At 34.8% G+C, this 65,100-nt stretch overlaps 4 protein-coding genes and 1 pseudogene across 4 annotated transcripts; 2 read left to right on the top strand and 3 right to left on the bottom strand.

Moving 5' to 3' along the window:
- Window positions 1–10,664: 10,664 nt before the first annotated feature.
- On the bottom strand, window positions 10,665–12,029 carry LOC132171573 (uncharacterized). The gene is made up of 3 exons (XM_059582936.1): window positions 11,929–12,029; window positions 11,694–11,853; window positions 10,665–11,285 (listed from the first exon to the last, which is right to left on the bottom strand). The coding sequence occupies exons 1-3, from the start codon at window positions 12,027–12,029 to the stop codon at window positions 10,665–10,667; spliced, it is 882 nt and encodes a 293-aa protein (XP_059438919.1).
- LOC132171583 (uncharacterized) lies at window positions 10,883–20,836 on the bottom strand. The gene is made up of 7 exons (XM_059582947.2): window positions 20,776–20,836; window positions 17,586–18,050; window positions 17,312–17,458; window positions 12,552–12,611; window positions 12,274–12,312; window positions 11,694–12,147; window positions 10,883–11,279 (listed from the first exon to the last, which is right to left on the bottom strand). Exons 1-6 carry the CDS (start codon window positions 20,834–20,836, stop codon window positions 12,128–12,130), a joined length of 792 nt encoding a protein of 263 aa, XP_059438930.2. The 3' UTR covers window positions 10,883–11,279; window positions 11,694–12,127.
- Window positions 20,837–31,363: 10,527 nt separating this feature from the next.
- On the top strand, window positions 31,364–33,664 carry LOC148587382 (uncharacterized). Its single transcript, XM_088512579.1, has 4 exons — window positions 31,364–31,400; window positions 31,961–32,712; window positions 32,794–33,564; window positions 33,653–33,664. Exons 1-4 carry the CDS (start codon window positions 31,364–31,366, stop codon window positions 33,662–33,664), a joined length of 1,572 nt encoding a protein of 523 aa, XP_088368705.1.
- Window positions 33,665–33,813: 149 nt separating this feature from the next.
- Window positions 33,814–35,505, top strand: LOC148587381 (uncharacterized; annotated as a pseudogene).
- Window positions 35,506–46,655: 11,150 nt separating this feature from the next.
- LOC132167670 (uncharacterized) lies at window positions 46,656–48,511 on the bottom strand. The gene is made up of 3 exons (XM_088512578.1): window positions 48,040–48,511; window positions 46,994–47,490; window positions 46,656–46,849 (listed from the first exon to the last, which is right to left on the bottom strand). Exons 1-3 carry the CDS (start codon window positions 48,509–48,511, stop codon window positions 46,718–46,720), a joined length of 1,101 nt encoding a protein of 366 aa, XP_088368704.1. The 3' UTR covers window positions 46,656–46,717.
- Window positions 48,512–65,100: the final 16,589 nt, after the last annotated feature.

The following is a 65,100-nucleotide window of genomic DNA, read 5'->3' as shown; positions in this document are numbered from 1 at the left end:
CTTAGATAGACTCTATAGTTTTGAGAAGAATTTTCAGATCCATGATAGACTCAAGATCTAAGAATTATTTATCCTTCTTCTTGTATTGTTTTACTCGCTTCCACTTTGTCAGGCTGCTGTACTTACTAATCTAGAATTGAGCTCTACTCACTCGTGGAGAAACGCTTAGGGTATTTGTATATTTTAGTATACCAACCTTTGTTTTGTTTGCCTATAATAAATGAGACCAACTTGACCTTTTGATTGATCTTTTTATGTCACAAGAAGATTGAATGTCTGATGACCATTCACATGCATTTGTTTTACTCCACACAAAAAATTGAACCAAAAATTGTACACCTTCCAAATTAAATCTTGTTAGTCTCACACTTGACTATCTTCCAAAAAGATAAGATTAAAGGTTCCTTAAGTACACAGCTTTTTCAACACCAGCTTAAGCAGCCTCAGAAATGAGGTTGATTTGAAGATGAAGGACTTAACCAATTGTTATGGCTATCTTGCTTGGGAAAAATTTGAACTCTTAAGAAATAATTCATAAATGGGAGACGAGGTTTGAAGCTCTCCTACCAAGTTAAATTACTTCTTATTTTGAAAATTTCAATTTACAAAAAATTATGGATTTAATCATTTAATTAATAGTCTAATGTACCAACAACACAGAAAGAATGATATTAGGATTTGTCATAAGATACAATGCTCATAACATAACATAAAAATCTAATTTTTCTTAAATGCAGACTCCACAGATTCTAAAACAAGGTGAAAAACTTACAAATGAAATAATTTGATAAAACCTATTAAGAAGAGAGCATATGACAAGCTAAAAAGGATTACAAAGTTCAGATGCAAATCCAATATTAGAGCTAAAAGCAAAGCATTCCAACAAACAATAAATCACTCCAAAAATAAAAGAAAATGGAAAAAGAAAGAAAATTCAAAGAGGTCGTGTTAATTTGTTTCGTTTCTTTTTTTCTTTTTTTTTTTTAAAAAAAAAAAAATTAATTTTTTCTTTCAAATTTATAAAGATATTTTAGTCTTATTAAAAAATTTAGGATAAAGTTCACTTAATCCCCTCAAACTACCGCCCCAATAAAAATCTACCCCTAAACTATCAATTGAGACAATTTACCCCCAAAACTACCAAAGCAATGACAATGTATCCCTAATTTAAAAAAAATGACAAAATTACCCTTACTAAAATAAAAATAAAAATACTAAAATTTTTTTTTTTTTTTCAAATTTTTAAGGGTATTTTTGTCTTATTAAAAATTATATAGGGGAAATTTTTTCATTTTGCTTTGATAGTTTGGAGGGTAGATTATTATTTTTGTGTACAACTTTTGCTGGCCTTGAAGCGAAATTGACATTGCTTTGGTAGTTAGGAAGGATATTATTAACACAATTGGTAGTTTGTGGGGGTGGGGGTGGACTTTGACAATGATGTAATATTTTGAGGGATTGTTTTAGGGTGGGGAAATTTGTTACAAGTAGTATTTTATGACTTTTTTTTTTTTTTTTTTTTTTTTCTTTTTTATGTTGGCTTAATTTGATTACCCAACCGTCATCGTTGGACTCACTTTTTTATATTCTTTTTTGTTATTAATATTTATATGTTTTGCCATTATTTTTTAGGACTATTTTGTAAAAAATAAATAAATAAATAAATTATTATGTAGTCATAAAGATTAGCGTGAGAATTAGGAAAAAAAAATGGTTAAGTTATAAGCTAAAGGAACTTTCTTAAGCCCAAAAACTTTCATTACAATAATAAGCATCAACACTAATAATACACTAAAAGTAATAATATTATCTCCCCAATAACCAAAATTAATTAACATTTTAAATGATTTTAAGATTTGTTTAATATCGCTGCTATTACCATTTGAATTAGGTATTAATTCAAGATTTATGATCTTCCACATATACGAAGGGGTGAAATTTGCCTCATTAATTACGAGGATGCAAATATAAATTAAGACTCGAAATGGAGAGGAGCGGGTTAAGTCAAAATTGGAGACAAAAAGGTCTCAATTTAAAATCAAGATGATCGAACAATTTTGTCCCAATATTAATATTTTTGGGCCTAACAAAAGAAATTGATAGGATCCATTCCTTCAAATATTTGGTGTTGAAATAACACTCCATCCTCCAACAAACCAATAATTAAGTAGATGATAAACGCATGGTCCCAACTAATTCTCCAATGATTAAGTAGATCATTTGAACGAGGGACAAAAAGGTTCGATCAATAGCCCAATCGTAGTTTGGTTGATCGATGTATAACATGGCAGTTTAAATGGGCTTCTAGTTAAGGCAACCTGTACGAGGCTAAAGATACATTAAGCTCAAATTAAGTAGCAGACCATGTCAAAAGAGCCGAGCCATGCCATCCCCATCCAAGTTTCCTCGGGCATGACCAATGGGATGAGGGTAAAAGCGTAGTAAGCCTAGAGATTTTCATGGTTAATTTGGAATTGGAAAGGGCCTTATTTGTAATGGTGACAGAGTAATAGTTTATGCTACTAAATGAAAGTTATCATTTGTCAAAATACTTTGTGGGTACGTTAGAAATTAACGTTAAATATCACTCAATAAGGCAACATAAAGACAGCCATATGTCATGAAATCAGACAAAATGAGAGGAATCTGTACGCCAATAAGAACTAGGCAATAATTGCAAAACCAACAAGTGATCAATTGAAACGTGCATCAGAGACTATCTCAAACCTAAAAGAAGTTGCAACATTAGAAGGAAAATTACAGAACCAAAGATTAATAATGTCCATCAAAAGCAAACAATCAGTTCACAGGACACATAATTGACACCTTAAATTTATTTGCTCACTGATGCAGCGGTGGGTTCACAATAACCAAAGCTTATGAAACATGACTTTGTAAATCTTTGAATTAGCTTTCCAACACTACCAAGTTTGCTCAAATCAGATATCCGAAACTCGAGATATAATCTTTTTAGTAAAACTCGTCAGATGCGAATTTAATCAAAATGGATAAAACTGGCTTGCATCACTCACTCCCTTGGCAAATTTACATTTTTATCTTGATTAGGAAATTAAAATTTTTTTATCAAAACAATTTACAATGCTGAAGTACTAAAAAGTTATAAAGTTATGTCAAATGAATCACCATCTTCACCATCTTCCTCACTGTCATTAGCACTCTTGCTGATTTCGACATCATTTGCAATATTAGCACCGCCATCATCGGTAGAAGTATTATAGTCGTCCTTAGTATCCTCCGAACTTGAAGACCCTCCCACAACACATCATTAGGAGATCGATTGATGAAATCATTAAAAGAGAGGGGGCAGCATCGGTTACAGAGTCCTTCAAGGAGAAGACTACTGAGTTTTCTTCTTCCTACATTAACAATATCTATGCAATTATCATAATTACATAAGCAGACACTACAAGGAATCTACTCATCAGGGGCGACTCATTATGGTGACTGTGAAGTCGACACTAATGATCACCTATTAGCATCGACTTTCAGAAGGCGGCGCTAATAGGTGAGTATGAAAAGTGAATGCTAATAGTCGACCCAAAAATTAAGTATTAGTGTCCACTTTAGAGTGGACGCTAATAAGTCGACGCTAATATACTCGCGGGAATTCAAACGTCGACACTGATAGTGTATTATCAGTGTCGACTACAATGGACGCTAATGCTATGTCATTCGCGTCTATTTTAGTGGACGCTAATATTCTCGTAAAAAAAAATAAAAAAACAGATAAAACTAAATGATCAACAGCGTCCACTAAGCTGATGCTACCTCAATAGCGTCCACTTTGGAAGTTAAGGCTGATAATATCTCATTAGCATCCATTTCAGTTGACGCTAATGCTCTTGTAGAAAAATAAAAATAAAAAATAAAAAATAGATAAAACTAAACGATTATCAATGTCGACTATAGTGGACACTAATGCTACCTCAGTAGCCAAAGTGGACACTGATGATATCTTATTAGCATCCATTTCAGTGGATGTTAATGCTCTTGTAGAAAAATAAAAAAATAAAAAATAGATAAAACTAAATGATTATCAGAGTCGACTACAGTGGACGCTGATGCTACCTCAGTCCAAAGTGGACGCTGATGATATGTCATTAGCATCCATTTCAGTGGATGCTAAAGCTCTTGTAAAAAAATAAATAAAAAACAGATAAAACTAAACGACCAACAGGGTCCACTTTAGTGGACTCTGATGCTACCTCAGTAGCAGCCACTTTCAAAGTGGACGCTGATGATATGTCATTAGCATCCATTTTAGTGGACGCTAATGCTTTTGTAAAAAAATAAAAAATAAATAAATAAATAAATAAATAAAACTAATGATCATATTGCATTGGTTCAATCGATCGATCGTGATATGATCAAACTTTATATAATTGAGGGTTTGATTGAACATCTAATCAATTGTAATGCAATAGTCTAATCGATCATAATACGATCAAATGATCAATCGAACTTGATATGAATGTAGGTTCGATCGATCATAGTGCATTAGTCCGATCAATTGTGATAAGATTGAATTATTGATCGAACTTGAAATGATTGAAGGTTCGATCAATCATTTTTTTTTTTTTTTTATATTAGTTATTGATGAATTTTTAATTTTTTTTTTTAATTTTTTAATTTTTATTTTCTATTTTCTATTCTTACTTTATATAAAAAAAAAAATATATTTCTTTCTTTCTTTCTTTTAAATAAAACAAATTTTTCTATTAAATTAAAATGCTTAGAAAAATTAATTTTTTTATATTATTATTGAAGTTTTCTATTTCTTATTCTTATTTAAATGTTTGATTGATCATGATATGATAAAATGTTCGATCGAACATCCGATCGATCCTAGTGAATTAGTTAAATTGATCACGATAGGATTAAATGTTTGATCAAACACCGGATCGATTCTAATGAAATAGTTCGATTGACTGTGATATGATCAAATGATCGATCGAACATTCAATCGATCCTAATGAATTAGTTCGATTGATCGTGATAGAATCAAATGTTTGATCGAACATCCGATCGATCCTAGTGAATTAGTTTGATTGATCGTTATATGATCAATCGATCGATCATTAGTCCGATTGATCGTGATAATCTCAATCATTTGATCCAAGTGCATTAGTTTGATCGATCGTGATACAATCAAATGATCGATCTAATTTGACACAATTGAATGTTCGATTGAACATCCAATTACTCTTAGTGTATTAGTCAGATCGATCATGATAAGATCAATCGATCGATTATTAGTCCGATTGATCGTGATAATCTCAATCGATCAATCAAAGTAAATTAGTTTGATCGATCGCAAGACAATCAAATGATCGATCCAATTGGACACAATTAAATATTTGATTGAACATCTGATTACTCATAGAGTATTAGTCTGATCGATCATGATAAGATCAATCGATCGATTATTAGTCCAATTGATCGTGATAATCTCAATCGATTGATCCAAGTGAATTAGTTTGATCGGTCGTAAGACAATCAAATGATCGATCAAATTTGACACAATTGAATGTTTGATCGAACATCCGATTACTCTTAGTGTATTAGTCTGATTGATCATGATAAGATCAATCGATCGATCATTAGTTCGATTAATCGTGAAAATCTCAATCAATCGATTCAAGTGCATTATCGTGATAATCGATCGATCGATCGAACATCTAATTTGATGCAATATCCCCATCCATTAGGGTTGGCGTTAAAATGTTAAATATATATTATATTAAAAATTCAAGCTATTAATTAATTATAAAATAATATCACCTGAATTATATTTTACCAAAAAATGTCTTTTATGCCCTTATAATTGTTATAGAATTTTAAATTTATCCTACATTTCAAATTAAAATTACTTTGAAAAAATTAATGTAATTTTTTTTTTAAAAAAAAAAGATTACCCTAGTCGGCGGTGACAAGATCAATATTTTCTTTGCCTTGTATTATAGTGATAGCAAATTCATAAATGTTCTTAATCATTTTTTACCTTGGCACTCACTTGTGGTTTTTCTATTTGCAGCAAAATCCGATGTTGCTATATCAACGGCATGTGCTGGACTTGATTATATTTTAGTGGAAACAACCAGTGCAGCCCAAAGATGTGTTGAGCTACTCCGGCGGGAGAATCTTGGTGTTGCAACTTTCATGATATTGGTAACTTTCAATTTCATATTATATAATATTCAGGAAATTATACTGTCCAAAAAGTTATCTTAATGTTTTTTAGAACTTGAAAGACCTTGTTTACTTAGAAGTTGGGTGCTACATTGGTCTAGTTGGATCCTAGGACGTACACATGACTGAAAAATATCAGAACTTGATGACAGGATTCTTTGGAGCTCTTGGATTGAAGCTTGGACAAAGTTGTGTGCATGATTTTGATTTCTCCAGTTTATATCACTTAAGTTTAGAATTACCAAAATATAGATTGTTCATATACAATCGAATCTACCAGCTTGTTTGAGATAGTAAAAAGCGACATTCGGCAAACTAAAGAAAATCTTTACATATTGTGAGATCTATTCGATTTACTCACTCTAGGTTCATGTTACAAAATTTTGTTCTTAACATTCTGGAGATGTGCACCTATCAAAAAAAATAATAATAATAAATAAATAAATAAATTTTGTCTAAACTAAATGGGATTAGCATTTAATTCCTCATTTTTTGTGTGGTCTAAGTATCATCACAATGTTCCATCATTATCACTTTACATACTAATTTTTATCTTCTCCTTGATATTATTATTGAATTTAGAGTAATAGAGTATAGTGTTCACCTTTATATATGGGATGCCAATATGTATATATTTGTATATTTGTAAGAGTAATTGAGTATAGTGTTCACTTTTTATTAGGATCATTTATATATCTTTTGAACAAGGGATCATATTTTAAAATTGCTCTTCTTTTTTTTTAAAAAATAAAAAAATAAATAATAATAATAATAATAATAATAATAATAATAATAAAAACATTATTAGGGTCGAATTGACTCTAATAATGTTTTATATTTTTTAGAATGTCAGACGCATTAACGTCCACTTTTGTTTGGACGCTGATGGTTGTTTTATTTTTTATTTTTTTGGGACGAATAGCGTCCACTCTCGTTTGGACGCTGATGATTGTTTTATTTTTTATTTTTTGGAACAATTAGCGTCCACTCAAAGTGGACGCTAATAGTGGAGTACTAGCGTCGACTTTATCTTTCTTTCACTCTAGCATCAGCATCGAAAATACAAGACTTTTAGCGTCGACTTAGTCAACGCTGAAGGGTCATCATTAGCGTCGACTTAGGGGACACTGAAGGGTCACCATTAGCGTCCACTATTGAGTCAACACTAATGATCAAACAATTGATCATTAGCATTGGACTATTAGTGTCCAACAATCGACGATGTTGATCAATAGCGTCGACTTTGGGACTTAGCGTCTAAACAGAGTCGCCCCTAAAGACCTGATTTCTTGTAGTGAGATATAAGATATTTATGTTTACAAAAATCAGTTACTTTTAAATTTTAATAATAAGTAGTCTTTGATATTGCAATTTAAAAAACACTTAATCTAAAATAGGAAAAAAAAAAAAAAATCTTCAATTTTTATAAGTAGGTTAGGGTGTGCTTATTTAAAAATGCGCAAATTTAAACCAAAATCACAATTTCACATAACAAGTATTTGATAAAAAAATTGTTATGTAAAATGTTTTACCGAACACCTTTGTGATTTCAAAAACATAATTTTTAAAAATGTAATTTTTTTTTTTTTAAACCGCACTTATTGAGGCAGCAATCCCAAATGAACCCTTAGTATTTTTACAATTAAGTTAAATTTTGTAAGAGCAAGTTGGCCAGTTTGATTGGGTGGTTTTGGGGTCCAATAAGGTGAAGTTTCATCCTCTTCTTGGGCCTTGTTTTAAGGCATTTTAAACAGATTTTTAAACCAAAACAAATATTCTTGCGTCTCAAACCTATTTATGGTGGGCTTAAAATAGGCTCTTAGGATGTATTTATTCTAAATTGCATTGGGCCTGAAACTAGCTTACTAGGCCCATAAATTAAGGAAATTTTGTTTTTAAATGTTATCGTCTATTCCAAGAACCTAAACGTTTTCCTTAAGTCCAAAATATTTTCCAAAACTTCAAAAATAAGTTTCTTAATTTTATGAACCCATTTGGTAATTTTCTCTAATTTATTCATTGAATCAATTGGGCCTTATGTGAAAATCCCTTTTTATTAGCCAAAAATTTGAATATATATATATATATATATATATATATATATATATATATATATATATATATATATATATATATATATATATATTCAAATTTTACAACTATGAACTTTCTGGAATCAAAATATAATTTTTTTAGTGTTAATTACTAAGCATTTTCTGATAAATTCCATAAATGGCCAAAAATTCAACAAAAATAATTTATCAACTGTTTTAGTTTTTTTTCTTTTTAATAAAATAAAATCATTGCATGAATAAATAGTCCAAGCTTCAAGATGACATTAAACCTTAAAAATATTAAATTGATGTTTTATGGTCGATTAATGTAAAGTATTTCTAATAATTCTACAATTATTCAAAATTTACTAAAAATTATTTAAACCCCTATGAGATCCTAAAAAATAAATTAAAATTTATCCGAGTTTAAAAAAACTATTTCTAACCTCAAGGCATCACATATGCTATGGTTTACACTCGTCCAGATATTCCATAGGTAGGTAGTATTCTTAGTCTATACATGGCCAATTCTGGCAAGACACATTGGTAGACTATGAAATACATGTTATTTATGGGATCTTATAAATATTGGTTAAGTCTATGACAGAGGCAGTGGTATTGATTGTAGTGTTATTGGGTATGTTGATTCAGATTATATTGGTAATTAGGATAAGATGAAATTTTTGACATATTATGTTTTCACTTTCTCAGGGTGTTCCATTTGTTCGAATGTGACATTATAACGGACAATTAATTTGTCTACCAAAGGCTCTCGACAACCGACTTAGTGTCCTATAAGACGATCATATGTTCAACCTTAAAAAAAAATTAAAAAAAAAAAGGAAAGAAAAGAAAGAAGAAGGTAGCCACCACTTTAAAGTCTCTGAGTCGTGAGCCATGCGATTAGAGAGAAAGCCCCACTTTTTATCTTGTGATAACTTCGTTTTAGATCCCTAAATTACAACGCGATTTGACAAACATTCAAATTTTAAAACCTCTTAATTTGAACCTTTGAAATTTTAATTGCAGTCAATTTGAACCCCTCTGTCATATTTATTCGTTAACTTCTAATAATAATACCTAAAAATACCAAAATATCCTTGATTTTTTTTTTATTAAAAAAAAAAAAAAAAAAAAGACCTGTGGGTCAGGCTAGACCCACACGGGTCTGGCGGTGACCCACACTGGGTCTCGGCCAAAGGTCCATCATGGGTCAGCAGACCCACGACGGGGTTTGGCCGGAACCTAGCCGTAGGTCAGCATACCGACGCTGGTTGTAGCTAGATTCCACTGTTGGTCAGACAAGAAACACTTTTTTTTTTTTTTTTTACTTTATGTTATTTTATTTTATTTTAATTTGGAATTAAAGGTAAATTTTAAATTTTATAAAAAAGTCAGAAGTATAAACGTCATTGTCTCACTTTTAACGTTTAAAATCTAAAGGATGGGTTCAAATCGACTGCAATTGAAAGTTTAAGGACTCAAATTAAGATATTTTAAAGTTTAGAGGTTTGTCAAATCGCGTGGTAATTCAGAAATTTAAAGTAAAGTTATCGGTTTTATCTTTTATTTATTTGTTTGGGAAAGTTTCTTTTTAGTGTAAGAGTAAAATTTGGGTGTAAATATTAAGGCTTTAGGTTTCAAGAGTTTTTATTTTTTATTTTTTCTTAACTAGTGTACGATGTCTTAGATGTCTCAATAAATATGGAATACACTCTCTTCATGGATTAATTAACTAAAAAAAAAAGTAGGAATAAGAGTTCTCTTTTCCGAAAGAGAAAAAACAAAAAAACAAAACAAAAAACAAAAAAAAAAAAACAAAAAACAAAAAACAAAAACAAAAACAAAACAAAACAAAAAACAAAAAACAAAAAAACAAAAAAACAAAAGTACCACTTTGAAACTGTCACAACTGTATCTTCCACGCTAAACAGATTAAATATACACTAATATAAAAACAGATTAAATATGCACAAATTGGATTTATCAATTTCCTTTTTTTTTTTTTTCTTTTAAATTTGGATAATGTAAATTGGCATCTATGTTAATTGTTGCACATCCGTCATTTGAATGAGAAAGATGTTTGCTCTTGGAAATTGTCCTTTGCAAGGTACAGAAATATATGTTGTTATTGATGAAATTTATAGCTAGAAGTTTTTCAATAGATTGCCAACACAAAGAAAAAGGAAAAGAAATCTTCGAAGGATATATGATTAGTCAGTTCATTTTAGTTGATCATAAAGGATCTAAACCAGTGGAGAGTCAGACCAATATGCTTAATACATCACAAACAAAATGATAACTAATTGTTCATTTACGAAAAGGGATAAATAGTAACTCATATTGTCTTTAGGTAACCCAATTATATTGAACAATACATCACATATCAAAACAAATTGCTTAAGACAAATGTTTCCTTTTCCTACCATAGAGAGCCGACCATACCTTGACAGTTGACTTCAACATGTCGACAAGAAGGGGAATCTGCATGAAACCAAACCCGATGACAGTAACACCAGCAAGAACAGTGACAGGGATGACAATACATAATTTTCCAGGCAGCATAATGAAAAGACCAACACAAAAGGAGACCATTATAGTTGCAATAGAGAAAAAAAGAGTGAAAAGGCCTAGTATCATCTTTATAGGCAAGGATAGATGAAAATCTTCTTGTGCATATCGCGATGTAAGGATTAACAGAAAGACCAATACTGAAGTTGAGGAAGAAACGAGTGATAATGCATCAGATATGATAAATGCCATCAATAACTTCTTTTGTGGGAACATTGGAAACCCTATGTCTTTATTGTTACTGCCTGGAAGAGTGAATGCTGCATTGAACATAATGGTAATAATGAGAGCTCCTACCACTGTACAGGAAGTTACAGTGGCTTTCATCCATTTCTCTTCTTTCTCTCTCATGTCCTTGTGGTTATGGGTAAAAAGTTCTTTGGGTGTCATATTTCGATTATTTCGAATTTCGTTAATCCAAGGAAAGCAATGTGTCTCCACCTCCTGCATCTATCAACTCAAATATTAGAAATTAGAAATTGAAGCAATGAATAGGCAAATGAACTCATTCTTCCTTTTGTGGCATCTTTTGTGATCCATTAATTCTCTTATTTCTAAATACTAAATGACATTAGAAAAGTGGATTTTGAAAAAACATCTTGTTGAAATCATATACGATTGAAAATCATTGTTTTAAAAGATGCAAAAAGAAAATAAAATTTAGTTTATGATAGCAATACTCAACTTCATTCTATTTTTTCGCTTATCGAATGTGGAATAATGGAAAGAGAGATTTGAAAGGGGAAAGTTGCCTTATATTACATGCTACTAATTTCCTTTGATGTAAAATAACTTGAAACATCCAACTGAAAAATGTAAGCCCATTAGAAAAAATGTAGACTAGGCCGGAGATATAACCTTAAACCAACGAAGTTCGCTCTGCATCTTCAAAGCTTCCCCAGCAATGCGATCACGTGTAGTTGAAGGTTCTAACATCGCTGCCATGTGCAAGATAGTGCTACCAGATTGATCCCGAGCATTTGTAATTGACTTTTTTGCATCAAGCTTGTGTATAAGGCTAAAAATTTTATCTTGTCAATGTAGGACAGCGCAAAAAAATGTGTCTCTTCCCGTTGCATCATCAATTGCAGACACAAGAAGCTGGGCATCTACTTCAAATATCTCCTTGATAAACTCAAGAAGCCCTCCTTTGGTGGCTTTGATGATGGCTTCATTAACATGATCATCATTCATTTCCTTTACTTTATGGCACATTTTTTGACTTAGAAGTTCACGTGCTTGTTGATGGAGCAATTTCATTTTACATATTTGCTTGATTCATAAGTCAATAGTCAATACACCATTAACTCAACTAGATGAAAAGAAAAATAATAGATTGATTAGCACAAGGGAAAATAAATTGAAGAAGAATGTAAGAAAGTTCATCAATATTTGTCACAAGGATATGAAATTAATGGAGTGGATGTATATTTAATACCCAAGAGATTCCAAGGTAGCCAACACAATAGTCCTAGCACTGCAATGTAAAAATGAAATCCAGTCACGTAACCAAGTTAGAAAATTGCTACCACAAATTCCAAATCGAAGTATTTATTAATAATCAGGTATGCTATTGAAAATATTGAGATTGAATGTAATACATATTCAACTATTATAAGGTGTGCTCATGTGCCACGTACAAGTAGACAAAGGCACCCAAATATTTTTAGTGTTGCATATAAATCCTTAAATGAGGGATTTTAGGTGAATACATACCTAATCCGTTATTCCTTATCTGAAATTCACCGGTGTTTGCTGAATATTGAATGGATATACCTTTCAAAAAAGAAAAAAGAAAAAAATTCCAATGAATAATATATGTATTTATCCTACTTTAAACCATACAGAAAATGTAGAAATTAATGTGTAATGTATACAACGAAGTATAAATTTCTTTAAATATGTTTATATCTGTCATGAATTTTGTTTGGTCCTAGTGGCGGAGGTAGAAATTTGATCAAAAGGAGGCAAAATTAAAAATAGAGTTGAAAAAAGGGAAAGATATTAAAACATAAATAAACAATTCGAAAAAAATATAATTATCGTTCAAAACACATATTATTAATTTATTCAATTATCCTCAATGACTTTTCATGTTTTGAAATTGTTGCATGATTTCTTTATTGTTGATAGTTAGATGTGCTTGTTGTTGGGAGATTAATACCTTTGGAGACCAACAATACTATATTAACCATTCACACTTCTTATATATTTTTAAAGGGGAACTTCAGAAAGTCTCCCTGAACTTCCAGCTGTTTTGACAAGCACTTCCTGAATTTTCAAAACTCTCACTTAAGCCTCTCTGAACTTTGGTTTACTCTCACTTTGGACCCTTTTAACGTTAAAGTCAAACAATTTAACTTTTTATAACCATTTTACCTTCAACCAAAACTACATTGTTTTGGACTTCAAAACTACACCGTTTTGGGCTTCAAAACTACATCACCACCCAACCCAAAACGACGTCGTTTTGAGCAAAAAAAAAAAAAATTAAAAAAAAAAAAAACAAAATCTGAAGCCACACCCTTGGCCAAAATGGTGGCCGGACCACCCCATTTTTGGCCAAGGGGGTGGTCTGGCCACCCCCAAAAGGCAAAACAAAAGGGGGGGATCGGGTGCATTTGGGGGTGGCTAAACCACCCCCAAGGGCTGGGGGTAGTTTCGGCCACCCCATTCGGCCGGTATGGGCTAGTTGAAACCACCCCAGCCCCTTGGAGGTGGTCCGGCCACCCCCAAAAGCACCCGATCCCCTTCTTTTTTTTTTGCCAAGGGGGTGGCCGGACCACCCCCTTGGCCATGGCGGTGGTTCGACCACCCCCAGATTGGCCAGGGGGTGGCCCCAGCCACCCCCGTGGCCAAAAATGGGGTGGTTCGGCCACCCCATTTTGGCCAAGGGGTGGCTGGAGCCACCCTGATTTAATTTTTTTAATTTTTTTTAATATTTTGCTTTTCTTTAAAAAAAAAAAAAAAAAAATTAATGCCTAAAACGACATCATTTTGAGCTGGGTAAGTGTTGTAGTTTTAGGACACAAAACGATGTAGTTTTGGGGGAGGGTAAAATGGGTATAAAAAGTCAAATTGTTTGACTTTAATGTTAAAAGAGTCCAAAGTGAGAGCAAACCAAAGTTTAGGGGCCTAAGTGAGAGTTTTGAAAATTCAGGGGATGCTTGTCAAAACGGCTAAAAGTTTAGGGGGGCTTTCTGAATTTTCCCCTGTTTTTAATTTGGAATTTTATTCTTTTTACACTCATACGTATACTCAACAATCTCCCCCTTATGTATAAGTCACCACATTGAACTAACCCCATCGCTTATGAGTCCTTTTACATTTCCAAGAGCGTCACAAGTAAAGAAGTTACGGGACCCATCAGAACTTTAAACCAGACGCGTTCCAGACACCCATCCCAAGAAACTAAACTTGGCTCTAATACCAATTGTTGAAAGATTAATACCTTTGAAGAGTCCTTTTGTAAGCTTATAATATAGCATGTTGAGGACACCTCACAACCCAAAAGTTTAAGCTCATGGGTTTGGGTCCAACAATGCTCTATGTCAATCCTTTTATGAGCGCAGAGTGTGGAGGAAATTTCCTATGACACAAGCTCATGCTATGTCACGGGATGCAGGCATCGAGCTCAACACCCTGGGCTTCGAAGGTTACTTACAACCCAACGAACCCCGGTTAAAGAAAAACGAGAAAAATCTGACAAAAATAAGGTGCCTAGGGAGGCGGCAGAGATCAGTGGCGGAGCCACATGTCGACCAGAGGTGGCCGTGGCCACCCCAACAAATGTTTTTTGAAAAAATAAAATAAAATAGGATCAGCATTAATTTATTGAGAATTTTTTTTTTTTTTCTAAATTGGGCCCCTCCATTCTCCTGAAAGCTCATTTGTTTTTTTTTTTTTTTTTTCTAAATAGGGCCCAATGCACTGCAGCTAGCCCCTCCATATTAAAAAAAAAAAAAAAAAAAAAAAAATTAGTTTATGTTTGTTTTGGGCCTTTGACGGTTACAAGGTCTGATATTATTTATTAAAAAAATTTTGTTTTTCCCCTTTCTCAAATCTCAATTTCACGCATCTTCCTCTTCTCCCTCTCTTCGGCTCTCCTCCTCATTGCCCTCAGTGACTCAGTCCCTCTAATATATCAATTTGAGCACATATTTATAAACTTTTATAGATATTTTTTTGTGATGTATTATTGTGTGAATTATCAAATTTTCTGTGTGAAAAAAATTTTTAGGACGCAAAAAAAAAAAAAAAAATTTAGGACGCGAAATTTTTTTTTTACGACCCCTACATTCAAAAATGTCTGGTTCTGCCACTGGTGGAGATGAAAAATCAATCGGCGATTCGTTGGCAACGCATGGAGGATGATGTGGAGATCTAGCGGAAACAAATAGAGGCCATCACAACCCAATTTGGCAACATGGGTGGTCCTAAAGTTCGTCACCATCAAACGACTCCATGCTTTGTGGATGAAGATAATGTGGTTGTCATTTGTAGGGCGCAATCTCAACGACGGAGGGCATGTATTGAGACAAAGATGTCGTGACAGGCCAACTTGACCATTATTTGCGAGCCTTAAACCCATCAACCAAATCCATATTCTGTGGAGGAGGATAGGGAATCTGGGATGAAGAGTTTCATAAATTCGAGTTCATTAATGAGGAGTTCAGAGATGAAGATGTTGAAGATCCGTCGCAAGAATTTGTGGATTGGGATTCCTCACCAACCTATGATGAGGGTAACGAAGAAGATCCGAATGAAAGACCCCTGCCATCCGACCTAGAGGAAGAGCACGAAGACGATGAGTTTCTTCCCATGTTTGGCGGCCTGTACCTTGAAGAAGATGGCCAATGGGAAGTGGAAGTACCCATGGAAGGTATTGTAGAACATAACGAGGTTGACGAAGACCTTACTGGTGAGGCACCTAATTTTAGTGATGAAGAATTAGGTTATGTTGACTTCCTTGGTGTAGACAAAATCTTTTCGGGTTCTCATAACCATGACTCTAATGAGTTTTCTGCGGACGAGAAAAATTACACGTTCACAAGGAAAATAACGGCTAACCCATTCTTGAGTATCTTCATGGCATGTGAAAGGGAAAAGGAATGAGAGAAGTACGGCAAGCCTGAGATATTGCCAAATGGCGTGTGTGGCCTTCAAGACAATCATCAAGGTATGTCGATGATGAAGAGCATCACATTTATTGTGTGGTGTTGTCTTGTCTTGATCTTGAGGAAGGAAGAATGTAATGAGTTGATGGGGGCATCCGAAGGACCGTGGAAAGAACCAGCCGAATTCGAGGTTGAATTCTCTCCAATCTGCAGAGAATGATGCAGATCTGCAAGCTCGTCTGTAGCCCATCCGGATGGTTGCAAACCCGAGAGCCTCATCTGGAGTCCACATCTGGAGACCGTCCAGACGCCTATGTTATTTTTGTCTAACAAATTTTACTAAAAAGACCATATCTAAAGTTTCAGACCTCCGATTAGAGCAAGCTTTGTGGCGTTGGAAAGATAACTCAAAGATTTACAAAGTCATGTTTTAGAAGATTCATCTAATTCTAATATTTACTAGGTCAAAACAGGCCATAAATAGAAGACTACAAAGCAGGGCAAAATGGTTCGTGTGCAAGCTCGTCCGCAACCTCGTCCGGCCGATATTGCAAACGAGAGATTACTGGGAGTCATAGAGAGGTTCGTCCGCAAGCCTGTTCGAACGAGATTGTAGACGCGCCGCATAGTTTTGCTAATTCCAATTTTATTTCGTATTATTAATTAGGTTTAGGGTTTGGGGGCCTATATATACATGTTTTATAGACCCCAGAACGTAACTTTTAATTATTATATGGTTTTCTTCAATAAGAATACTTAGAGTTGAGTTTCTTTTGTTTTTTTTTTTTTTTTTTTTCCTTACACCTTAGATAGCATCTATTGTTTTAAGAAAATTTCATTGATTTGTTGATAATCTCACAATAATAAGAATATTTATCTCTTCTACTTGCTGTTATTTCTTATTCATTACAATCCTACGCTGGATCAGGTGGTGAGCGCAGTAGCTCATGGGGGCATATTGACAGAGTGTGGTAATTGATGGAGGTAAAAAATAATTACCCCCTTATAAATAGGAGTAGTGATTTTTAGCCCACTAGCGTGCTTGATGTTCAAGCACGTTGGTGTTAAAATATTATTTTATTTTATTTTTTTTACTGTTCAAATATTATTTTAATAATATTTTATAATATTTTAACTCCTGTGTGCTTACTGTTCAAACATGCCGGTAGGCCAAAAATCACTACTCTATAAATAGTATATATATTTATATTATGCATCTTACTCATTAGTCTAAAAGAGAAATTTAGAGTAAAACTCATGGATTCGATTGTACAAACATGCAAGCGCTTAATTTATAGGTGAGACTTGAATAAATAAATAAATAAAAAGTGATAAGTAAATACGAAAAAGAAATCATACTTACAGTTGTAGATCCAATTTTTCCAAAACACGTGTGGCTTCCCACTCTGGAATGCAGAAGACTTCTCAGTGAGTGTGGGAAGGTATGATACTTGTTTTTAACAATAGCAGAATCTGGGAAACGCTTGAGCAACTTTAGAGCAAGACCTATTGCATGTGTTGTATGGTAGAGACAAAATTAATTAACAAATGGTCGGGAAGTTGTTCAATATTTCAAAGCATCAGACAAAAGAAGATTGAATAATTAGATGTAGCGAAGAGGGTCCTTAATTACCAAAATTATCGAGAAGTATGAACCGGGTAAGAGCCGTGGAAGCATCGACGTTGCTTAATGTTTGACAGACAGAATAGAGATAGTCCGCCATTTTTATATTCCCATACTCTAGAGCCGTTACAAGTGGAATACAACCCCAGTAGTCTGGGATGTTAAGTGACTCAGCGTTCTTCCTACGCATGCACTCTACCATCCCTTTATTTTTTAGAATAGCAGCTTGGGCTAGTGCTGTCAAACCATTATCATCTGTTATTTCTAATTCCTCTTTCGACATTAACTCCGCCACCAGCTTCTCCACAAAATCCGTACGTTTTGCTGAGACAGCCACGTGAAGAACAGTACCTCCATTGTCTGAAATTCTTGCACTCTTTGCATCTGGGTTGCGGTTAAGGAAATGTTTTACAGCAACCCATTCACCGATATCCCTACGTAACTGCGCGTGCTCGCAGTTTATACTGCCTTCTCCTGCATTAAAAGGGTTTTCTTTGTAAGTAATGAGGCCACTATAACTTATATATTTTGTGTTACTTGATAGTTAGGTAAGAGTTATTGAAATAACACACTATTTTAGATAATCGGTACACTACAAAAAACTGGATAGTTTCTTACATGGCAAACAGTAACCAATGTCAGTAATTATTAACGTGCCAAAAATGGCACATCAACAATTTTTTTTTTACGTGTTGAATATGCCACGTCAATATTTATTGACATGTTACATTCAACACGTCAAGATTTCCTGACGTGTCAATATTTGACACGTCAAAAAATTTAAATTAAATTAAATTTTTAAAAATTTTATTTAAATAACTTAATATTTAAATATTTATTGACATGCTAAAATTAGACACGTCAAGAAATATTGAGGTGCCATTTTGGCATGTCAATATTTCTTGACGTGTCATTTTGACACGTGAATATATATATATTTTTTTAATCAGGTTTATTTATATTATATATATTTCATCTAATTTTTGTTTTTTATTAGGAATGATTTTAAATGAAAATGAGACTCAAATTTTTTTCAGATCTTTATTAAACAACTGCTCTTAGCCTTTCGATCCAAATTTTTTTGATTTATTATTCTCCATGTAGTAATATAGAAATTAAAAAAAAGTATATATGTTTTCTACTCTATTTCCTTTTTTTTTTTCACGCAAAAACACTATTTATTTGTATGTATTAAAACACTATTTTTTTTTTTCTGACGTGCTAGCTTAGCACGTCAGGGGAAAAAAAAAAAAAAAAGGGGTTATTCAACTTTAATTTTCCCTCTTCTTTCCCTTTTTTATTATTTATTCTTTTCGCCATATCTTCTTTTCTTATTTAATTCCAAATCTTCTTTCCCTCTCTCAATCTCCCTCTTCCCTTTGCACACAGCAAAAGCTCCCTCTTGTCTCTCAATCTCTCTAAATCTCCCTCTTGTCTCTCAATCTCTCTGCACGGTAGCAGAGCTAGAAGAAAAGCAGATCAAGAAGAAGAAAAAGAAAAGGAGAAGAGAAGCAAAAAAAAAAAAAAAAAAAAAAAAGGAGAAGAGAAGTAGATTGAAGAAGAGAAGAAGAAGAAGAAAAGATAAGAAGATTTTTTGGGTTTTTTAAGATTTGTTGGGTTTGACGTTTAGGTTTTTGATTTTTCAGGTTGATTTTTTGATTTGGGTTTTTGATTTTTTGAAGATTTTTTGGGTTTGGATTTTTGAAAATGGAGGAAAGAAGAGAGAGAGAGAGAGAGAGAGAGAGAGAAAATGGAGAAAATGGAAAAAAGAAGAGATCAAGGAGAGAGCTGGGGGAGAAACGACGTACGGTGGTGAAAAGAATTAAAAAATATATATATAGAGAGAAGGTGTACATCAAGGTATATATATATATATATATATATATATATATATACCTTGATGTACACCTTCTCTCTTCCCCCCCCCCCCTGAGTATAGTCTTGCTCTTCTCCTCTTTGCTTACCCCCTGTTAACCTTTCTCTGTGTCGAGAGTCTAGTTGCTTTAGGATCCTCCACCCCGTCGGTACAGTTTCAAGTGACCACCCCGTCACCTCAGTTTGCGAACCTGTAAGTCCCGTTGAAAGCCTGGGTTTGGCGTGTTAGGGCATTAAGTAGGTGCTGAGGGCTAGGCCAAGGGTATGCGTCACCTGTACGGCAGGCCAAGGGTATGCGTGGATAGTAGAGCGTCTAGGAAGGACATGCTTAGGAAGTTTAACCAGTGAGTGAGTACCTAGGATGAGATCCTTTAAGACTTCACCCAGTGTGTGATTTTGAGTTTAGTCTGTGTGTCATAATGTGGAGATCTAATTCTTCTGTTAGCTCTAATTCCAGTTTACCACCGGACGTGGTTAACTATGAAAATATTTCTGTTGATGATGATAATGATTTCAGTAAGTGGAACATTCCCAAGCTGGACGCTAGGGATGTCTACAACACTACTTGGTTTCAGTCTTCTTTTAAAATTCAATATTCTGTCAAAACTGTTGAACAAACCTTTGCGGTTTCAGGTAATAATCAGATTATTACCTTGTTCAACAAGAGATTTGTTAATAATTCTCTTGCTAAAAAATACAGATTTTTGCATATTGGTTCTGTCCAAGTTGCAGTCAAGCCTTTGACTCGACTCGGTATTAATGCTTCTGTTTTGCTTTGTTTGCGTGATGCTAGGTTTCTTGATTTTAAAACCAGCATTATTGGCATGATTCAGTCATCATTATTTGGTGGTCCTGTCCACTTTGATGTTTTTCCAAACATGTCTCTTTCTTTAACTGATGTTCATATTCTGAAAGCTCTAACGCTGAATATACTCACATCAGGTTATAATATGGAAGAAGGTAGCTAGTCCATTGCTATCATCTACCGTATTTATTATAAATTGATGAAAACAAATCTTGATCCAAGAGCTGTGATTAAGAATACAGGCGAATCGACTCTGTTGATTCAAAGTTCTACTCAGAATGCTCATATTAAAACTCCAAAAATGATTCGATCGGCTGAGATTGAGTTACCCAACGAATGGCTTTTGGAAGGAGTTTCAAAACCTTCTCGAGTAGTTAACGATGCCTCTAATCTTGATTACATCCAACAATACATGGATGGATCTGTTAAAATCAATTTTGCTGATTTGGGATATCCAAACAGAATTGAACGTCCCCTGTTGATTAACGAACGAAGGAATTCTTTTGCTGGTTCAACAACCTCTGAAGGACTCCGTCGTCGTGACAAAGATGTCGATGAATCCCTTAACGATTCTCCTCATCTTCGTCCCACAGTTAATCCTGGTTTGAAACTCAAAGGAATTTCTACCGATTCCCAAGTTTCGTCTGCTTTTTATTCCACTAAAAATCATCCCCTAACGGATGACGATCGTGGATCTCTTTCTCCTTCTGCTTCTGATTTTGTTGCTCCTCTTCCCTCAAGTTTTCCTCATCAGTGTAATGTTATCACTGCTCATATCAGAGATTTCTTCTCTGTTATTGATTGGTCTGCTTTAAACAAGGATTTTTCTTCGAAAGAAAATCGTGATTTGCGGCATGCTTACCGTGCCAAATATTCTCAAAAGGAACGAGATCTAATCAAGGTCAAATGGACCGAGACTATGATCGAGTCCCAAACTCACATTTTGTTTTTTGATTTTCTCCAAAAACATTTTCCTGACGATAATGTTTTAAATGTTGTCAAAAAGAAGTTTGTCAAAGAGGATAAATCTGTCATCAGAGCTTCCCATCCTCCTACTGAAAATACTCTTCTTGATGTCAACAATATGGTTGTCAAGTGTTCCCCTTTCAAAACTCATGATAAGGACCCTATCACTAACGATAGGAGAATCATTGAGCAAAATAATTTTGTTTCCCAATCCCTTCATATCATAGGACAACAGTTAGATCGGATTGAAGAAAAACTTCCCTCTTCTTCCTCTGATTTAAAGTTTTCCTCTGTTCCCCCAAAGATTGAAAAACCACTGATTTCTCTCCCTGATTTGAAGAAATCTCCTGGTTTGAAAACCACTTCTCAAAAGAACGTTGAGAAAGTGAACAAATTGCTTTCTGAACTGACTGAGTTAAAGACGACTTAGGCCAGTACCTCTGGTCAGAATTTCGCCATGGAAAAAGCTTTTTCATCTGATTCTGATTCCTCTGCTGATTCCACTGGATCTGACATCAGAGTTCTTGAGCAAAACTTTGGCAAGATTGAAATGGAGCCAAAACTCCAAAGGATCTTTGACGGATCTAGAACTTTCAATCAGACAAAGAATTTTTATCCAAAACCAACCCCTCCTGATTTGCAATTTGAGGAAAGGTTCCTCCAAACTCAATTTTCTGTTTCTGCTGATAAATTGTATGAATGGAATATTGATGGTCTGTCTGAGCAAGAACTGCTCAACAAGATGAATCATATGGCCATGGTTGCTAATGCCTACATCTCAAACCACAGTAAAAGCCAGACTGATATTGTGGATTTTCTTGCTACTGGTTTTTCTGGAACTCTTCGAAATTAGTGGGATAATTATCTCACTGAAGAAAGAAGAAACCAGATCAGGAAAGCAGTAAAATGTGATGAAGAAGGTATACCCATTTTCAATGAGGACGTTGGCATGGGAGAACCTGATGGTGTTAACACCTTAATTTATACAATCATCAAGAATTTTGTTGGAACTCCTTCCAACATTACTTCTCGTATTTCTGATTATTTGAACAATCTTCGATGTCCTACTATGTCTGACTATAGATGGTATCAAGATGTTTTTCTTTCCCGAGTTATGATGAGGTCTGATAGCCAAAAACCTTATTGGAAAGAAAAGTTTATTGATGGATTGCCTTCGTTATTTGCTCACAAAGTGAAAGATGAATTGATCAGTACTGACACTGGTCTTATTAATTTTGAAAAATTAACCTATGGAGATTTATTCTCCACAGTGAAAAACCTTGGCATTAAGATGTGCATCGATCAAAAAATGATCCGACAGCAGCTTAAGAACGCCAAGAAAGCTAAATATGAAATGGGAAACTTCTGTGAACAATTCGGGTTGCCTCCTATTGCTCCTTCAAAGAAGCATAAGAAGAAAACCAGAAAAGATTTCATGAAATCTTCCCCTCCATATTACAACAGATCCAAGACAAGAAAATTTAATAAACCTAAATTTTCTAAGTCTCCCAAACGGAGTAAAAGTTCTAAATTTGAAAAATATTTTTCAAAAGATAAATGTTTCAATTGCGGAGAAACAGGACACTATGCTGACAAGTGCCCCAAACCTCCCAAAAGATTAAACAAGAGATCAATGCTTTAAACATCAAGGACGATGAAAAGCAAAAAATATTCAGAATTTTTCAAAACAATGATTTCTCTAATTTTTCTTCTAATGATGATCTTCCATCCTCATCGGATTCTGATTATCATTCTGATTCCTCTGTTTATGAAAATTGTGTTAAATTTGAGAACTGTGCCGGTTCTTGCTGCAACACAAAAACTTGTTCAATGATGTCTAAGTCAGAAGAACAATAAGATTTGCTTTTAACTTTGATTTCAAAAATTGATAATCCTGAGTTAAAAGAATAGTATCTTAAAAAACTTAAGAAACTCATGTTGAAAGATTTTGAAAAACCAGCTACTTCCAAAATCTCTCTTGAAGACACTTTAAAACGTTTTTCAAAACCAAAAAACAAAGTGCTTACTGTCTCAGATTTGCAGCATGAGATTACTAACATCAAGAAAGATATTGTGAAATTGCAAACTGACTTGCAAGCTGTTAAAACTGAGAACAAAGATTTACAACAACAGCTTCTGCTGTTAAATCTTAACAAATGTTTTTCAGAAAGTTCTTCCAGTAACGAAGACACAAAAAAATCTGAGCATAATGATGAAACTGAGTCCACCCATAAACCTCTCTCTGATGAGGTTAAGGTTGTCAGTATGATTAGTAAAGTTGTTCCTCCCAAATGGTATTCAAAAGTTCATATCCGAATTTCTGATGAATATGCTTTTGATGTTATTGCTCTTATTGATTCTGGTTCTGACTTGAATTGTATTCAAGAAGATTTTATCCCCAGAAAATATTTTGAAACTTCCATTTAGAAATTGAATTATGCTAGTGGAAACAAGTTGGATATCAAATATGAACTCAATAACGTTCATGTTTGCCATAATAATGTTCATTTTAGTACCTCTGTCGTTCTTGTCAAAAACATGAGTGAAAGAGTGATTCTTGGAATGCCTTTTCTTGCTTTGCTTTATCCATTCTCTGTTGAAGAGACTGGTGTTTCAACTGTTAAATTTGATACTAATATTCAATTCCAATTTGCTTCTAAATTTGAAATTGATATTAATAGGTTAAATACAAGATTCAACAGTCCTCCAGGTTTAGAAACTAGTACTCCCATTAGGACTCTATCCTGTTTAAGCACTCCCATTGACGGTCGTGTTTGGTTAATCCTTTTTGTTCATACCTACCCCCAGCACATGGCGCATATTATTATTATTGTTTTACTTTGCATCAAAATAATTTTAATATTATTTTGTACTATTTTAAAGATTTTTACATCTTTATTCCTAATTTCTTTCCTTTTGAAACTTTGCAGTGCCACCATGGCAAGCAAAAAAGATAAAGAAAAAATTGCTTCCAAGGCTTTGACCATAAAGTCAGAGTCTTCCATTGCTCCCATTGCTTCTCCCTTACCATTTTCATCTGTTGCCTTAACCAACAGATTTGCCCCCTTCAATCCTGGTTCCCAGGTCTCTTATTCCAGCACTCTTGCTGCCCCTTATGATCCCTTTGCGGGTCCTCCCCAGAAACCATCCAATAAATATGACAAGACGTCGGAATACATGACCCTCCCTTATTCCCAAAATTTATTTTTTGTTGAGTTAAATCGGGTCTCCTCTTCCCTTTCCCCCGGAGATATTGCCGTCTCCTATTTTCCTCCAAACTTTCATTGGATCCCTGAACATCCTTTGAAAAATTTGGCTTATTATTCTGGTATCCTGAAACAAACAGGTTCTGTTTTCTTTAAAGCTATTCCAGATAAGATTAATCCCCAGAAAACAATTTACCACAGTGTTTATTTCAAGAAAGTTATTTTGGAAAAAGAATGGGGTGATCACCCCTCTGCTTCCAGGTCCCTGAACGGGTTCAACATTCCTTGTAATTATTATGATTACATTGATGCTCATTTTAAATTTCTGCTTCATCAAACCTCGAAATTTGAACATTCTTGGTTTGTCAGTTTTGATAAAGACTTCTGCGGTATCCTTCCCCTCTGGTTCTCCAGATGGTGGAACCAATTTGGTCTTCTCCCTGATATTCTCCCCCTCCAACTTGTTGATGCCTTTCAATTGTTTAAAGGTCATTACAAAGTTGATTCCTATGGAGCTAAGTTTTCTACTATGCTTCATTTTGTTAAAAAATTCAAAATTCCTTGGATTTTGAGATGGCAATACCACCTCTCAGAAGACAAAATTCAAAGACACTGGTATATCAAATGGTGGGATAAATGCTCACTAAACGATTCCATTGTCCTTGCTGTCAAAACTATGGCTCAAGCCCCAAAGGCCCTTCCTGCCCCAAAGGCGTCTGCTTTATCCAATTTATTAATTCCTCCCAGTGCTTTCTCCTCTCCAAAACGAGAAAAAGAAAGTTCCCCTGTTTCCTCTTATTCGGCCTCTTCAAGTTCTTCAAAGAAGAATTCTTCCAAGAAGAAAGAAATGATTGAAGCCCTACTTGCTGCCCTGGATAACTTGGACGATGAAGAAGACGAGACGTCTAAACCATCTGCCGAGAAGCCTATCCAGGTTCCTCCTTATTTTGAAGACTCACAGGACTACTATCCCTACCCAGGGGCTGAAGACATGTGAATAATTGGGCCCATAACGGCCCTCAGATTTCAGTTTTATCTAGCCTCTCAAGTGGCTAGTTTCTTAGGTTTTCTCAAACTGGCTCCATAAACAGCCAGTGTTGTTCAGATTAACAGAGCTAGCTCATAACGGCTGGTTTTCGGATTTTTGAGTTTTTGATCTTAGACGGATCACTGTTCATTACAATTTAGAGTTACTGTGCAAAATCACTGTTCACTTTTACTGTTCATGTCCGGACGACACGCGCAGGTTTACTGTTCAGATGCACTGTTCACTCACTGTTCAAGATTTGTCTGCCGACACTACAGTGCCGACAGCTACTGTTTTAGATTGGTACTTTCAGACTGGCGCCAGACGTGCCCCTACTGTTTACTTTTTACTGTTTTTGTTTGACCGCATTAACGCGGCTCATGATTGTAATTTACTGTTTATGCTTTTGCTCAGCCTATATAACAGGCTCCCCTCCCCCATTGTAAGGCAGAGGTTTTTTGAGCGACTCTATCCTCCTCAGAAACTATCTAGCTAGTTCCCTAGTTTCTCTTCTTACCCCCTCTCTTCCCTATCCCTTACTTCAGTAAGTTCTAACGCTTACTTCTGTAAAGGTTTTATCATATAATCTATAACGATTATCTGTTTTTTGATTACAACTTATCAACTGCTTTTAATTTCAGTTGTTTATTTTGATTATACAATTGTCATACCGCCATCTTGGACGGTTCTACTGCTTTGATTTACAACTGCTTATTTTCTGCATTCTATTATCACATCCCCTCATCCCTGCATCTATATGCATATTGCGCTTCCACCCCCCTATATATATATATATATATATATATATATATATATATATATATATATATATATATATATATATATATATATTCATGGAAAAATAATTTAAATTACTAAATTTTTTAATTGAAAAAAAAAATCCAGAAAAAAATTTAAAAAAAGAATTTTTTTTTTTTAATAATTTTTAAATTACTGACATGTCAAATTTTGACACATTAGGAAATTTACTAACGTGTCAAAATTTGACACGTCAGAAAAAATTTTGACACGTCAGAAAATTTTTCTGACGTGCCAATTTTGACATGTTAGAAAATTCTGACGTGTTACATTTGACACATCATAAATTTTCCGTTTCTAACACCCAAAATTTTAACGCCTGAAACACGTCAAAAATACCCTGTCAAGAAAATTTTCTGATATGTCGGACCACCTAACACATCAGAAAACGCATGTCAGCAAAAAATTCTTTTTTTTGTAGTGGTACTTCGATTGTGCTTGAAAGTTGATGCTCCCTTTGTTTGGTGGTTAGATCTATGGGTTGATGTTTGAAATTTGGAAAAAGTCTACTTACCTTCCATAAATTACCACTGAATTGACAATGTTCCTACCAAACATTCAATTGGGACAAATCCCCTCCAAACTACTACAAAATTGTCAATGTCACCCTAATAAAAGAGCCAAATATTACTTTAATCTGAAATAACTCTTCAAATGTGTAGAAAACCCCTACATTGGATTAGCCAAAAAAAAATGTAAAATAGATATTTGATTGGAAGAGTTAAAAAAAAAAAAAAAAAAAAAAAAAAAAAAAGCTAAATGTAGCAGCATTTTTCAAATGACCTATTTTATTTTTCATTATTTCTATTTTTCATTGTTTCTCTTACATGTTTTCTCTTTTTCCCAAATCTTTTCCTACTTTTTCTCTGCATGTTCTCTTTTTCTCAAAACTTTTCCCATTTTTCCTCTCACATGTTCTCTTTTTCCCAGAACTTTTCTCACTTTTAATAATATTTAAATAATATAGATAAAAATATAGCTAATCGGATGTGAATGCATTTAAAAATTCATTAACTAAACTAGATAAAAGTGAGTTTTGAGAAACTATTTCGCATAAAAATTTGGCTCCTCTATTGGAAATGCTCTAGGATATGTTAGAAGTTACACATGAAGGAATCAAGATTGTAAAACATTCTAAATTTCAATTGTTAACTTCTAAGTTTGAAGAAATTTGTATTAAAGATGAGATAATTGACGAGTTTTATGTCAACTTAAATGACAATATTGTTGTAACACCCCACCAACACACGTGGTAATTATTACTAAACAATAAATAATAATAGTTTGTAAGACCGAAACCTATTAAGTATTTTAAATTTCTCAACATGTTTAAAATGAGCATGAACAAAGTTTTTCAAATATTCAATTTTAAAATATTTAAAAATAAAATATTGTCTTCGAACGTTCAACCCAACTTCAAATGATCAAGGCACAACCTTCCTCGAAAGTTCGATCCAACCTCGAACGTTCAATACTCGATGTCGAATGATTGATGATAGCCAGCATGGAAATTTTTTAGGATTTTCTTATTTGTGGGTGAATGTAGTCCTATTTAAAGACTTAGAATGAACATCTTGCCCCTTTGTTGAGACCCACCCTAGAGAGAGGAGGATGAGAAAGAGAGAGGGTCAACTTGGAGGTTTTGGTTCTCAAAGCATGTAGAAGCTTCTACCAAAGAGGTAATGAGCTAAACCCAATCTCTACCTTCTAGTTTTATGCATGCTTTTACTATAACTCATGACTAAACCAGCTTAGCTACTGTTTTTTAATCACCATAAGCTAAAGTAGACATTTTTATAAAATCACCGTCAGTAAAAGTTGACATTTTTATAAAAAGTAGGCGAAACTTCACTTTTAACTCTCCTAAATTTTTTGGGATTTTGTAATCATCCCTATAAACTTTGAAAACACCCAATTTCGTGTATTCAAATTTTAAAAATTTGTAATGTCAACCATTTGTTAGGATTTTCTGTTAAGTCCTAAAAGTGGACCCCAAAATACAAAATACTCTTGTTTAAAAATTTAGGGGAAACTTCACTTATCCCTCTTGATTATTACCCATTTTGCAATGTTCTCCCTAAAGTTCAAAACCTCTCAAATTAGTGTATCGAATTTTTAATTTTTTTCAATGTCTCCCATCCATTAAGATTTTCCGTTAAATTCTAACAAAATTTCCAAAACACCCCCAATTCACTACAAAAAAAACGGCATTTTCTAACGTGTGCTACAGGATATTTTTTTTGCCACCTCAGCAATTTCCTCACGTTTAAAATATAAAACATCAGGAAAAATTTTCCTGACGTGTTATGACACACACGTCAGAAAAATCTGACGTGTAAAATGCATGAACGTCGGGAAAATATTTCAGTTTTTTTTTTAAATAAACATTGATATAATTGCTGACGTGGTGGGACTTACCACATCAGAATTTTGCTGACGTGGGTATGTGCCATGTCAGAAAATTTCTGGCGTGGCACATCCCCACGTCAGAACATTCTGACGTGGCAGATCGCCACGTCAGAATATATATGTATAAATATATATATATTTATATATAATTATATATAAAATTATAATTATAAGTATATATAACATTAGAATTATCAGATATTTAAAATTATAATTTAATATAATTATAGGTATTTTTTTTTTATGTATATATATTTATATATGATATTTAAATATAATTATCAGATATTTCTTTTTTTTTTATCAGATAATTATAGGTATAATTATACCTATATATATATATATATATATTATTCCTGACGGGCCATGTTTGGCACATCAGGATTTACTGACGTGCCAAACATGGCACGTCAGGTATCTGTGCGCCCCGATCCCCGCGCGCGTCCCATCTACTCCGGCTAGCACGCCATGCCTCTTAATTAAGAGGCCTGGCGCGCACGTTTTGAAATTTTTTTTTTCTTTTCCCCCAGCTGGCTAGCTGGAGGCACTTCCACACACGATCGTGTCTCTCTGTTCTCCCAAGCATCATTTTCCTCTCTGTTTTTCTTTCTTTCTTCCGAGTGCCATTGCTAAACCTGAGGAATTTTTTTTTTCTTCTGTCCAAAGTCTTTCTTCTGAGCATTTTTTTCTCTTCTCCACCGAGTACCGTATATATAGTACTCTCTCTCAAGGGATCAGTTTATCTGTCACAATTGTACTGTTCCTCCGCGCATCCGCAGCTAAACCCGCCGCCCGTCATCCTCTCTCCCTCCATTTTTAGCTCCTACAAGAGCTCCTCACAGGTATATATATATGTACATGCATCCTTGTACTTATTTATTTGTTTGGATTTGGTATTTGCATGCTAGGTTGGGTGATGTTTGTGCTAATTTCGTCTAATATTTTGAATTTGATTGTCTAATATTTTGAATTTGATATATATATTTACATGAGGAATATAATGCTAGCTTCACTCCATATATATGAATTTGGTTTTTGAATATATATATAGCTTACTCTGTCGTTAATTAGTACTCCCTGCTATATATATATATGGCCGTGTACCTGGCCAGGCTAGCTATATATCTATATATATGGCAGAATGCATTCTATATATATATAATGATCATCACCCCAAAAGTTTGCAAGTTCCAAATATTGGATGAATTTGCTCACAGAACGAAAAATCAAGGGCCCCAAGCAAATAAAGACTGATAATAATTACTAAAGAACAAATTTCATTTTCATTAGAGGTTCCATTGCAGAATTCAGACCTAACCTCTAATTGAGAAGTGATGGGAACAATGAGCATTGGACGTATAATGATTTTATAGAAAAACAAAACCTAATAATTCATTGGAAAAGATGGCAAATGGACTTGGGACCAGTGCATTTATTTTCATAGGCCATATCATGGTATAAACCCACAACTGAAACAGATCGATGTTGATTTTGGATAAGTATCCGTTATGTATTTTTTTTAATTGATTTTAAAATTTTGGTTGATCTAAAATGACAATAGAAACAAAAAAAAAAAAAAAAAAAAAAAAAAAAAAAAAAAAAGGCACAGAGATTCTTCGTAGCAAACTAAATTATACCAAAAAAGGTGAAGCGATAAGAGATTGATTTGAGTAATTACTCATGAGTCTATCCAGGATTTAGATATAAGACATTTTTTTTTTTTTCTTTTTTGGACATCCTAAAAGACAATACATGGAGGTAGTATTAATTTGTGAAATCAACTTCTAGAAATGGCACACTGCCTTGCACAATCATTGCAAGCATGTACAACAAAGTCCATCATATATATATGTGTGCATGGTATAAGCTGAATGTAAAAGTGTTCGCTATAAGTTTAAGTTTTGGGGGATAAGTGACAATTTGACATAGTATTATAATAGAGGTCATGAGTAGTTCAAATCATAACTTCACAATTTACTCTAATTTTAGTTAAATATTTTACGTATTGGGTCTCACTAGCTTATTAAGTGAGACCCAATACGAACACATGAGGGGGAGCGTTCGAATATAAATAAAATTATTGAATTCATTTTTTCCTATAAGATTGAACCCACCCCGGATTTATATATTTAAGATCTTTATATTTTGAGGGTTTCAAAATATAGGCTCCAATTATGTAAGGAGAAAAAAATAATAATAACTTTTATCAAGTAGACACAATATGGTGGGGGGGGGGGGGGGGGGGGGAACTGATTTGAAATTATATATATTAATCAAAGAATATAATATATATATATATATATATATATATATATATATTATATTCTTTGATTAATATATATAATTTCAAATCAGTTCCCCCCCCCCCCCCTATATATATATATATATATATATTTAACTTTTATCATTTAGTAAATTCACAGAAAAAAGCAAAATAGAAGGTAGAGATTTTACATGGCCAGATACTGATCAAATATTTCACAATCGAAAAAACATTTTGAGTTATAATTTGTTTAATAATAAAAACCACAAGTAAATACGCTTCACACAAACAATTATATTCTTATGGAACTAGACATACAATTATATTCTTATGGAACTAGACATACCTATATAATCTACCTTTGTACTTAACCTTAGGAGACTTCAAGTCTTATTGAAACACAAAGGAAACGGCAGAATGACGACCACTGTTATAGATTATTACCATATGGAAGGTTATTTAATTAGCATTTTCCTATTATTCCAACATTGCTTAATTAAGCTCCTATATACCATTCGTTTAATTAGCTAATTAAATGAATGGCATAACATTTGTATATTGTTTAGGTTTTCCCCTATTAATACGAGCCATGCTATATATATATATTCACTTCATAACCTATCTAGATTTATTTTATTTGACTAGGGTCCTCCCCATCTACCAAATGCATATATATGAACTTTTGGGAAAAAGTTATAAAACCTGAATGTGTATGAAGAATGCTAATAGTTAAACAACATCAAATAATGTAAATTTGATGGTTCCCATTTGGAATAGTTGTTAATTCGTTTAAGTTTCAGAAATTTTCATGACAAAAAAATTTACCAACAATAAAAGCATCTAATTAAGTTTGCATGTAAATTTCAGTTAATATATATGGGTTTATTGAATACTTTTAAGTCGCGTATATTTCTCTCTAATGTCCGTAGACAACAATGGACAAGAGTTGGATGACAAAGCCTAGGGGTACGAAGGAATACAGAGACAGTTGTAGATTGTTCGTTGACTTTGCAGTTGGGAACTGCACAACACCTGATGGTAAGATTTACTGCCCATGTAAGGTGTATCGCCTTAACGGGCGCTATCCCCCAGGCATAGTTCTTGCCCACTTGACAGGGGGAAAAGGCGTACTTCCTACATATAAAGATTGGATGTTTCATGGTGAGAAGCCTGTTCGGGACCATGTTGAACCGTCTCCATTGAATCGTCTGACCACATATGAAACAAGTGGAAGCAGTGATCAGGGTGAAAATATGCATGCTATGTTGCGTGATGTGTTCGGCATGCATGATGTCAGAGAAGGCAACTGTGAACCTCAGGTCGTTGTGCAGGGTGATAAAGAAATAGTAGTCGACGACGTGGAGGAGGTAGATGCTCAAAAGTATCACGAGCTGCTTAAAGAGGCAAAAACACCGCTATATGATAGGACCAAACACAGTAAGCTGAGCGCAACTGTTCATCTGTACAACTTGAAGTGTGTTGGTGGAATTAGTAACAAGATATTCTCATCTCTCCTTGAGTTCATCAATCAATTATTGTCTGCGGATAGTGAAGGTTTGCCAGTTAATACCTATGAGACAAAAAAATATCTAAGTGACATGGGACTCTACTATGACAAGATTCCGGCTTGTCGTAATGATTGCATACTATTTTGGAAGGGCAACAAAGAATTAGATTCATGTACAGTTTGTGGCAAATCTAAGTGGAATGATGAAATTCATTTGGACGAGGACGGTCAACCCGTATCGTCAAGTAAGAAACGCCCGGTAAAAGTGTTGCGGTGGTTTCCACTCATACCAAGACTACAGAGATTGTTTATGTCACAGTATACATCTCCCCATATGAAGTGGCATGCAGACAACCGCACAAAGGACGGCAAATTGAGGCATCCGGCCGACGGTGAAGCATGGAAGTCATTTGATCAGTTGTATCCGGAGTTTGCAGTGGACAGCAGGAATGTAAGGCTTGGACTAACCTCAGATGGATTTAATCATTTTGGGAACCTTAGTACATCACACAGCACTTGGCCCGTAATACTTGTGCCATACAACTTGCCTCCTTGGATGTGCATGAAACAAACATCTTTCATATTATCCCTGATTATCCCAGGCCCGAGCTCACCTGAAATGGATATAGACGTTTACCTACAGCCCTTAATTGAGGAGTTGAAGGAATTATGGAATGTAGGGGTACGCACATTTGATGTTTCCACTAAAACGTACTTTATGTTGCGAGCACAATTGATGTGGATAATTAATGATTTCCCGGCATACGTAGATCTGTCAGGATGGTCTACAAGGGGAGTAAAGGCATGTCCTTGTTGTATGCAGTCAACCAAGTCTCGATGGTTAAAACACGTCCACAAATGGTGTTTTATGGGTCATAGGCAATACTTGCCCTTTGATCATCCGTGGAGAAAGAACAAAAGTAATTTTGACAGTCACCAGGAACTACAATGTCCTCCCGATGTGCTTAGTGGGGATGAAATCCTAAGACAGTTAGAGGGGATGCCATTTGGGGATGAGGATACCGACAAGTCAAAGTCAGACAGTAGTAAGAAGCAGGGAAAGAAACGGAAGAAGAGTACTCCCAACACCAGGCCAGAAGCGAGCAATCATGTATTATGGAAGAAGAAGAGTATTTTCTTTAGGTTGTCGTATTGGAAGAATAATTTACTACGGCATAATTTTGATGTGAGGCACATAGAGAAAAATGTGATGGACAATATTTTTGACACAATACTCAACATAAAAGGAAAAACAGACAACTATGATACTCGTAAAGACTTGCAGGAGATAGGATTGAGACGTCTACTTCATCCATTTACAAAGAATGGAAAAAATTATATGCCCCCAGCTTGCAACACGATGTCCAATGAAGATAAAATCAGGTTCTTGAAAGTGCTTCGGGATGTGAGGGTGCCTGATGGTTATGCATCGAATATTTCTAGATGCGTACAACTGGAAGACCATACGATGACGGGTTTGAAGAGTCATGACAATCACATTCTGATGCAACAACTTCTACCTATTGCTTTACGTGGGTCACTGCCAGGTAACGTGGTCAGACCTTTGGTTGAGATGGGAACATTCTTTCGGGGCATATGTTCAACTACGCTGACACTAGATAATTTGTACTGACTCCAAAGTGAAGTCTACGTGACTTTGTGCAAAATGAAACAAGTATTTCCCCCAAGTTTTTTCACGAGCACAGTTCATATTGTCGTGCATCTTGTCCGTGAATGCCAACTGGGTGGACCAACTCAGTATAGGTGGATGTATCCGGCTGAGAGGTAAAGTTTGATCATTAAGTTATTATTATTTTTTTTTTTCCACCAATAAAAGACAGTGAATCACTGCAATTGATTGATTGATTTTCATATACAGGAGCCTAGGGGGGTTCAAATCTAATGTGCGCAATAAAGCGGCTCCCGAGGGATGTATTGTGGAGGGCTACATAGCAACTGAATTGGTGACATTTTGCTCGATGTATTTGGATGACGCACCGACGTTTTATAATAAGGCTCAACGAAACCCTAATGGTTGTAAAGGGGCAGGAACACGAGTCATCCTTAACCGTATTACATTGGCACAGATTCATCGATATATATTGTTTAACTCAGACGAGTTCTTACCGCTATGGACGTAAGTCATCTCTTTAGTAATTGTCATACCATTCCTTGTACAATCTTACTTTCGAGTGCACTATATTGAGTTTAATTTCAAATTGTAGGATGCACATGGAAACGCTTAGAGGGCGAACAGCGGAGAATCAGTTGGAAAGCCACCATTTCGAACTATTTGTCGATTGGTATCGTGAATACGTAAGAATAATGTGTTCTTACTGGTTAAATGACGTGTATACATGTTTCCCTTAGAAATCCTATATACATCAATTTCAATTCATATATTGCCCTCCATTATACGCAGGTCAATGGATTGGACGACCTACGCAGACAGGAGCTGGGTGAGAAACTGGTAATGCACTGTAGAGGGCCAAAGGAAACGGCAGTCAAGTATAATAAATATGTGGTTAATGGAAAGTTATTCCGCACTCTGTCAGATATCGGAAAAAGGACTCAAAATAGCGGCGTGTGTGTACCGAGTACTGATGGCGAAACGTATTACGGGAAGTTAACCCAAATAATTGAGGTTGAGTACTACGATAGGACAAAGTATGTGTTGTTCAAGTGTGATTGGGCGGACAACACGAGGGACAAGGGGTACAAGGTTGACGAGTATAGTATAACGCTTGTGAATTTCAAAAACCTTATCCACACCGGAGAGAGTATTACGGATGAGCCGTTTGTGCTAACTTCACAAGTTGACCAAGTATTTTACGTCGAAGATGAAAGGAACCCAGATTGGGCTTGCGCTGTAAGGACTAAACCTAGAAACGTGTACGATGTTGGTCAGGGTCAAGGGTCTGACGAATCTAGTAGCAGCTACCACGAGATTGAGCCCCTCTTCTTGAGTTCCAATCATGATCATGTTAACACACCTGATGATGTCGATTACATCCGACCCGATTTAGAACCAATCGAAGCGTATGTCATTTAATGAAATTGGAAATATGTTTATCTTTGAAATTTTATTAGCTTTTATTTCTTTCAAAAGAAATGTTTACATTAATTTATAATTGCTTTTTAGGTTAACCATAAAATTTATATTTAGTTTATGGAAACGATATATAATTAATTGAGTAACTAGTATATGTTTAAAATTTTAAATGTGTGATTACTTTACATATACATGTACCTATTTAATTCTTTTAAAGACTAATTCGTTTCGCAACGTATTTTGTAGGGAGACATGAGTTATAGGGGAAAAAGAAAAGCACAGAGGCAACCGACCGTACGGTTGACATCTGCTGCCCATGACTTACATTCGTCCTCCCGGGCTAATATGGAGCCAAAAGGGTATAGACCGGTACTTCTACATCATGTGGAAGGGCATACCGATGCAAGGCGGGACGTGGGATGTGGTGATGACATTCATGTAGATCCTTAGCATTCTGACGTGGCAAAGCTGGGCACATCCACACCGTTCACGCTTGACTTCACGACATTGAGCGATATGGGAATCGTTTCCCATGGCCATTTCCAGCGGCACCCATACCCCAGTAGCGGAGCACAAGTAGGTGATAGTGATGAGACACAGCCCCCGGATAGCACTTAGGGTTGGTGTCGCGCATGACACACATTCCGATGATGCCGCTACACGCCCGTTGGCGGTCGATGAGGTTCGAACGATAAGTAAGTATATGTGTTAAAATATCGAAATATGTATTTTATTTAATTTTAATATGTGGTTAGTTTAAATAAGTAACTAACTTGTTCAAATTCGTAATGTATTAGGTGTAGATCAAAATGGCATCACCCACTACCATATATTGAGTGTCAAGTCATGCCATAAGCTGTGGAAGATCCCCGATGGCCAGAGGATTGTGTGCGAGTATAACCCTGCGTGGCAGCCTGTGGGACAAAGTGCTTCCAAATTTAAACGGATGACCGGAGTGTTCGTCAGGAGCAGTACTTATGTACGGATTAGCGATGAGTGGAAAAAGGTATCGGAATGTAAGAAGGAAGATATTTAGGATGCATTGATGGTATGTTATAATTAAATATTATTGTATTTATGATAATGATTTATATATTCATATATTTATCTGAAATAGATGGAAAATATTGTTAATGCATATATATGTGTGAATATATGCAGAAGCACTTCTATATCCCACCTGACTGCGATATCGCGGCCATAAAACGGGACGCTTTCCTTAATATGCGAAACAAGCATACGATTTGGAAGTATGACTTAAAGCAGAGTCTTCACATCACGTCGGACAATACTCCGGCGACAGTGAAGGCTAGGGAAAGAGGACAATTATCCACGTATAATAGAGAGGACGTGGATATATTATTGGAGAAATGGTGTACGAAAGAGAATCAAGTAAGTCACACATTTTAGTGAGTTTTATTTAGTTTTATTAAAATGAATCTGTTAGCCTAAAATATTAACAATGTTAATTGTGTAGGAATATGCTGCATATATGAAGGGAATCCGGTCGAAGAACAAGGAGCCTCACTGCATCGGATCAAAGAGCTATGCCAGGGCTACACATGAAGAAGTATGTTTTTTGATCAGTTATATATATAATTTATGTTGATTGTGTTTATGTTTTAATTTTTTACGTTTTATTTGTGTATGCAATTCATAAATACCGGGATTCCGCCAACACGAGCGCAGTCTTATATCAACACACACGTGAAGAAGCCTGGCGAATATCCAAATGACTTGGTCAAGGAAAGATGTGTACGCTACTAATAACTGATACGTTTTGCTTAATGTATATTTCTTTGTAAGTTAATTTAATATTTTTAATTGCTTTTGTTAATGTGTACCCTACAGGAGAGGATGAAGGAGTTGCTTCTCACTAACCCGGCTACTATACAATCAGTCACCGAGGGCACCGTACGATGGGCGCTCGACGATGTGTACGCACAGGGGATGTGCAATAAGCCAGAGTACGCAGGTCAGGTTCGCCAGGTTGGAGCAGGTATACTACCTGTGTGCGGTAGCATACACTCCTACTATAGACCAGTCGCGCCACGCTCACAACCTCCTGGGACCTCTGGTGTCCCAGAAATGATAGAAACTGCATTACAAGCTGAGCGGGAGAAGCACAAGCAAGAAATGGATGCGCTGCTGGAGATACAACAAGAGCAGGCAGTGGCGCAACAAGCTGAACGGGAGAGGCACAGAGCGGAGATAGCTGCACTGTTAGATGCACAGCGAGTGGAGGTTGATCAGCAGGTTGCTGTGCGGCTAGCTGAGACCTGGGCTAGTATGACCACTTTGTACGAGGCACATTTTCGTCAACTCGAGCATATGTTGTAGTCAAGGTCCTCATCCGATACGACTCGAGTTAAAGATGTAACAGAAAAAGAATCTCCAACCCGTTTGGTGGTGAAATCGTTGGTGGGGAGTGAACCAGGTAATGCAATTTGTTTTTTTTTGCTTTGGGTTTTATTGAGCATATATTTGTATGTATGGATTTTATGACGTTGCAAAATATTTTGTTCTTCATTGGTTTGGTGATATATTAGATTGGAATTCGTATTGTTTTTTATGCTGTTAGTGTTGATAGCGACCTCGATAATGTTTGTTATTATTTCTACTACTAAACGTTAGCATTGTGTTTGTGTCTAATTTTAGAAGGATCTTATTTTTCAGTCAGAAAATATATATATAAATATTGCATTGATGATGATTTATAAGTGTACTTATTGCTTCCTGATAAGAAAGGCACTTATTTCTTCTTGATTGATTGTTTTATCATCTCCAGGTATTGTAGAGAAGTTGTCGAATGAGGAAGGTATCGACCTAGATTGAGCCTTGTATGTGAGTTCGTAGTTGGTAAACATATTATATATTTTGTTATTGTTTAGTTGTATCAAACAAAACTATATTTCAAACAATAGTTATTGTTTGTTTGTATATGATTGACATATTGACTGCATGTTTGTGATCCATATAATTATGTCTACATGATAAATAGTAAGTTGCATTAAATGGATGTTTAGTCAATACTTCGTTTGAGGTTTAATATATAGGTTGGGTCTCTTGTAACTATATAACTATATGAAGAGGACAAATAATGATATTTGGGTACCGGTTGAAAATATCAATTATCAATTTACTTCTATGTTCTTGAAGGTACTTTATGCTTCAATTTAGTTCATGGTAAACTGCTAGTTTTGGTTAGACTAAGGGTTTTCGGGTTTTTCAACCGCTTACGTATGTATTGCCTATATTTTATGATTCCGATCAAACATTATTGTTTACTTTAATGATTTGTATGTGTTGTCTGAATTATGAGTTCCTCACTATTGTCAGACACAACGAACGAGGTAGAAACTCCCTGGAAGATGCACTTGTAGTTTGCTTTATTTTATTTAAAGGTTGCTCTTGTTTGTTTTCTGTGGTGACACATCATGTACACTTCCAGTTTTATTAGTTGGAAGTTATTTCATGCTAAAAATTTGTTATGTATAATTGATATTTCTACACAGAAGTCATATCTGTATCACATAGGAGCACTAGGTGAAAGTGTATTAATTGTATCTGATATATACTTGTCAAATATTTTTGAACATACATATGATGCACCTTGGACAATAGGATATGACCCTTATTATTTGCACAATGGTTGAGGAAAATAGTTGTAGAAATTAAGAGAATTGTATAACATAGGAAGGGTATGTTTTACCAACAAGGATGTTTTACCAACATCCATGTCAGACACAATAAGGATGCCTGAACGATAAAAATTTCAAACAATTTTACCAATATTTTGACATTACGATATTTAGTAAATACCTCTATCTTGCTTGTTCAATTCCTACTTTTTTGAATAAGTTTTAGGTTGTGGTATTCGTACCCTTGCTTTATAAGTGGTCAAAAATTATATAGGTGGATTGGAATATAAGAAGAATATATATAGCTATTTAGCATGTCAAGTTTAAGAAGTTATACATTCTTGAATCTGATTTATTAAAAATATGTTTGCTAGGCCATGGAAGAAAGTTTATACTTTATTTAGTATTGTCTTACACAGGATAGAGTAGAGTAGTTCTTTCTATTTGTAGAGTAACATCTTTCTTTGAATTTATTTCTTATCACAAATTGTGAAGAAGCTTGTGGATGTTGTTGTAAGTATACATCAAGCTATCTGGGAAACCTTTGGAAATAGCGGTATGAGGAGCTCATGGATGTTGTTGCCAAGTATGGTTGGACATAGGACGTATTAGTTTGGTTTGATTTTGCTTTCGATTTTGGTTTGACATATATCATAATATAATTGTTGAATTGACTCAATGACCTACCAGTTATTCCATGCTTGTCTCTATTTATTTCTTTTCACCTTAGTTTCAATTATACAAATTAGATGAATATGAAGCCTTTCAACCAAACTCTTAATTTCTCTTTGTTTCAAGGGGTCATTGAGGCCTCTAATATTCCAAGTAACAATCTTCATACTGTAGGTGAAAAACCCCTACCCTCATGATCATTCTCCTCATCCACTTGCGCCTTCCATTTAAGCTTCTTTAATTTCAGCTTAGAATGTTTCTTAGACAAAGCATCCTCAATAACTTTTTGAATAGCATTGATTGCTACTCTATTTCTCCGAATTTCTCCTTCCTCAAACCCAACATCATTCTTATTACGCAATACCTCAAAAGAATTTGACTAAGCCTTCGTATCAGTATGGTTTACTGGAATTTGCTTTCCATGACTACCTTTAGAAAAAAATACTCCCATCCATATCCCCTTCCTTATGTTTCCTCGTCTGAGGAGCCGATTTCTCCTTCCATTCATTACCTTTAGAACTTTGAACCTGAATAGACGGAATCACTCCCTGAACCTTCGCCTCCACCACTTGGTTCTGTGTTGTACGAACCTTAGGCACCCAAATTTTCTTTTCCACCTTAGAACAAGAATAAGCTGCATGACCAAAGGACTTGTAATTTTTATATTGAACCGGAATCCATGGATACTCCACCCCAACAGACACTAACTGACCACCAGCCCCTTTAATCACAATTTCCTCAGGGAAAGTAGAATCAAAATGAACTTCCACAAGGACCCTAGCAAAACTAAGACGAGTTTGGTCTCATGTAATAGAATCGGCATAGAGAGGCTTCCCAACCCCACTAGCTACTTAGCTCAAACAGGTAGGAGTCCAAAATTCTAAGGGAGATGCATCAATTTAATCCAAATCAGAATTGAATTAAGAGACAACTTTAAAATTTGCATACTTGGCTCCCACCTCCGAAGAATAAGAGGTTTGTTGGAAATATGCCACAAACAAGCAGATAACACTTCATCTCTGGTAGCCTCATCAGTAAATCAGAAGATATACATACCATTATCTAAAAGAAACACCTTCACCTTCCCAAATTGCTTCCAAAGCATATCCACTGTTTTCTTCACACGATAATAAGGAAGAGGCTTATCCAGAAATTGTCTTACTAGACTAGAGCTCCATTTGAAAATCTCTTCCTCAATAACCTTAAATGGCGGCTCAACAACAACCTTCCCATCAATAACCTCCGACTCAAAATACTGCAACGAAACCCTTGCACTTTCAGACTAAAAAAGCCCACGCCAATCACTTTCAGGTTTGGAAGTCTCTCTAATCTAAATATTACTTTCAGTCAGCCCAGCATCAACTAAACCTGATTTTTGATTTGCTGAAGAAAAAAATCCCAATTCTCCTACCTCCACAGAATTTCTACAACTCTTTACCCCTTCATTGTCTTCAATTTCTGCAACAATCTCCTCATCAACCATCTCTTCAATCTCCTCTTCAAGCACATCTACACCATCCACAGAAGCTATGACCTCCTCACTAAATCTACCCACAGATAATGCAGAATCCACTCCCTCCACCACCTTAGCATTCTTCCCCTTCAAACGCCCTCGACTTGTACGCCCTCAAGCCATCCCAGAATAATCAGAGAATCAAAAATCCAACCAGAAACCAGCTAGATCCATTCACCACAGGCTGTTCCGTTGTTCCACGCGCCTCTACACTCTCAAAATCCGGCCTCCTTACAGCCAAACATCCAAAGGATTTTCCTAACTGCCTCAGAGCAAAAACCGTCAGCCACGTCAGCAAAATCCCCAACTTTTTTCTGCCACCGGAATAATAGATTTTTTGTTAATTGATTAGTTTTACTCATACAAATGATTTTAGGTGGACAACTAAGGATTTCAACTTTTATTAATTTACAGGCCGAGATGGAGGAAACCCCATTGCAGATGACGATGATGCTCAAGCAGGAGATGTATGCACTAGAGAGGCCACCAAGTGACTTTTCTACCACTATAGAGTTGCATTTATTTTGGGATTTTATTTCGAAATCTGATTGCTTAGTTTTGTAACACACTTGAACACATAGAAGTTTCTAACCTTTCATTTAAGTTATGAGCTGTGTTTAAGATTAAGGTTGATTTTTAGGCTACAAGAGAATGATTCGGGGGTTGGGCTTGGTTTAGATTAGAAAATACTTGACATGGATATTTTGAATGTTGCAATTTGGTCATGAAGGGATTTTGTAGCACACCCGTATTTTGAATGCTACAAGTTTTGTTTGGCCAATTGTTTCATTTGGTTTGGTATCCTGCAAATATGTGTGTGACAATGTTTTCAAGCTAATAGCCGAGCATCCTCAACACATTAACTTTTCTAAGTTGTTCATGATGGGATCACCTTTTGAATACATACTGTGTTTTCACTTTTATATGAAAACATGATTGTGTTTTGTTGCCTTACTTTCCATGCGTCCAACAGTGCCTTAACTTTTCATCTGAGTAGATTACAAGCTAAATGGGGATCGGGGATGCTTTATTGATAACGATGAGTGGTATCAATCCCTTCAACGATGGCTGTTGAAGGGTTACTTGGACATACTTTGGCTGCTTCATTGAATGATCTTCTTGATATTTAGAATGATATGCATGATTGCATGTATTGATTAAATGTTTGGACACGCATTATGTTATGTTTTATTTCTCTGTGTATTCGTGTATTTCTAAGAATGATTATGTTTTTATATTGTATTGAGTACATTTATTGAAACTAGTTTATATGAAAGTAGTTGGAGTTTTGTTAGACTTGTGTGATGTTATATTTGCTTTGATTACTTATTCCTTTTTTTTTTATTAATAAAATAAGTTAAAATCAATTTTTATAAATGACATTAATTTATAGGTCAAAATTCTCGTCATTTTCCTCATAAATGATGAGAATTACAGTATACATTTGTACATCATTTTAGTATGAAACAATGAGTATTTGTTATATTTCTCATTGATTTCCTTCACAACGAGAATTTTTGGTTCTCGACCTTGGGTTTCACAGTAGATGAAAAATGACAAGAAAAGAACCATTGGTTGTTTTTGTAATTTTTAACATCATTTACAGAATGATGCAAAACATGGATTTTTTTTAGTGTTGGTGTTGTACCAAAGGTTCTACAGGGACACAGAAACCTCACAAATAGAGGTTTCAAGGTACAAATAGGCGATACAAAGGACAATTATGACCGCTAATATTTATTAATATTATATATTGAATTTCTCATCAGCATGGTTTCGTTTCTATTCTATTCTAAACTGAATTCAATGCTTAGTTCGAATGTAGACATCGTCAGCTCGAACGGGTCAACAAACGAATGAAGAATGAAAACTGAAATAATGTTCCGTTCTATTGGCTGTTCGAAGTGTCGATCGGAAGACTTCCAAAGAGCTTCATCCTAAGTTCTATTCCAAGTTTTGTTTTAACAAAAGACTTCTAACATTGACCCAGCTGGAGTAAAACATTCATAGCTTTGATTCTGAGATTTGATGAAGTTAAACTTGGTGAAGTTGAAAAGCTAATTCAAATTGAGACAATTTTGTATTTCATGAAAAGTTTCCAATTCGAACGTTCAGGGGGTCAAAATGATCTGTAAACAAAAGACTAAAAAGCTGAATTGTTGGAAGTTGCTCTAGGATTATTGGACCACCGACTTTCTGGTTTTAGGTGTACTTTCTCAAGTCTATTTACGGGCTTTTAGAGCACATATTTTGTAGGGATTCGAAGCATTATTGCCAAAGAAAAAAAAAAGTTGTTTTTTCTACCATGTGCTAAGAGAGAAAGTTTAGATTTTTGTGCTGTCAATTGCTCCTCTCTTATAGTCTTTATTGTAAATCACCTTTCATCAACAACAATAGAAGCCTATTGGCATTCTTGTAAAGGAGTTCAAATAGAAGAATTGTCCAAATGTTCTAGGAAAACTACTGTGATCCTGAGCAAGCATGTCACTTGTCTAATACAAGGGTGTGTAAACTACGTACAAAGGTTTTAAAAGTGTGAACAACTTGTAATTTCTAATTTTTCTATAGTGGATTGATTTCCTCGTTTTGGCTACCTCAGAGTGGTTTGACTTTTGAAGAGTTTTTCAAAAGGTTTCAACTTCGTCACCAAAATCCTTGTATTGATTGTGTGGTGATTGATATATATATATATATATATATATATATATATATATATTTTTTTTTTTCTTTATTTCGCTGTTGAAGAATTTGTATTCTCTGTTGTGATGCATAATTGAGTGTTGGTTATGATTGATAATTTTTAAATTATGTATTGTACTGTCAACACCTATTCAACCACCTTCTAGGAGTTTTTTGGAGTCTAGTTTTATATTTTCACTTAGGTTATATTTTGAGTAAGACATACCATTGCGATTAGACGTGGACACATTAACCGTTTACTGCCTACCGACTGTGACCGAACTGATATTAACCGCCTACCACCAGAAGTTGGTTGGTAATCGGTTAAGGATTTTCGTACAGACTTCGATTCGGTTCGGTTAATCGGTATAAATATTTTTTTGTTAGTTAAACAAATTAACCAATAATAAATACTCTAGTAGAATGAAGATTTCAAGAGCATTAGTTAGGTGTTTTTAGTAGAACATATTAGTTGGTGGATTCTATCACCAATTTATTAGTAGAACATATGTATGGTAAAATCTTACTGTGTTAATTAATGAGCCCATTTAAAATTTGTTTGGTTCAATAAGCCATTTTAGCCCCAAAAATAATTTGGGCCTCCAAAACAATCAATTTTTGACCCAATAAAAATGCCCACAGTTAACCGATTAACCGAACAATTTTAACCGAAATATTTGTTTAACCGAAATTTTCGAAATAAATCATTATCGAGATGTAATTGGTAAATTAATTGATTTAACTGACAATTTCGATTAACCGAAACAAAAAGGGCCAAACCGAACCGATACCTACCCCTTATTGCGATATTACAATTCATATCAATATTTTCTTTCTGTATTCCACTATATTTTTACTCTAATTAATATTGTTAAATGTACTACTTCGAGTTAATTACAAGTTAATTACATTTTGAACACTACAAGTAACACTTTAAGTTACTTACCATAGTTAATTAATTTTTGAGGCATTATAGGGTGACCGACCCTCCATAATAAAAGGATAGTCGGATGATCAACCCTGCATATAGGCTGGCTAACTGACTCTCCATAATAGATTGTTGGCTGGGTTATCGGTTCTCTATATAGGTTGGGTGACCGACCCTCCATGATAGAATATCAATTCCGTCTTGGGCCCTCATGATAATATACTGGCTGGGTTGTGGGCCTTCTATGACAAAATATGATAGGGCCATTGGTGGAGATCTTGTGGCCCTCTTTTGTTAACATTTCATACCAAAATTGTGGTCCAACCTTAGTTGGCCTCCTCCAATATAGAAAGGAGCACGCCCCATGGGCTATAAGAAAAAAATAAAAAAAAATAAAAAAATAAAAAAATAAAAAAATAAAAAATGTCCCTCAGCACCCTCAAGGGGAAGTGAAAGAATAAGTGATCAAACTTACCTTTGGGGAAAGTACACTTAACCTTCCTCCCCAATAGAGATTACCAAATAATTTGCTACGTTTTTTCAAAACTTAAAAAGTTGCGATGTGTGGTTTTAATGTATTAGCCCTTTTAGTTAACCTCTACCATTAAACTTTTTACATTAACTTACACATTTAACATGTATAATGTCCATTATACCCCATAAAATCTATAAAAATACAACTATGCCCTTAAAGTTTTGTTTTAAAAAAACTAAAATAAAAAATTCTGGAAAGGAGTAATTTTTTTTTTTTTTTTTGCTTAATATTTTATTTCTTGACAGGTAGTTTTGTCAATTTTCTCCTCATTTAGGATTTAACAAAAATTTCTAATGGGGGTAACTAAAAGGGGTGATAAATTAAAACTCCACATTACAATTTTTTAATACCAATTGCTTGTTAGTTCAGATGGCTTAAGTATAGTTTTCCCTTTAATTTTTAGTTTACTCGATTACTCGATGGATTTTATAATTTTATTTGCATTCTCTAAATATCTATGGATTAAGTCATTTATTTCTATTTTATATTATATTATTATTAAGGTTGTTCAAATATCAAATATGTACTGAAAATACTAGGGATATTTCATCTAAAAATAGGAAGGAAAAAAAAAACGAGAAGAAGGAATTAAATAGTTGTGAGTGGGCATCGCATTGTATTTTTTGCCTTGACATTTCCATACAATATGCCAAGATTTCTTCATTTAAAACATGGGTTTGGTTACGCTATTAAGTGTATGGAAAAAAAAATTGAAAATTACTTGGCCACATATATATTACTTATGCGAAACGAACAATTTTTTCATTTGTTTATTCTTTCAAGATTATGTTAAAATAATTAGATAATGTCTATTTTTTTAAATAGACATTATTTTTTTTAATCTTTACTTGAAAGGTTAAGAGTAATAATAACAAATAATTATATTGTTATAATTGTTGTGTTACATTTGGTATCACTTTCTTTTGTGTGTATAAAAATATGAAATTATTATTAGAATGTATGAACTTATAGTTCAGAGTTAAATTTATTTATGCAGATATTTGTTTTTTTTTAGGAATGTATGTTCATATTTCAATTGATGGGAATCACTTGCTAAAGTATTAGGGAGCTTACTCCTTCACTTGGAAAGAAAAAGAATTGAAGAAGATCTGATTTAGGAAAACATTATTGGATGATGTTATATATAATCTTTATAGAAATTATATCCAACCTAGCTAGCAAGCCGTGTGCATAAAACCAGAAAGAAATTTAATGAGAAGCAATAAGAGAAAAAGAGATTGGTACTAACAGTAGCTGTAGATCCATCGTTTCCAAAACACGAGCCCATCTCCACTCCGGAATGCATTTGGCATATCGGCCAGAGCATACAAAGGGGACGAACCATCTCTCTCAAGAGCAAGAGCCAAACGTGGACACTGTTCAATTAAATCCAAAGCAATATCTGTTGTGTTGTGCCAGCAGCGTAGAGAAAACATTGAACGAAAAGGGAATTAATTATATATATTGCGAAAATTTCAAATCATAGAAATACCGAACCATGCATGGATTATTAGACTTACCCGAAGAAGTTCATTCTTACCTAAACTTCGGTTATATATAGCTCGGTAACAAAGTGTAGCGCCGTGGAAGCCACTTTCTGGCGTTAGATGTTCCAGCGGGGTTAGAGAATAGAAATATCTAGCCAATTCTGTTTCCCCATGGAAAAGAGCCTTACTAACTGGAATATCTTGATTCGAATCTTTAATGCGGAGCAAGTTGTTGTTCTTTCTAACCATGCATGCAGCCATCCTGTAGTTTCCAGAATTAATTATTTGAACCAGAGCTGTGTTACCAAAGATATCTTGTATTGCCAAGTCTTCCTCGGACATTAAATCCACTAACTTCTCCACTATATCCTCATGCCCAGCCTCAACAGCTAAGTCAAGAGCTGTCTCGCCATAATCTGTGATTTTTGCAGCCGCTGCATCCGGTTGGCGCTTAAGGAACTCCTCTGCAGTGTTCCAATCACCACTTTCCATAGCCTTCTTTAAGGCCTCATACTGAACATAGTCGACGCCTGCAAAGTTTTTTTTTTATTTATTTTTTTCTTTCGTTTCCAAGGAATGACAGTGAAATGAACGCATTCTGACATCAATATGACAACAATGACAATCGGATGTTCTTTTCTTTCCATTTTAAATTTCAATATTAACTTAACATGTAAAGGTCATTAGAATTAGCACCAATAAGAAGCATGCCAAGTCAAGACAAGTGAGATACCTGCCTAAAACTTCTTTATAATATCAGAAACTTGGAAGGAAAAAATCTTCCACTTTGTGTGTGTTTGTGTATACATATATATTGTGCACCATCAACAAACTATTGGATTTTTTACGTAGTTATCATATCAAACTAAATTGATGGTAGAATTGAAAAAATCATGTAAGCTGACTAATTTTTGGCTAGATAGTTTACTATACCCTGCAATAAAACCAATTAGAATCCATTGAACTACTGATTTTCCAAAAATAAAAAATATTTTTGATTTTTCTCTTAATCTTATTATACATTAAGAATGTTTTAGCATATATATGCACCGATGAGAGAAAAAGAGAGAGATAGAGACCTGAGTTGAACTTTTTTCCCAATGTATCCCAAGCGACTTCTGCTGAACTAATCCCAATAATCTCAGACAATGAGTCTGGTCCACATGAAATTTGGATTACATGTAAGGCCATGGAATTCTTCTTACTCCAAGCCTTAAAAACAGCTTCATCATCTTCTTGCTTTGGAGGGTGGGAGGTTGCTTCAATTATTTCCCAAAGATGATGGGCCATCAAATAGGTTCTTACCCGAACACTCCAATCTACATAATTATGTTTCTCAAGAACATGAAGAAACCATTTTGCCAACCTATCCCAAGCGACTTTTGCGGAACCAATCCCAATAATCTCAGAAAATGAGTCCGGTCCACATGAAATTTGGATTATATGTAAGGCCATGGAATTCTTCTTACTCCAAGCCTTAAAAGCAGCATCATCATCTTGCTTTGGAGGTTGGGTGGTTGCTTCAATTATTTCCCACAGGTGATGGGCCATCAAATAGGTTTTTACCCGAACACTCCAATCCACATAATTATGTTTCTCTAGAACATGAAGAAACCTTTTTGCCAACCTATCCCAAGCGACTTTTGTGGAACCAATCCCAATAATCTCAGAAAATGAGTCCGGTCCACATGAAATTTGGATTATATGTAAGGCCATGGAATTCTTCTTACTCCAATCCTTAAAAGCAGCTTCATCATCTTCTTGCCTTGGAGGTTGGGTTGTTGCTTCAATTATTTCCCAAAGATGATGGGCCATCAAATAGTTTTTTACCCGAACACTCCAATCCACATAATTATCTTTCTTAAGAACTTGAAGAATAACTGCACTCAAAAGCAAGCTTTGTTTGAGCATGGATGGGCATTTTTGAGAGAGGGAGAGATAGAGAGAGAGAGAGAGAGAGAGAGACCTGCCAAAGTATTCCATGCAATTTTAGCCGAACCAATCTTCCTAATCATAGACAATACGTCCGACCCGCATGAAACTTGGAGCACATGTAAAGCCGTGGAATTCTTCTTACTCCAAGCCTTGCAAGCAGCTTCATCATCTGCTTGCTTAGGAGGTTCAGTAGTTTCTTCAATTATTTCCCAAAGATCTTGAGCCATTAAATAGGTTTTTACCCGAGCACTCCAAACCACGTAATTATCTTTGTCAAGAACTTCCAGAACAGCTGCACTCAAGCCATCCTTTATTTCCATGTTAAATCTGTCTTTATATATCAGTATAAATGGTGTTAGAAGCACCTTAATGAAAGACAATAAAAGGAGGATGGGCTACCTACAGTAATAATATGAATTTCTTATTCATAACAAAAAATAAAACGGAATTCCTTGATGGACTTCCCTAATCCCCTTGAAGACTATTAACTGAACTTCTTTCTAATAAATATTGAGTAATGTTGTGTGCAAGACTCTTATCCCCCCAAATTAATTTGTCTTTTTAAATTATTATTTGATCAAAATTCAATACATTACTCATAATTATTAGGGTTAAATACTAAATTAGTCCCTAGGGTTTCACAACTTTATTTTTTCCCCCCTGGGTTTTCATTTTTATCACAGGAGGTCCCTGTGGTTTTGATAAGTGACCAAATTAGTCCATCCGTTAGTTGACCGTTAGTTGACCGTTAAACTGGACACGTGGACCAATCAGACGTCGACACGTGCCAATGGTGGTTTCGGCCACCCCCAAGGCTCCATGGGGGTGGCCGAGCCACCCCCAGTGGGAACCGGGGGTGGTTTCGGCCACCCCCTTGGGGCCCAAGGGGGTGGCCGAGCCACCCCCTGGTGCCCAGGGGGTGGCTCGGCCACCCCCATCCGGCCAGATGGGGGTGGCCAGGCCACCCCCATGGCCAAAGGGGGTGGCCGAGCCACCCCCAAATTGCCAAGGGGGTGGCTCGGCCACCCCCAGTTTTTTCCGATTTTTTTTTTTTTTTTTTTTTTTTTTAATATATTTTTTTTAATTTTTTTTTAAAAAAAAAACATTTTTTTTAATTAAAAAAAAATTAATATATGTGCCACGTGTCGACGTCTGATTGGTCCACGTGTCCAGTTTAACGGTCAACTAACGGTCAACTAACGGATGGACTAATTTGGTCACTTATCAAAACCACAGGGACCTCCTGTGATAAAAATGAAAACCCAGGGGGGAAAAAATAAAGTTGTGAAACCCTAGGGACTAATTTAGTATTTAACCCTAATTATTTATTGCGAAAACCCAACAACCAAAATACACGGTTATGTACTATATGTCCGTTTGAGTATGAGAGAAAAACGAAAATTCAGCATTTACTTTGAAATAAATTCAAATTCTAAGAATTATGAAAACAAAAATTGCTTAAAAATACAAAGGAATCAATAAAGATCTTTTTTTATTGGGTAAGTGAATCAAATGAAGAGCACAAGAACACAGGCTTCACTTTTGGAATTAGAAGTTCTGCTTGTCAAATGTGGCATTCAATTCATCTGCTTTTATGGTTATGGTTGGTGGTACAATTAATCAGCATAAGGCTGAAGCTTAAAACCTATTTAACATAAAAGACTCAATCAAGCAGCCCAATATGTGGTGATAACCAAGCAGCTCTAAGTATGCCAAATGACAAGCTTTTAGGAAGCATATTCAGCAAGCCCCTCACTTTAAAAATGGAGACCCTCTCCAAAAATTAAAAAAAAAAAAAGCTTAGGTATCACGCTGTGATCTGCCTACCAAAAAAAAAATTTCTCTATTCATTTTGTTCTCTCAAATAGAGTATTAACTTAAGCATTGGAGTAAGTAACTATTTTTTCTATTTTACAGAAGTTCCGTTGCCGGCCCGGCAGTCTAAAAAATTGCTCTACCAATATTCATTGATGGAGCTAGGGTGTCTAGAAGGGGCAAATGACCTCTATAGCCCGCCTAACAATTTCGGCTCTCCCCTCACTTAATTGGCTTAGAATGGCTACCGAAAATTGTAGACTTTGTTGGATCATGTTGAGGACACTGAGGCTTCTTCTATATGTTTGTATTTATAAGATAATTATTTCAAAAACTCCACAAAACTTTGTACGTGGAATTTCCGACATCCAAATTTAAGTTCAAATTACATGAAAAAAGTATATCATTGTAAAATTGTATCACATTTTCAATCTCATATCACCTACCACGACTCTTCACAGTTCACACTAAAAGTATATCACAGTTAAACTATCGGTATCAACATTATTACCATGTATCAAATTGTATCAACATTACTACCACAACTGGTGTTTATTTACTCTTGTGGTGGAATTTATTGGTTATTACAACGGATTTGACAAGTCTTTTAAGTGTTTAGGGTCCGTGTTAGAGCATCTCCAGCATATGTTCTAAATGGCTCATAATGATTATATTTAACTATTATTAGCCATTTTACTCATCCAGCAGAGTAGCCATATATAATATTCATTTGGCTACCATTTTGCTACAATCAGCCTTCACGTGTGAAAGTTTATTGTAGCACATTGAACGGAATAAAATAATGAGAACTTTACTGTTTTTATTATTTCTACTCTCTCTCTCTTTTTTGGAAAACATGATCATCTCCAATTCATTTTAACGGTATAATATTCATTTAATTATATTAAGGCTATATTTGTCATTTTACTTTTGAATGACAAAAATACTCTTGCAATATAATTAACTCCATTTTATCGGTTCAAATGAATTGGAGAGAATCCTAATTCCTCCTCCTTGAGAATCTCTCTCTTACAGAAGCACACACTCACTCCTCAACATCAAATGAGACGAAGCATAGGAAAAGCACTCCCTTTGCCGAACCCCATAAACTTTACCAAAGCCACCAAATGCCGTCAATTTCTTTCTCTCCTTTCTCGTTGAGCTGGACCTCAATCAGAACACAAGAAAAAGAAAGAGAAAAAGCAACGAAAACACCCAAGAGAAAATCAAAGACTTCAAAGCGCCAGCTGAGCTTTGCATCCCGATTGAATCTTCCATAAAAAACGAAATTTGTGATGTAAAAGATAAAACCCATTAACACAGGAACACCGCAGATACAGGGATTGAGAGAAATGTTCGTCACTTCATTGGAGATTTGGGAGTGGAAGACGAGCCAGAAACAATGTAACACCTTGATCCTATATTGGGAAGATGGAAAAAAGTCCACATAGAGTAAGTGGTTTATAAAGATAGTCATGGGTATTAAGTCACACATTGCCTAGTTAGTAAGTAAAACTAGACTTTATAATGAATGTTAGGAAAGCTCTAAATTGACTAGTCATTTTAGGATGATAGCGCAGATGTAGATAGCTCACTAAAAAAAAAAAAAAAGTGATGAGTTTAAAATAGTTATCAGCTAACAGATAAAAAATAAAATAAAAAAAAGTGAAAAAAGAAATTTATTGAGTAGCTAAAATAGTTATCAGCTATAAAAAATATTACTAGTGTTTTGGTAATTTGTACATGAATTTTTCCCAATTATATAATATATTATATAATAGTTGCTACAATATTTCATAGGATCCAATATTTATTGATAAAGTTTAAAACTACTCCTAGGTTGCCTTTTGTTTTGTCGTAAATCTATTTGTTAAAATCTATTGTTAATAAAAGACATTTTCTTGAAAGTTACTAGTATTTTTAGTCTTTGATTGGAACACTTGGAATGGCAACGCAGCCTTTCACTCACAAAGCCTGTGGCTGTGGGTCCAAACGCTAAATTGGTAGGGCACACGGACCCTCCGAATAAAGTCAAACCCGAACCGAAATCATCATAGGAGTGTCACTGAAGGAAAGAAAACCCAGACCCCCTTTCAACAACTAGATTACATTAACAACACTAAAATGATCTTAAAAATATTTGATTTTTTTAGCTCATATTGAAAATTATTTGTATTATTGTGTAATTTTATGAATAAAAACCTTCCTCCTCTGGTGGGCCTTCTAATGACGCATTCCCTAACTTGCAAGAAAAGCTCCATTGAAAGGCAGCTTGGAGTTACGGTGGATGTTCGTTACATCAACAAATTAATACCTATATAGATAGAGTAACTATACAAAAAATATAAAAATAAAAAATAAAAATCAACCTAGCTAAAATAAGAAATGACACATTTCTCAAAAAAAAAAAAAAAAAAAAAGAATGACACATTTACTAGTTCAGAAAGAAAGAAACCTTAAACTCAAACAATAGGATTCCTAAACAAAACCCTAAATAATAGAGTAATGCTACAAATCTTGTTTGTACGTGTCTCTCCAAAAATGATGTGACACTTAAAATTACCATTAGCCTCGTAATTGATCACTATTAAATTTTGATCAAATATTTTAAAAGCCATCGAACAAAATAGAATGTAGTCACGCAACTGATCATATATAGTTCAACACACTTCTTTTTCCAAAAGACAACCATCCAGGTCCAATTACTTAACCATGATTTAAACGTAATATATATAGTAGTTGTTACTTCATATCATAATACGAATTTGAACAATAAAAAAGATCCTGTTAGGCATAATAATGAATAATATTTTACTATTCATTATTCAAAAATGAATAATAAAATGTCAGAATATTGAATCAGAAAAAGAAGATTTGGTGGTATTCTCTCAACAACTGTACAGGCGTGGCGGGAGGATAATTAGCGATAATAAAAGTTCGTTGTTATAATGTTGAGACCATGTACCAATGGCTAAGAACCTATAATTTTAAAGAAATTGTATATTATCAAATTATAAAATTTAGATTGTTTTTAGGCATCAAAACGCTTGAAAAATGACACTTATTAAAAATGTGACATTTTTCAAGCGTTTTGATGCTGAGAAACGGCCTAAATTCTATAATTTGATAATCTACAATTTATTTAAATTTGTATGGGATCCTAATCTAAATTATATATATAACAATGAAATATGTATACATTTGAAATATCAATGATAGAATTGTGTCTTTATTGTTAAAAAAGAAAAGAAAAAAAATTCCTTTTTGAGATTTATAGAGAAATGTTATTTTACATTGTCTCACCATTCTCCCAATATATTCAGCTTACATTGTCCCAATTAATTAAATGGTAAACTGAGCATGCCACATTATTAACTGAGTACACTGAAAGAATGTTGAGAGAATATAAAATAGTGTTTCTCTGATATTTATTAGCGACAAATACTGTTAATTTGGTCGCTAATTATGCTAAAGTCTTAGTGAAAACCGTAGTCACACTAATATGAATATATTCAGATTATCAAAATGGTGTTGTCCTGTGAGCAGTAAAAACGAGTACATACAAAATGTTTGAACATTATTTAAAAGTAAATCATTAATTACTTACTGATCACTTTGGAAGAGCAGATGATCTCCTTACTCTTGTCTTCACTCTTCACCCGATAGAGCAACAAGGCGTAGCAGAACAGCAAGACTTCTTTTCTTCTTCCGTTTCTAAGATTAACTCAGACAACGGGGCAAGAGACAACAAATAGAAAATACAAAGGGAAATAAAGGGGAGCCATTTATGCTTCCCTCTAGTTCGGAGCAAGAATCACTACTTTTTCTTTAGAGAGTTTGCTTGCGTCGGAGACCAACAAATTCTTTGCATTAGGGGTGTCAAAAATAACCGGGAAACCGGAACCGGGACCGGAAAACCGGGAAACCGGGAAACCGGAAACCGGAAAACCGGGACCCGGTTCCGGTTCCGGTTTCAAAAAAAAAAAAAACCGGGACCCCGGTTCCGGTCCCGGTTTTTGGCACCCGGTCAAAACCGGGAAAACCGGAACCGGGTATTAAATAATATATATATATATATATATATATTTTAATTCTTTTACTCTTAGTATTACGCAATACTCAGTATATATATAAAATAATACTTTTTATTATTTTAATGTTTTATTTATGTATCTAATTTAAAATTATGTTTAGGGTATTTTAAAAAAATTGAATTTTTATTTTTAAGGCTCATATAGGCAAAAACATTGATTATTTAGGATTTTTATGCTTTTTTAGGTTTATTTTTTAATTATTTGAAACAATCACAATAAAGCCTCTTTAATTTAGACAAAAAGATTAATAGTTTCTTTTTTAAATGAGCTAACTTATGAAAAAAATAATGGGCTTATTTTAGGCCCAATACCTAAAATAAGCCCCAAACACTAATTATTTTCAAAAACCGGGTACCGGACCGGGTAAAACCGGAACCGGCCGGGAACCGGGACCCCGGTTAACCGGGGTCCCGGTTCCGGTTCCGGTTTCCCAAAACCAAGAACCGGGGTACCCCGGTTCCGGTTCCGGTTTTGGCCAAAAACCGGGAAACCGGACCGGGTTGACACCCCTACTTTGCATCTTTTCTGCTTTTACTTTTTCTTTTACGTCACAACCCTGCCATTCTGTCTCTCTCTACAAAAACATGCGGCCGGTCAAATAGACAAATAGTACAACGGCGAGCCTACCGTCGCCTATGCCGTGTTCCGACCAGTGACATGGGTCCGGCCAATTGCATGGTTTTAGCGGAATGAATTGGATATTGGAATGCATTTTGTGACACCCAAAATAAATTTTACACTAGCTAAATTGATTATGATAGTATTGTATGTGTTATAGTATAAGATAAAGATAAAAAAATCTTTACAAAAAATGAGGATTTGATTAATAGTAATTTTAGAAGTTTCTCTTGTGTTCCTCTCAAGTCTTTCTAAGAATGATGTGACTATTAAAATTATTATTTGATTAAAATTCAATAATGATCAATCACAAGCCCAGTGATGATTTTAATAGCCATATCATTTTTGAAAAGACTCAAAAGAGACTTATAGCATTACTCTTGGGTTACACTAAAGTTAAGAATTTGATGATGATTTCATTGGATGTGAATAAATTCAAATCAGTTGTAAGCATTATATATATAAAGCCTCTTGTACACAATCATATTAAGCTAGCAATAATAGCTACTTCAAAAAAATAATAAAAAATAAATAAAATTAAGCAATAGGACCATGACATTGCCTTATAAGGCTCTACTTTAGTGGTAGACATGAATATCTAACACCTATTAAAAAAGAAAAAAAATGCTAGCAGTAACCGAACCAATGGGGCCCAGCATAGGGCAAGGCCCCTCCACCATTCGTATAATTTTTTTATAAAAAAAAAATGGAGTAATTTATACCACTGTGGCCCTATGGCCCCAACCCAAGACAAAGAAGGTCCAGAAAAATTAGCCAGTTGGCCGCTAATCTCGCAAACAAATCCCTAAAACTGCATACTGCAAAAGCAATTTACAGTTTGTACGGTGGACGCTGCAAATTAATTTTCTGAAGTTGTGTGCAGTGTGTAGAGTGTGTAGAGTACGTAACGCAAGCGCCATGGGCCAAGCCCAAGTGATTAGCGGTGGAAGTTAGTGTGCAAGGCAGCAACCAGCTGCAAGCAATTAAGATGGCTCAAATATTTTTTTATTTTTTTATTTTTGTTGAAAAATGCTTTCAGAGAAAAATATTTTTCTGAAAAATGATTTCTTCGAAAATATTTTTCGATGTTCGGTGCGTATGAAAAATAATTTATATATATATATATTTTCATTCAATTATATTAATTTTTTAACTTAAGAAAATGTCTCAACCAGGTCTTAACAGTATCCTAAGCAAGACACGGTGTTGTCTTGACTGAGTCCCAACAAGTCCCAACAAAGTCCATTGATTATCCTAGCCGGGTGCCGCGGGTCTTAACTTGTTCCTAGCGAATTCATTGGATATTGGAATACATTTATTCTTGCCTCTTGCTTGGAGCAAGAATTACTACTATTCCTTTAGGAGTTTGCTTGCGTCGATGACCAACGAATTCTTTGTATCTTTTCTGCTTTTACTTTTTCCTTTTGCGTCACATCGCTATCATTCTCTATCCGGAAAAACATGCAGCCGGTCAAATAGACAAATAGTACAAGGGCGAGCCTCAGAGACTGCCGTCGATTATCTAGTGTTCCGACCAGTGACATGGTTCCGGCCAATTGCATGGTTTTAGCGGAATGAATTGGATATTGGAATACATTTTGTGACACCCCAAATAAATTTTACACTAGGGTCTAGGTAGATTCATTATGATAGTATTATATTTGTTCTAGTATAAGAAAAAAGATAAAAATCGTTACAAAAAAAAAAAAATCAGAATTGGATTGAATTACCTTAAACGAAGGGGATTTTATTGGATGTGAATAAATTCAAATTATTTGTAAAATCTATAAATAAATCCTCTTGTACACAATCATAGGACAAGGCCCCCCTCCATTCGTATGATTTATTTTATTAATGGCCCCTACCCAATTTAAATTCTGGCCCTATGACCCCTACCCACGATAGAGAAGACCAAAAAAAATTAGCCAGTTGGCCCCTAATCTCACAAACAAATCTCTAAAACTGAATGCTGCAAAAGCAATTTACACTTTATGAGCTGCGAGTCTGAGACAGTGGATGCTGCAAATTAATTTTCTGAAGTCTTGTGCATTGTGTAGAGTAACGCAAGCACCATGGGCCAAGGGCAAGCGGTTCGCGGAGCTGCAGCCTGCAAGCAATTAAGATTTAAGAAGGTAGAGTTAGAATTGGCTTTCATTTCTGCCTTGGATCCATTCGTTTTATTTTTATTTTTTGCCATCTCTCTTAATTCTTATCTAGTTATTTTCCTTTTCGTTAAATTATTATTTATAATATAAGAAAATGCTATGCTGTGGATATTAATTTTTTTATTAAGAGATGGGTACCAAAAGGGTTATCAAGCACGTGGGCTTTTGTTTGGGTTGTTATAACCGCTTGGCTGAGCGGGCTAAGCTGTCCAATAGGTTGGCTGATTAATTGGGTTCGAGTAGTGGTATAAAAGGCCCAATTCATTGTAAGAAGCATTCATTCAGACTATTATCTCAATTGTAAGCCATAAACTACCAATAATCTCATTTGTAATCGTAGCTTAGCAGTAATCTCAGAGAAAGGAGTTCAATAAGCTCGAAGTGATCCTTACATGTTGTTGGGAATAAAACTACTCAGAAGTTGAATTGGAGTAGGAATTCAGGTCTAAATAACTCTCGATACTCTCAAGCCAAGTTGAAATAGGATACCTAATTCAAGTCTGACTATACTTCTCTGCCATAAATATGAGTAATACTACAAGTCCCTTTTATGTCCCTCTTGAGTCCTTCTAAGAATGATATGGTTATTGGCTTGTGATTTATCATTATTGAATTTTGATCAAATGTGATTTTAATAACCATATCATTCTTTGAGAGACTCAAGAGAAACACAAGAGGAACTTACAGAATTACTCCATAAATAGGCCCTACACCACGTATAAACCTGAGACTCAAAAAGACTAAAAAACTTGTACTTTGTGCATTACATTGTTCTTCTCCAAGAAACTGACTTAAGCATCAGAGTTTCTCCCATATAAATAACGAATCTTTTGACGCCCTTACTATTTTACAGCACCTCGAAGAACATACAATTCACACCATCTAGAAACGGTTCTAACATATGTAATTCTTGTTTTCCTTCCAATTTCAATATACATCCATTGAAATCCACTATCATTCATTCTAAATCTCCATACATTTTCATCAATTTCTTACAAATGCTCTCTTAAATCTTGAATCTATAACTGGTGTGTTACAGAAGATGTGAGGAAGGAAGCTTGTGGGGTGAAAATAGCTACTATCTCTAAGTTAGTAATTTTTTCTTGTAAGAAAATATAAAGAAAAATAATATACCTAATTAACCTAAGCCTATTAGCTTAAGTTTTTGGGCTAGTGTAATGTCTAAATATATATATTAATATACTCATGGTAAAAAAAACTCTTTGATCGCTTATCTCCTAACATCCCCCTCTCGCGCATTGTATAAAAAATAAATAAATAAATGTCACGTAGTTGCACAGAAAAAAAGGATGGTTGAGCTGTTCCATATTAGTATGTTCTTTTTTCAAAAAATCTGCTCAAATGAAACATAGTGGACCAAAGGTTGATCGACCCTACCACAGTCTCCTTTAAAAAATCTGCTAACTTGGTAGAACCTTCATAAAAAGTAAAGATTCATGTGAATAACGCTTGTACAGAAATATTTCAGGTCTTTTATGTTTTCTTCTCGTTGAGGCTATAAATTTAAAGACGACCCTTCAGCCGGGGGAGGGGGCATCAAGTGAAGAAAGCCTTCAGACTCCTCTGGTGTACTACTTCAGACCCCAACAATTCGTACATCCTGTTGCTGATCAGTATGACACACAAAACTCACATTTTTTAAGTAATTCTAAAAATCTCTCTTGTCTCCGTTCAAAAATAATATAACTTTTAAAATTACCATTTGATTAAAATTTAATAACAATTAATCACAAGACCAATGGTAATTTTAAAAAACACATCATTTGTAAAGTGATACAAGAGATCGAGACACAAGAGAGACTTTTAGTATTACTCTTTTCTTTTCTTTTCTTTTCTTTTCTTTTTTTTTTAATATTATGAGAAACAAAATCATTTGAGAAAGAAGAATCAGTCACCTAGGTGTTAGAATATAATTAAATAACGAAATTTATCTTTTTCTATTAACTTAATTAAGCTTTAGCACAAGTTGTGATTTAGCACTAAAGACATTACATTCGTTCGTGAGTGTAAATGGCAATATGGCATCACAAAAAAAAAGAAGGAAGAAAAATTGATACAGGAACCAAGGTTCATGCATTACACCCATCAGCTTATATTATTCAGTTTTTATTCTTTCTCCACTTCACCTTAAATTAATTACAGAAACTATATATTCAAATCCCATGAAAAAGAGCTAACGTTTACCGGCAAATAGTAAGGGAAACAAGATCTTATATAATATCACGTAGCCACCATTGAAGAATTTCGTTTGGGAAAATCATCCTTGCCGGACAAACCAACGGCAGACGGCGGTTTCAGGTGGCTGCCGATCTGACTATGACCACCCTCGTTTTCTTCATCAATTGTTTCCAACCTCTTTCCAAAGCAAGGCCGCCTCTCTACCCGGAGGAGAGCGGGTGGTGCTGCCTCCGTAGCCTGCCAAGCTACTATGCTTGCTGTCCTTGACATGTGTGTCTCTCCAGGGTTCTCCTTATGTGCTTTTCTCAAGTTATGAAAGGTGATGGTCTTTGCGTTTTTCTTGCAGATCAATGATACATTTATAGGAAATTAGCAGGACCCTATTGGATGTTATTCAGCAGTAAAGTTTTGATTCAGTTGTCCCTGCTTTTAAGCTTTTCTAGTAGGGAATCCATGCTACTACTTTATTCCTCCACGATGGCCTGACATGTTGAGACGTTATGATCTTATAATGTAGAATCTTAGCTAAATGTATATAAGCTTTTGTATACCATTTCCTTGAAAGCTGGTTTTTAAGGGTGAATTCAACTTGAGGTTTGTATTATTTAGTATCAAAACTAGTTACTACGTCGAGTATGAGATTGCATTGGTTGCGGCTTTATAGTTGAGTCCAGAATGAATTGACTTATAGGCTGTATTAAAATGTCTTTGATAGCATTGTATTAAGTTATTAAATACTAAAGATAAGTGGATCTGCCAAAAAAAGAAAGTGATGCAATCGGGTCAGTATTGATAAAGTGGGCCATTGTATACGTCAGCTAGAGAGCTTAATTGTATGTTACAATCCTAAGTATCTCACGTGGCTTACCTACTAACTTAGGATGAGTTCTACCTAAAATTCGTATCAAGAGACGTGTAGTGTTTCGGTTTTGAAGAACAAATTGTTACACCTTGTAACAAATGGAAAGACAAAATTCATTTGTTTGTCACTGTACTCAAACCCCTTGAGTGTTTGAATGAACCCTTAGATTCTAGTTGTAATTGTCGCAAAAAGAAAAAGATCACATATATAGATCAAGCCATCCATTCAGAACCATATGATTTGAACGATTTTTAGAAAGAAAGGAATCATTTTGAAAATAGAAAATAAGATATGGACCACTTTTAAACAGGATACGAATTGTGGGGGCTCAACTTGCTCGATCACATTGAAGATTCTAGTTCTTAGTTTTAAAAGTCGAATATAGAAGGTGGTCATTCAACTTTGTACAATCTAAAGCATATATACTCCGCTTAACATGGACGGAACTACATATACACCGAAGGATTGCTATTTCCCTCTTTGGTTTTTAATTTTTCTTTTAAATTTTTTTATTAAGTTATATATATTTACAATTTTAGGCTTAAAAATTAAGCTTAATTCCTCGTGCATACATTAACCTCTCTTAATGAAAAATCCTGTTTCCGTCCCTGCTCGGCTAGAAGAGAAATTGAGAACGTACACCATCATGTGTGATGCATGCATCCACTAAAACAGAAGGAATGATATATCCGTATATCCTAATTAGGAGATAAATCTGTATTCTTTAGCTCTGATGGATAACAAGGGATCAATACGTTATTCGTCTTTTGTAAGCATTAAGCATATTTTAGGGGGAAAATAAAAGTTTATTCCACTAGCGTGTGGAGCAGAAATCAATATGGTTGGGATTTGATGATAATGATCTTGCTCCGGTAAATGATGCTGATTTGGCAATAATGGTAATAAGATAACGAAGATACTCGCCAGTTTTAAATAGAAAAGAGAATATTGAAATTTCACTACAACGTTCAATATTAATAAGAATCTGAGAAAGGACATTTTAATCTCCTGTTCGGTAACTCACCGTTTCATCAATCTTGAAATTTTAGTGAAATTTTAATCAAAAATGTTACTTTTAGGGGTGCTACGTCAATGTTCGGATTAAGGACCTTTACCTTTAATACCATGTTAAATCACAATCTCCATCTTATGATTGAAAAGGTTTCAAACAATTACCATCTTCTGAAAGCTCCTAATCTTTGACAAGAACAAGTGATCGATCAAAAGGAATATTATAAGGAAGATGACAACTTTTACCATTTTTTTTTTCCTTTTAATGTCTTGATCTAACCATTATCTTGATTCTTTTGTCAAGAATGGCGTCTACAAACTATGGCAGTATTTTCTGGATTGTGAGTTGGTCAAGTTTTTGTGGAGATCTTCTCCTTGGCCTCTCAGAATTACTCATTTCTCCTCTAGACCTATCTCGGACTGGATTTTGGTTGTTATCTACCCCTTCTGCCAAGCTTGATATTCCTAAGGTAGACTCTATCTAGGAGGTTCCAACTCTATGCAGCCCTTGTTGCGGACTTCATTTGGCTAGCTCGAAATAAGCTGATGCATGCATGAAGCCTCTCAACCTAATCTAGTGAAAGCTATCCAGCAGCTCAAAGTAACCATAAAGCATTGTTAGAATATTTTAATAATGGATCTGTTATTTCTTCATAGCATATATAGATCAAGGATGAGAATCACGTGCCTCCATTAATCACGAGACAAACTTTCAATATCTGCCTCTCAATATCTTACAGATGCACAAACATATAGAAGAAAACTGTGTTTTGTATGTGTACTTTCAACCCTAATTTTCACATAATGACCTAGTGAAGTTTAATGGACCAACTTCACTTATATATAGGGTGAGAGTAAAGGGCTTTCTCATGCATCTACAAAATTGGCACATCCCATTATGGGCCCAAAACAAAACAAATGACTATGCTAGTCCACACAAATGAAATAAATGCAACAATCTTCCACTTGGTTAGCATATATAAGTCATTTAACCACAAGATAAACACAAATAAGCATTCTAAACAAACAATATGATCCCAATGTATTTGCAAGTAACAAGTTAAAAATACAGCGATATGATGCATGACATATAATAAGTACTTACAATCACGTGACCAAGGAAAATAGAATGCAAGTATAATACACAAATTAATAACAAAAATAGTGATCATTATATTTTCAAATGAAGCCCACTGAGAATAATACACAATGTCTCACTCAGACTCACACACAATGTCTCATATCACAACACCAATGCTATAGTTAACACAAATGTGCGTAGAGCAATATATGGCAACACAAAAAATACTCATGATATACACAAGGCACATAACTCCCACTAACTTAATAGAACAAAAGGCTTTAACAACCTCTTAAAAGTAGCGTACGTACATTATTATTGGGGTGTATGTACGGTACTGTTTACCCAGGAGACCAATGGCTGCATCGTATGTCTGGGTATTATCCAGAAGTTATTCAAAAGTTAGGATATACGTACGATGGTCTCCTGGCGTACATCCTCATTAAAGACAAGAGTGTACGTACGATGATCCCCCTGCATATGTCCTCACTAAAGACAAGAGCGTGCATACAATGCTATTGGGGCGTACGTACGGTTAAAAAGTCTGAAATTTTCAAAATGCATTTCTAGCTGTTCCTACTGACCCAAAATTCAAATTAACCTTCTAATTAAGCTACCTAAGCTTAGTTAATTATTTTGGTCACTACACCTGGTCTTGTCCCAGCGGGGTCCAGTCAAGTCCCGATTAAGTCCTAGTCAAGTCTCAGCATGGTTCCGGTCTGGTCGATCTAAACAAGTCTTGGGGAGGTCCTAGTCGAGTCCCAACGGTGTCCCAGTCAAGTCTCGGTCAGGTCTTGGCGGGGTCCCAGTTGGGTCCCGGCGAGGTCCCGGTCGAATCCCGATGAGGTCCCGATTAGGTCCCAACGGGGTTCTGATCCTATCTCGGCTAAGTCTCGATCGAGTACCAGTAGGGTTCGAGTTAAGTCAAGGCGGTGTTTCGATCGAGTCCTAGTCGGGTCGTAGTCTGGTCTTGACAGGGTCCCATTCCTCTCCCAGCAACGTTCTAGCTGGGTCTATTGATTTGAAAATGAGATGCTCAAACTAAGAAAATTGTTTACTGTTTTCAAAAATGGAAACCATATTCTAAAAATTAATAAGGCTTTTTGGTCAAATTGGAAATAATTTTCGTTAACTATTATTTTTCGTTGCACCAAACACCCAAAAATACGGAAAACATTTTATGAAAATTATTTTACTCTTAAACAAATAGAGCCTAAATGTTTTACTCTTTGTTTAGAGTATTATACATGATCGTGTGATTAAATTAGTGAATCAAGGATTAATGATGTAGTTAGATAAGATAACTTTCCAATGACTTTCTTTCCTTGCTCGATAAGTTTTATGATGACTTTTATGGTTATTATTGAGAACTCGTTGCATTGTAAAACACAATTTTTCTTGGATTAGAATTAACTGTATTGATTTAATGCTTAAGGAAGGTAAGTATATTTAAATGGAAACTGTTTACAATTAATTGAGCGATTAGATGGGTCATAATTCAAATTTTTGTCTCTCTCCCTCTCCCTCTCTCTCTCTTCTCTCGCACACACGTAGCTCAATCGGTTGGAACCACGTCTAATGAAACAGAAGTCACTAGTTCAAATCTCTCTCTCCTCTCTTGTGCGGACATGTCAATATATATATATATATATATATATATATGAGCTTCTAAAATGCTATAATTAAAAAAACAAGTAGGTGTTATCAAAATTTATCTAAACTTGTTGTCTATTTAAACTTGTGACGAGTACTTCCGGTTTAAAAGTCACATCATATTATATGCAGCCCCCCATTTGAAAGGCTATAAAAAAGTCAATTAGTTTTAGTGTTAGGCATAATTAATTCCAACTTAGAAGATGCAAGTACGTGGAACTACAATTGTTAACACGAAATTATCCATGCAAATGCATGCCTTTATTTAATGTATTGTGTCCTTTCGATACGAAAACAAGTATTTGGACTTGTGATGATTTTTAATGCAAGTTACTTATTAACTAAATAATAAGATTTTTGAAAGCTCACGACCCAAACGATGGGACAATATTGCGTTTTTCCTTTAAAAAAAAAATGAAGTTAACTTAAGCAATATCATATGACATAGTATTTTGCACTGCTTCAAGTGCTAAATTAACACGTTTATTCTAATCCATGATCAAGTTTGCTTCAAATGTCTCTTTACAACTTACAAAACTCCAATTTTTTTCTAGAATTGTTATTTTCCATGAAAGCATGTCCTTTTTCAGCAGTAACTTTCATGTATATGTGTAACGCCCGCAAAATTAATTGACTAAAAATTAACTCAAAGTCTCACTCATAGTATCCCTAAATTAATTAACTGATATTTAACTTGTAGTACTACT

This window comes from Corylus avellana, chromosome 2 (genome assembly GCF_965113065.1).
Source record: "Corylus avellana chromosome 2, dhCorAvel1.hap1.2, whole genome shotgun sequence".
Taxonomy (NCBI): Eukaryota; Viridiplantae; Streptophyta; class Magnoliopsida; order Fagales; family Betulaceae; genus Corylus; species Corylus avellana.
The sequence above is the reverse complement of the archived record's forward strand: the minus strand, read 5'-3'. Positions and strand labels throughout refer to the sequence as shown.

What these genes read in the sequence shown, in the direction of transcription:
- LOC132171573 (XM_059582936.1), bottom strand. Translation starts at nt 12,029, where the DNA reads ATGAATGATGATCATGTTAATGAAGCCATCATCAAAGCCACCAAAGGA. An exon ending in GTAGATGCCCAGCTTCTTGT is followed by an intron (nt 11,854 to 11,928) that starts GTCTGCAATTGA and finishes TAAAATTTTTAG; the next exon opens with CCTTATACACAAGCTTGATG. An exon ending in GCGAACTTCGTTGGTTTAAG is followed by an intron (nt 11,286 to 11,693) that starts GTTATATCTCCG and finishes TTGAGTTGATAG; the next exon opens with ATGCAGGAGGTGGAGACACA.
- LOC132171583 (XM_059582947.2), bottom strand. Translation starts at nt 20,836, where the DNA reads ATGAGGAGAATCGTTAAGGGATTCATCGACATCTTTGTCACGACGACG. An exon ending in CATACTTCTCGATAATTTTG is followed by an intron (nt 17,459 to 17,585) that starts GTAATTAAGGAC and finishes CACATGCAATAG; the next exon opens with GTCTTGCTCTAAAGTTGCTC. An exon ending in GATAAGGAATAACGGATTAG is followed by an intron (nt 12,313 to 12,551) that starts GTATGTATTCAC and finishes TTTACATTGCAG; the next exon opens with TGCTAGGACTATTGTGTTGG.
- LOC148587382 (XM_088512579.1), top strand. Translation starts at nt 31,364, where the DNA reads ATGACGACCACTGTTATAGATTATTACCATATGGAAG. An exon ending in AGATTATTACCATATGGAAG is followed by an intron (nt 31,401 to 31,960) that starts GTTATTTAATTA and finishes TTGACTTTGCAG; the next exon opens with TTGGGAACTGCACAACACCT. An exon ending in CGTCAAGTAAGAAACGCCCG is followed by an intron (nt 32,713 to 32,793) that starts GTAAAAGTGTTG and finishes CCCCATATGAAG; the next exon opens with TGGCATGCAGACAACCGCAC.
- LOC132167670 (XM_088512578.1), bottom strand. Translation starts at nt 48,511, where the DNA reads ATGGCCCATCACCTGTGGGAAATAATTGAAGCAACCACCCAACCTCCA. An exon ending in GGGAAAAAAGTTCAACTCAG is followed by an intron (nt 47,491 to 48,039) that starts GTCTCTATCTCT and finishes AAAACTTTGCAG; the next exon opens with GCGTCGACTATGTTCAGTAT. An exon ending in GTAAGAATGAACTTCTTCGG is followed by an intron (nt 46,850 to 46,993) that starts GTAAGTCTAATA and finishes TTAATTGAACAG; the next exon opens with TGTCCACGTTTGGCTCTTGC.